Raw genomic sequence first — 68,519 nt, forward strand, 5'->3', positions numbered from 1 at the left:
TCTAAGAGGTTTACAACAGCAGCCCTCGGCTGACAATTGTTATGAATCTGAATATGGCATTAAATCTGTATGATCCTCTTCAACTATTACACTATCATGAGAACGTGCAAAAGGATTGACAGGTATAATGCACATCAAAATCTTCTGCTTCGGTTGTTTTCCCGCCAAATAATGATGTCACCTCCTGGAGGATGATGTCATTATGGAACAGGCTTTTGTTAGTTGAAGGGATATTACTGGATATTTCAAAAACTTGTGTGCTGAACTCAATCATCTCTGTTACCAACAAGAGCATCTCTTCATGAGCTGCTATAAAGGCCTACAGGGCCGTAAACACTATAAAGCAGCATGTTGTCTTGGTCGAGTGGGTTCTGCTCCTCTTGATTGTAAGGGTCTCTAGAGGGGCCATTAAAAGCACATACATGGAGTGCAAAGTCGATTTACTCTCATCTAAAGCCTTCGAGTGTCACACGACTCTCACCACACATCTCAACATACAAATATAGAGAAACCACAGGGTTATTTTTATGGTCAGGGACACACTGAAGGGTTTCTGCCCAATTAGTATAGTCTTGATATACCCCATACAGTGGGGTCCAAAAGTCTGAGTACACATTGAAAATCTGGGTTTGTTTATTTAAACCTGGAAAGTTTTCAGATTTTGAAAGAATTAAAAAGTTACAGTTAAGAAGAGCTACTGTGTATCAGATTCTCTTCTATTTCTAGGTGACTATTCAAATGGAAGTAAATGAGTGACATTGATCATGTGAACTCACGTTCATGTCCGCTCCGGCGTGTGCTTTCAATAATGCATTAAAATATGTCGTACCAAATATAGATTTTCCCAAATTCATGTACATAGTTTAATCCAGTTTTTATGCTGATAATATAGTTTGCTATTGTAAGCTTATAATATATATATATATAATTTAACTGATTTTAAATGAGAAAGAATACACAAAAATAAATATTTTCAGTAGTGGTCTCAAACGTTTTGATCTCACATGTTGGTCATGTGGTAAATCCAGAGTGCTGTCAATAATAGCCTATATATACTGCTGTAGGCATTTATTAAGTGCTATTTTTCCATAACATTATTTAAACTAGTGCTTCTCAACTGGTTTTGCTGCTTGGTTTGGACATCAACACAGTGACAACTTTGTTTATCATGCAAAAGTAAAACAAAAACAAACAAGAAAAAGTAGGGATGCACCGATGTATCAGTTTTCAATATTTATCAACCAATTATTGACCAAATTAAAACCATCGGTATATCGGTTTTAAGCCACAATATGTAGAAGGGTTGGAACTCACGAGAACACGTAATATTACATTTGATCCTTTTTCGTTTTCACGTTAATGCAAAAAAAAAATGCCATAAACAAACACAACAGTTTTGAAAACAGCACTTCATGAAAGGACACGAGAGCAATAGTGCATGCAGCCCCCTCGAGACATTGGGGCATTCAAGCGAGAACCCGTTTTGTTTATCCACAGTGATAGTGAGAACAGAAAACAACTGAACACAAAACAGAGTACAGAACTTACTAAACATGTCTGAAGAGTTTGTAGTTGAAGAGTTGATGCATTTCTATGCCCAGCCTTATTTTTTTTTACGGAGTACTCATACATCAAACAGAAACATAGAGGAGCTACAGGACGCCACAGTCTCACACAGTCTCCTAACCTGACGGCAAACGACACACGATAAAAGGTTTATTTTCTGTGGTAATCAGAGTTTTTGTCCTAACCAGCAGAGACGAGCGACGGTAAATTCTATCGATCAATTGTTTTCTATTTTTGGCATCAGGAGTGTAACTCAGTCTTCTGTGAACTGGCACCATTCGAAAAATAAGGCTGGGCACCGAAATGCATCAATTCTTGTGAACAACAGCACGATCAGCACAAAATGTCAAAAACAGATTTTAGCATCCAACTAATTTCTGAAAGTTTTTGTTAAAAAGTGACCCTTTGATATACTGTAATAAATCACAACGTTTGTGATCCATTTATTATATTAACCAAATATTTTACTCTGTGCAAGGGATAGCTGATAACTAATAAATGACACTTAAACTTTAGCAAATGGCAACAACTAATTGTTCTTATGCATAACATTTAAGGGATGCTTTTTAGTGCCCCTATTAGGGCCTCTGATTTTGGGCCCAGGGAGAGATAACATGGCTGTCACACATTTAAGCACTTATTGTCTATTTATATGAATTTTGCATTTGTTGCGTCATTGTGGGCATCTCAGTCTGATGCCCACCAGAGGCCCCAGGTAGCATCCTTGCATCTGAGGCTAAGACTATCTTAAAGGTGATTAGCTCTTTTACCTTTTACCTCTTTTACCTGTTTACCGCCACTGAATTATACACTCTTTTGATAATCGTACACCTGTAACACAAATGCCAGCGTTGCAACATTGTTTATCAGTTGGGTTTCTAGGAGACGTCTCAAGCTAGCGGGAGTTTCCGTAGATTTGGCTTGAATATTGGAGGTGAGGTTGGGGGGTGCAGCGTGAAGCATTTACATGTTTCCATTGATCATGGTATAAATATTGTGGGGGTACTTGATTGATTCGATTATTGACGAGGGTGGGTTACATGGTTGCATCCCCCCCCCATCCGCATGGGAAACTATGCCCCTGCTTACGTCATCTTCTGAGCATCTGGCAATGGAATGCCTTTATGGTCGGAGATCTGAGATATCAAGTAGGAATATCCCACATCCGAAATCTGATTTGAATGGAACGCAGCATAAGCCCCATATATCCAATGATCCTAGAACTGCTTAAAACAAGAAAAAGATAAATAATAAATTGAAGCTATATTCTCTATATTGCCTTATCACACAAGTTTGCTTCTGAAGTAAACTTGTTTTAATGGTGTAATTAAGCCTCATTCAGTTATAGCACATGTTTCTGTGTTGACAGACATCTCTGGACGTCAGCAGGGGGAGATGTGGCTCTATCAGCATACTGCAGTTTTACCACTGTAAAGACTTCTGTACATGATCACCTCCAATGAGCACATGCAAACACAACGAAATCATATTTTTGATTGATTGATTGACAGACGAATTGGGAAACTGACTCAAACACGACCATGCAGGAGCACATTAACACAGCTTGCTACATTGCATGTGACCTGTAAACAGCCAACAGTTAGTCACCTTAAAAAAAAAGGGTTGGCCACTTTAGCAGCTCATACGGGACAGCTGGCAGTGTCGGACTGGCCATCGGGAGATTCTGGACTTTTCCCGGTGGGTCGCTATCAGGCTGATGCACATTATAATACATTAAAAAATCTTCTTTAAAAGATTACATTATTGTTGTACAATGTATTTCATTTTGAAAACCAAAAACAACACCCACAATGTTGTATTGCTTAATGTTTCACGATCAAAGAGGATCAAAGAAAGACAATGGGGCTGTTCACACCAAACAAAACAGCTAGGAGCTGGCAATCGGCACAACAAATAACACACAGGTGTCTCGAGATGTATTTAAAAAAATGTAATTTATTTTTAAATTGTCATGGTGTCTATAAAAAGTGGTGCTCCTTCACAAGATGCTGAACTATATCGAGATGCTTCACAATGGTCAAAGACGTCCTTCTAGTGCATGTTCACATTACAAAAGGCATGTGAGAGGAGGTCTGCATCCAGATCACAGTGTTCTTCTACAACGACTATTTACTTAAAAGTACGAGTTTTTTTGGCATGTCTACCGTGGGATTATTTGTGCATGATATCATTATTTATTGGATTTGAAATTGCATTTTGCAATAGGGCCTCATCAGCAGCAGGTGTGGGAATGCAATGCAGAATTTACTGAAATGTCTCTTCTTTATAAAAATGTGTGAGAACTATTGTTTAGAACATTGCCAGTCATAAACTTTTTTTCCCCTAAATAATTAAACACATTTTCGTTATTGCTATTAGCCTGTTTACCATCAAGATGTGTAAAAATGAGCACCCGATTGTAATTGAGGTTGTGTGTCATGCCTTATTATAACAATTTCAAGGCTTCAACAATTACATCATTCAGCGTGTCATAGATCGATCCGTCCAATCAATAATTATAATAGATATATTCAATATAAAAGAAACCTATGTTCAGTGTGCCCAGCCTGATTGTATTAATATATCTACCTATTTGTACATTCATATTTGTAACGTTTAAACGTACAATGTTTGGATAGACACTAAAATGTACAATATGGACGTTTCAAAGCAGTTTTACATATGTACAGCTTTAGAAACTTTAAATATTGATAAATCCATGACAAATATATTTGAAAGCACAAATCTATAATAAATATATTTGTACATTTTTATTGTTTCATAGATATTTTAGATCCCTTAACCAGAGTTGGGTAAGTTACCTTGTCTGATAATTAATTGCATTACTTATTATTAATTACTTTCTAAAACCCTGATCAACCTCGTCCAGATGTAAATACAAGGATAGACATGAAACTGTTCTTTAAATTCTTTCAAATAAATCATATACAGTCAAATTAATTTGCAGAAGTGCAGAGGATAGAGCAAATCAAAACACCGGTCATTACAAGATAACAACGAGTACTTTTAAAGAAAAATGTCGGAGTATTTGGACATAAGAGGAGAGGAGATTGAGCTCTATTTGTTTGAACTGGAGTACACCGAGCAGGAACTCCTGGAGATGGAGGAGCTGCAGCAGCGGCACAAACAAACAAATCTGGTAGACAGGGAGTTTGGGAGACGTGCTGGTGCTCAAGCAGGAAATGCCAGGTAATGCCAACAGCGGCTGAGAGTGTTTGCTGCCATGAATGTACGATTGGAATGACGATAGACGCACAAACGCACCATTATAAGACTAATACAAATCTACAGTAAAGCTAAAACAACTCACTTCTTTATGGCGATTTTCCTTTGCTGTAAACAACTCGTGCTTCCACGATCGTCACTTCTCACCGGAGCTTACGCTACGCCTACGTCATATGCCGGAACTCGACTCTCTTGTGAACGCGCGGACGGCTGTTACCGCCAGTGATTATAGTTTATAAAGTTATAAATATGGATATTTTTCTAACACAAACGCATCGCTTCAGAAGGCCTTTATTAACCTCCTGGAGCCGTATGGATTACTTCTATGATGGATGGATGCACTATTTTGGGCTTCAAAATCTAAGGTACCATTCACTCCCATTATAAAGCTTGGAAGAGGCTATATTTTAATATAACTCTGATTGTGTTTGGCTGAAAGAAGAAAGTCATATACACATAGGATGGCTTGAGGGTGAGTAAATTATAGTATCATTTTCATTTTTGGGTGAACTAACCCTTTAATTGAATTGGAGACTCTAAAGAAATTGCCCCATAGGGGTGAATGAAAGTCCACCAGCCACTGGGGAAGGTCATCTGGTGTAAAACCTGTGCCAAGTCAAATATGTGGATCACAGATGGTCCGCTGTGGTAACCCCTAAGAGGAGCAGACGAAACCTAGAAGAATAAGTAACTATTTAAAGAACATTGGTGTCTTTTAAAGTAAAAGCTTGTGTCTTTGCTAAAGGGGGCATAATTCAAGCACACGGGATCTTAATTTTAGATTTAAAATAAATAAACATTGATTGAAAAGGTCTTCTCTGCATATTTATGTTATCATAGGGCATATTTATATTTAGCCGGCTCTGAAAGCACATGTAGACTGTGGATTGGTTTGGATTGTTAGTGGATCTTCAGCAGAATCCCTAATTGACCCGTGTGCAACTCTCAGCTTTTCTAGGATCCATCTGCTTCAGGAAACAGCTTGTAGGACATTTGTATCTTGGCACATTACAACCGATAGCAACTGACAGTGTGATATTTTAGTGAACACAGTGTGTTGGTCGTGTCTGACCCTACAGTCACATCCAACTGCTACTCAACATCCTCCAGTTTCAAGCAATGCAGTTGCATAAGTAATTAGAGTGCTGTGACACAAGGAACGTAGTGGTTAATTTGTTGTAATTGAGCTTGAAAAATGCGACTTGAGCTCTGCAACAGAGGGGGACATTTACAGGGATGTGCAGGACAGGATTTATTTTTAAATGGCACTTAACTTGGATTCTGACAGTAATCTATATTACATTAGTGATACAAATACATAAGAAACAGACACATCTAAGACAAATACTTGATTGGGTATCAAATGAATCAGGGTATTATGCATTATTTGGATTATTGTTATTCCAAATTGTGAACTCGTTTAAGATGAGTTTGTCGAGGTCTTTTGAACCCTACACATTTGAACAGTTGAACTAACTTTTACTAACGGTTGCTCCACCATTTAAACACGTATTTTAGGCCTTTTGCTTGCAGTTGAGACAATTCAGAGGGCAACAACCAACCAGGGGTTCATTTCCCATACAACGACATAACTCACTGCGTACCCATCATAGTACGATGCATCGTTGTTGAAATTAACAAGTTAGTCACGACTGTTTCCCGAAACCGTAGTAACTATGTCGCAAATCATCGTTCAAACCACGTTGGTTGAGCTGTCGTTAATGACATTACTCAGAGGGGGTGGAGTTATAAATTTCACAAATATTAAATTATAATTGCAGCTCATTTACACGTACACCAGAAAGACGTTTAAGGTGAGAAAGCCGCTGTAGACACAGAAGCGGCGTGGGAGGCGGGCACGGTAACAAGGAGGCTAAAGGCTACAGACTCTAGCATCAGTCGCTAGTGTGCCTCTTGAGGTCAGGAGACAGGTCAGCTGGCTCCCATTACACTCACGCCCTATCCGGGTCACAGCACCACCACCATAACCGGTCCTGCTCGACCAGCTCCGAACAGGATTCGAACCGGCATATCCGGCATGGGAAGCAGGTGTGCTAATGAGGAGGCTGAAGGCTACAGCCTCTAGTGTCAGTCGCTAGTGCACCTCTTGAGGTCAGGAGAGTGAGGTTTATACACATTGCACAGTTATCTATCAGCTGGCTCCCATTACACTCACGCCCTATCCGGGTCACGGCACCACCATAACCGGTCCTGATTGACCAGCTTCGAACAGGATTCGAACCGGCGCTGATAGAACAGCACTGCAGCTCACGACTGACTGATGATGGAAGAATTACACAGATCACAGATGCACTCCAAACTTTCCAAACAGCTTCAGCTGATGTCGTTACATCTTTAATGTGTTTATATTTAACGCATTATATTAAAGTTCAAATAATACGGAAGCAGATCATGTAAATAACTACAAACTCCGAAACCATCATATCTCTGTGCGGTCAGCGCCTCTTCTATGAGTCGTGTGAATGTCCCGATCTAAGGGGAGAGATCGAAACTGCACCGGCTGATGCACACTCTGTCACGGGACACTCGTCCCTCGAGCGCACACGCTTAATGCAGCTAGACTATAACATGATGACTCAGGACTTATTGAATCATAATATATGTGTCACTGTGTGTTTATTATTATGAAGACATATTATCGTGCGTGCCCTTTCACCTTGACCACTGTGCCAGCCCCCCCCCCACAGCCAAAATTTCAAATTTGACCAAACTACTATATCTTTGTGACGTCTGTAAATGATTTTTATCTATTTTAAACAAACGTTATATATTTAGGTTTTGCATGTCCTTCAGATAGCAACAACAGGACTAACACTAATTTTAGCAGCGTTACATTTTATAACGTAAAGTGACACACGTGTGCCCCCTTCTGTTTTTATCCTGGTACCGACTCATTGAAATGAATCAGAGATGATGACTAGAATGTTCTTAACACAAACACATGTTTCATTCACTCTGTATCATGACAATTATAGGGTTTCGATCCGGACACTCTCAGATGTATTTCACTCTTTAGCACAGATTGTGTTTATTATTGTGTTTATACACAATGTTCATTCAAGATCTCCAGCTAATATAAATTCAAAATAATTGTATTTTCTATAATAAAATAAAGAAATATCTAAAAACCATTCAAATATTTTTTTTTCATTTATAAACAAAAAATAAATAAAAAGGTTCATTATAAATAAAATCAACAATTTTGCATTTTCTAAAGATTTAATTTATTTTAAATTCCACAAAACCAAGAATTACAATAAATGTCACTTTCAAGTGTGCCGCACAAGCCCTCCAAAGTGAAGCCAAAATGTCTCGATCGCCCCCCGGTGGCTGGTCCTAGTATAGGTCATAAACCCCGCCTCCCCATGTTATTCAACGGGACGTGAGACCAACTAAACAATTAAATTACACTTCACATATCTTTTTTCCAAAGATAGTTTCTGTCATTTACTGTCGTTTCTATCACGTTGATGTCATTTCAAGTGTTTGTTTTCAAATTAAGTTTGTTTTTAGTTATTTGATGCTATAAAAACGCTGCTGTGACATCATGATTGACAGCTGTGATTGACAGGTTCTCTGAGCGAAGTAGTCACTGAAGCACCAACTGACTTTTTTTCGGGATCTTCGGAGGACTGAGGAGATTGGAGCTTTAAATTTAATATCTAAATTTCTATAATTAATTATTTCACACCGTCATAAGTCAAAAGTGCAGGGGCGTGTGCTTGCGATTGATTCAGCGAGAGTGAGGGCGGGGCCTTGATTTCGCTCACTACCGCGCAGGTCTGGTCCCGAAATCGCAACTGCGCAGACTCAAGTCCCAAGATGTCAGCGCCATATCGGGACACTGGCGGCTTCAGTTCTCACCAATGGAAAAGAGCGAAGGGGCGTCGGCCATCTTTTTTTTACAGTCTATGGTCGCTTTTAGCTCGGTCCTTCTTTAGTGACGTGAATGAACTCTGTATGTCATAAACTCGTGATTCAAGTCTTTTCAATTCGTTCAAAAGAGAAAATCACACCGTAAATGTTTTTATTTTAATTTCAGTAGACTAACCCTAGTAAAATAAAGATAGCAAATAAAAAATAAAAAAGATTAGATCAGATTTGTTCACTTATTCGTTCATTTTTGAACGTCACACTTTTACATCAGTAGGTGGCAACAAATGAACGTCTTTTATGTGTTTTGAGTAACTCATTAAACCACTAATAAACCTGTGTGCCTACTAAGAGACTTCAGGAGGGTGTTCAAGCATCGTATGCATTTACCCACAAATAACAACAAAGCACATCATTTTGTGATCAGCTGTGCATGACCATCAAGATATACAACAAAAGATCACATTATTAGACTAAAAGCAATTACAAAAGTTTACGTCCTGACATCATTGTAGTCATTACTCACTTGTTCTCTTAATTCATCCAGCCCCTTTCTCTCCTTGTTAAACGAGATTAATAAAGTAAATGAACGACACACCTCCACTCCTCCAGTCGGTCAACAGACGCTGATCCGCTCGTTCACAAGCGAATGAGGAAACGGCCCGTATTTATTCAGTGGGTCAAACCAATGATGCTCCGAAACAGCCCAAACTTCAATGCTACTGGCTCGTGCTTTAGTCAGTCTTTACAGAAACGCCACCAAAGCATTCTCGAACTTTAACAAGTGCCGCTTTATAACACTTTACTGCTGTTTACAAAGTCACAAATTTTAGGGGGGCTGAGATTAAATTTAGAGGGGCTGAAGCCCTCCTAAATAGGGTCTAATGATGCCTATGCATTACATTATTACTCACTACCCCTAAAACCACCTGTCCACAGATTAAAATGATATTTAAGAACAAACAGGACTACTGTAAGTGTACTGAAACGAAACAAAATCTTCCTCTTTTCTAAGGTTTCAAAGGTGTTCCTAATTTTCATCAGCACCATCAGATGTATTTCAAATCAGGCAAAATCAAAGTCGGGCTTTTCCACATTCACACGCTCTTAAATCCTTTTCAGGAACAGTTGCAACAGCTGAGCAAGAAAACATGAACTATTCGCCTGCAACTGTTATGACAGGAACGTTAAACTATTCCGACACAATGATGCAAATAGCCACAGAATGTTCCGAAAATACAAATCTCTTCATCTCATCTCGGAAACCCAAAGAATGATTCATTAAAATCAAGAGAAATTGTTGCCTTGGGCGGACGCTGACGGACTGCTGAATGTGAACGTGTGATATTGTTCATGCAGCTCTGCAAGTAAAATGAATAAAATGACCTTATTTCATGCGCGACTGCTGTTGTGAGTTTGTCAGTGTTTTAGTGATTCGGAGGCTGTGCTGCTTCTGTGAACGCTCTCTAAAGAGGGAAAGTTCTTTAAACTGAACATGAAGTTGACTTAAATCATTGCAACTTGCTAAATGAGCTTTATGTCTTTTGAAGTTTCTATTTCAATCTACTGCATTGGAATTCAAACACTTCAATATGGGACGTCCCAGCTATTAAGGGACGTTTGGCAACCCTAGAATGCATGACGTCTGGCAGTGATATTATAGTCAACAAAAACTGAAACGAAACTAAAAAATTGTTAATTAAAATAAAGTTTTAATATACTAAGGTGCATATGGGCAAAGTGGGACACTTTTGGAAATTTTCAATTTCTTGACACTTTTAATTATGATCCAAATACACATAAACTCATATTATACCTTTGAAGAAAGCTTAGGATGTATATATATATATATATATCAAAAATCATAATGTAACATATACAATCAATACACCTCATTTTCTTTACCATTGCTTGTCCCACCGGTGGTCATGTCATGAGCTCTGCCACACATCAATTTAAAACCTCAAAAAGTTAAAAGAGAAAGTTCACCCAAAAAAAATAATATTCTGTCATCATTTACTCACCCTCATGCCATCCCAGATGTGTGACTTTATTTCTTCTGCAGAACACAAATGAAGATTTTTAGAAGAATATTTCAGCTCTGTCGGTCTATACAATGCGAGTGAATGGTGACCAGAACTTTGAAGCTCCAAAAAGCACATAAAAGCAGCATAAAGTAGTCCATAAGTGGTTTAATTCTTTAATGTCTTCTGAAGTAATATAATCGGTATTGGCCCAAATGTTACTCCTTTTTCACTGTACATCTTGCAATTGCAGTCTACAACAATAATCATGATTTCAAGCTCCATTACACTTCCTAGTAGAGTAGTCAGAGTGTACGCTTGAAATCACGATTCCCAAGGAGACTACTGATGTCAAGATTTAGAGTAAAAAAGGAATTAAATATTGTTTCTCATCCACACGTATCATATCACTTCTGAAGACATGGATTAAACCACTGGAGTCTTATGGATTACTTTTATGCTGCTTTTATGTGCTTTTTGGAGCTTCAAAATTCTGGTCACCATTCACTCACATTGTATGGACCTACAGAGCTGAAATATTCTTCTAAAAATCTTAATTTGTGTTCTGCAGAAGAAAGAAAGTCACACACATTTGGGATGACATGAGAGTGAGTAAATGATGAGAGAATTTTCATTTTTGGGTGGACTGTTCCTTTAATTGCTTACTTCCCAAAGATTACTTCAGTAATGACTTATACTGAAATGCATATGGATACAGTGGGGGTCAAGTTTAAATGTCCTTTGTCACTTTACCCATATTCACTCTGTATTTTATCATTTGCAACATTTACCATCCAAATTAAACATGATAATACAACTAGATAGAGGTAATGCAAGACTGTCCTGAGAAATGTAAATAAAGTGAAGCCCTATGATTTTACAGTACATACTGGATGTATATAGATTTATGTATGGGGTGGGTTGTCTTATGTGCTGTTTTTCCTGAACATGTCTGAACGCGTGTTTGCGGCCACAGCAGCAGCGCATGAACCTGCAGTGACTATGAAAGCAGCGAGACACCTGCAAGAAATTGTGGAGACAGCAGAAGCGATCAGAGCTCTGTTATTGATTATCTGTCCCCAGCAGAACTCAGAGTTTCCAGCACACAGATAATCTGTCAAACACCAACCATTACTAGTCAGCAGATTCACAATGTGCTATCAACAAACCCTCACACTAGATCACATGCTGTAAACAGGTTTAAAAAGCACGGATCTTTCAATATTCATTTGGATGTTATGAAAACATGGCTGAAATTACGTACAAATTAATTTTATATAATAATATATAATAATAAATAGGCACAATCATAGTGAGTAATAGCTAAGTCTTTGAAAATTATGTTGGTGTTGCATATATGCAGTGTTTTTGCTTATAACTTCACAAAATATAAACGGAACATAAAATCTCACATATGATTATTTAGAGTCTGTGATTATCTTTCAAACGAGTCCACACACAAGATAATCAGATGTATAGATCATTAGATAATCCACATGAAGCACAATGTTACATATGACCACCAGGAGATGGCGCCAAATACACGACACAGACTCAATGATGACTCAAATGACACAGAATGAAACTCATTCTGTGAAATCTCATGACTAAAATCATGTGTGCATGCTATGCAAACCTTTAGTCATTGTTGTGTTTGCATGTGTAATTAGTTCTTATGTACAATTATTATCTTTTATTTGTTTGGAGATGTTTTTGGACACTATGAGCAATTATATTTGTAATGTTGGAACTTTTGATTGCTTTGTCGTATCAACACAACATTTATCTCAGATACAGTCGACATGATTGAGAACAAAACAAAAGCAGTTTTTCTGAGCCGCATTATTTACACCCACAGATATATAATGACAAATCAGAAAAATCCACATTGCTGGTCCACCAACTTCCAACAAATGCTCAGTCCAATCTTCACCGAATTTCACTCATATGATTTTTCAGACCATTTAGGATTTTTGATATTCCAAACCATTGGCGAGAAATGATCTCACACATGTGACCATCAGGACACCAGACAGGAAGTGAGGCTGTATCTATACAACATGTTGAGCTATTGAAGTGAAACTTGGTACATGTTGTCACCACTATGCCCTGAGGCTACCTGAGCAGTTTGGAGACAGTATGACCTACTGGTTAAAAGTAATGGAGTTTGACTGACCCCACTGCCTTTGACGTCAATGACTGAAGATATGGGTATAATGTTTGTTTCCTTATCTTTAAAACAGTTATACACAGTTATATGATCAGTTGCATATTATTAACTGCAAATAGCATTTTATTTAACACTGTCGCCAACAGTGAACAGTCCTGTGACCCATTGTTTAGTCATGACTCCCAGTTGAGAACCGCTGGTGTAGAATACCGTTTACAGGAACGTCACCAATCATGGCTGATATTCGAAACAAAACAGATCCTCAAGGGTGTTGATTCCAGAGGGAATGGGGATATGTAACCCCCCCTCCAATATTTATATCATGAGCAATGGAAACATGCAGATGCTTCATGCCCCCCCAATCTATGCCCTTGCAGATACTCCTAGTGTCTTAAAAAGAGCAACACATACTGAGAAATGAGCAGTAATCAAGCTAAAAATGCATTTAAACAGAATCAATTTCGATTTTGTTTTATTAGAGTCTCATGATATTAACATTTAACGCCTGTGAGCAAATGATCTCTGAATACAGACGGGTGAGTGGCCTGTTGTGGTTCTTATTCAGAGGCTTTTCAAATACCTGCCACAGACATTTAGTCTGAGAAATGACTCTGTCTTTCCCTATATGGAACAGGCTGCTCTGAGGCAGGTCACTATAATGGTTATTCTCTCTAAAACGTCTCTAAAAGTGAGAAACGACAATATTCCCGTTTTATCTAATGCAGGATTTTAAGAGCTATTAACCAGTCTGAGATCGTGTCTCCTCTGAGTCCTGTTGATGTGAATGTGCATATCGAAATTAAATGAATAAGGGTTAAACAGAATTGGGTGAGTATATAAAACAATAGCGTTGTCTATACCTGGTATGTATTTTGGATGCGTAATTGATAGCATTCTTTGTCATGTTATACGCATGAAAATGAATAGTTCACCCCAAAACATCATTCATGAGTTCGCTGGTACATATAGTCCTTGAGCACGTTAATGTAAACTTATCTGGCATGCTGTCCAAAGCGGAGGGGCTCGAGCACGGGATTGGGCTTGAGCTCTGAGATTCATTTGTCATTTTCATTGGCTATCAAGGGCGTGAGCTGTAATAATGCACTGAGTCGACATGGTTAAATGAGTTCTTTAGATGTTGTGTTCCCTGTGCTATTGAAACACTCCAGGAAAATGTGTGCTCGCTCAAGGTCCAAATACTTTGCTATTCATTTGCTAAAACTAATGAAATTCCTTTCACCAGAATCTGTTGAAAATGCTCATAAATATTTCATCAGGGACTGTAATCATGAGCAGAATGATAAAAACTACAGATGCCAAAACAACAGTAGCAGCATTCCTCATGCTAATGATGATACTCACATTCATATCATTAATATTTCTAAGACCTAAAGAAAAATATATTCAGTCACAGTTGCTTAAAGGGATAGTTCACCTAAAAATGTAAATTCAGTCATTGTTTACTCACCCCTGTGTTGTTATAACCCTACATGTTGTGCTCAGTGATGTCATACAATGGCAGTTTATGGTGACACCTCTTCAAGCTTCAAAAGAACACAAAAGTATCATTCAGAAGTCTAATTAATTATTCATGAGACTCATGATTGTTATGAAAGTATACGATAAGATTTGATGAGAAACTGAAATATAATGTGTTATTTAGTGTAAATGTTCACTGACCGTTGATCTCCTGTGTGTGTTCATGATAGCACACGAGAGCAACAGTTCACGCACCCCTCATGACATTGGGGCGTTCAAGAGAAAACTCGTTTTGTTTATCTAAAAACAGTGATAGTGACAACAGAACACAACTGCACACAAAACACATAACAGAACTTACTAAACATGTCTGAAGAGTTTGTAGTCCAAGAATTGATGCATTTCTATGCCCAGCCTTATTTTATTGAACGGTGCCAGTTCACAGCAGATGGAGTTACCTGCACGATGCAGAAAATAGAAAAAAACAATCGATAGAACTTACCGTCGAAAATTGTTAGTATAAAAACTTTCTATGATTAACATAAAAAATATATCTTTGATTGTGTCGTTTGCTGTCAGGTTTGGACACGGTGTGACTGTGGCGTCCTGTAGCTCCTCTATGTTTCTGTTTGATTTATGAGTAAGGCTGGGCATAGAAATGCATCAATTCTTGGACTACAAACTCTTCAGACATGTTTAGTAAGTTCTGTTATGTGTTTTGTGTGCAGTTGTGTTCTGTTGTCACTATCACTGTTTTTAGATAAACAAAACGAGATTTCTCTTGAACGCCCCAATGTCATGAGGGGTGCGTGAACTGTTGCTCTCGTGTGCTATCATGAACGCACACGGGAGATCAACGGTCAGTGAACATTTACACTAAATAACACATTATATTTCAGTTTCTCATCAAATCTTATCGTACACTTTCATAACAATCATGAGTCTCATGAATAATTAATTAGACTTCTGAATGATACTTTTGTGTTCTTTTGAAGCTTGAAGAGGTGGTCACCATAAACTGCCATTGTATGACATCACTGAGCACAACATTTATTCACTATTTCTCCCAAGAAAGTCATGTAGTGTTAGAACAACACAGGGGTGAGTAAACAATGACTGACTATACATTTTTGGGTTTATTGTTTGCAGAAAAAGACAATAAAATAATTATAAACAATTAAGTGGCCATTTAAGTGTGTTAAAATTCACCTCCACATGCCAATAATTGACCAACTAAAATTCCAACGTGTCACCACATCCTGCAATAATGTGTTTATATTAAACTAATGTTAAAAAGTCCCATAGACTTGCATTAAAGGTAGATCCTGAGCCATATCTAAAGACCAGGACCATTATAGGGACTCTATTAGCCAGTAAACAACATTTGAAACATATTTGTTATTTAAGAAAAGTACAGTATTTCCTCTGTGAAGCAGATGTTGATGATTGATGCTTGTACCTTCATGCAATGCTCTCGTCTGGTCTTTCCAAAAAAGCCTGAAAGATGTCTGTAATGAAAGATTCAGCAGCATGAGCAGTGCAGACAGACTGCATAATATCTGCTCATTTCAGATGGTTTAAATTCTTTCACTGGTGTTTGATTTTGTGGTCTAACGCTGCAGCTTTATGGCATTGATTCTCAAATTACGAATCGAAGCCCAAAAATGGTTCACAGGTGTGTTCAGCAGGGACAAACATGCTAAATGCTAATAATAAAATGCAACTAAAATTACAACATTATCATTGTTAAAAACAGAATTCATTCAAATTTTTTTACTTGCAAAAATACATTTATATTTAAATGATATACAAACTATTTTTAAAATTAAATAAATAGGTAGATAAAACAATGATAGTGATATCGAATGGATTATTTATTCATAATTTTTTTACTCACCCTCATGTAATTCCAAGCCTGTGTAACTGGCCCTGATTGCCCCACTCTGAATGGGACTCGAACCGGCGTCTCCAGTGTGGTAGGCGAGTGCGCTAATAATGAGGCTAAAGGCTACAGCCTCTAGCGTCAGTCGCTAGTGCACCTCTTGAGGTCAGGAGAGTGAGGTTTATACACATTGCACAGCTAAAACCCCTAAACCTCAGTTCCATCCGGGTCACGGCACCATCGTGACGCTCCTGTTCTACCCGCTCCATACGGGACTCAAACCGGCGTCTCTGGCATGGTAGGCGAGTGCACTAACAAGGAGGCTAAAGGCTACATCCTCTAGCGTCAGTCGCTAGTGCACCTCTTGAGGTCAGGACAGTGAGGTTTATACACATTGCACAGTTATCTATCAGCTGACCACCGTTACACATTTATGATGTTCTGTTTTGAAGATAGCAGACAAATCAGTCTGTCTTGAAAGGTTCACAGGATATGTTACTCCTAAAAAGCAATTCCGCTAATTCCACTAATTCCAAAGATCCTTAAACATATAAAAAACATCAAACAATAATAAAAATGAGAGAGCAGATGAGTAAAATCTAAGTTTATTTCCTTTTAGAAAAAGCAGCAAAAATTCCCTTACATATTTCCATCGTCAACAAACCTTTCAATGAGGCTAAACAAAATCATCCTGGTGTTGCAGTCAAGAATGAGGGAAACATCCTCAAGATTTACAGAAGCAACCGATTTAGAGCGAGCTTGAAACATTTACATTTCCATAAATTAATCTACTTGCTGAGTCATTCAAAGCAGTTTCTATCAAACGTATGGTCTAAAGATCAGGGTGTACAAAAACAGCGACAATAGAGCAAAATAAAGCGTAATTGGATGACAATAACGAAAACAGATCTACAGTATTAGAAACCCTGTTTAGAAACAGTAAACCATATTCAAACGTCCAGATTACATTCACATGAATCAATCTTTTCCTGGACAAACAGATCGCAATTCCGTTTCGTGCCGCAACGTCACTTTGCCTTAAAAGCTGAAGAAAAATAGTATATAACTGCAACTGCAGTACTTGTATGGATTTTTCTCACATTTCATTACATACTGTCACATAAATGATGAAATACAGTTTTGAAAATAGGCTAGCAAACGTACATTCAGAACAGTACACGAGCAAATGAAAAAAGTCCCAAAAAGACGGTTTAGTTCAAAGCAATAATACAAGCTGGCTGTAGATTTATTGTATGCTATATACATTATGCACTAAAATATCACTATTCAGGCTGAGAATCACTGTACGATCGCTGCCAGTTGAAGGCAGTCGCCCCATTGATTGATGTATGTTCAAATGTCATTATTTACTTATTCTTATGTCATTCCAAACTTCCATACGCTGTTATTTTCTACCCGTAAAACACAAGGTGTTCATTTTTGACAGAGTTTATTTAGGGAAGATTATCAGTGATTTATTACTTTCAAGCTATCGTTTGGATTCATAAGACTTGGGAATATAGTGCATATGTCATATGGAACTGTTGCTGTATGGACGGATCAGTTTAACCCTTTAAGCTCTGAAGGTGTTTTTAACCATTTCCTGTTTCAGTAGCATTCCCAAAATGAAAGGTTTATAACTTGACCCAAAAGGACAAATAAGGAGGGTCAAGTGTTTGGTATCATTGTAAAGAAAACTTAAAAAATATATATTAGTCATATAGATTATGATAAATAGCTTAAAAACTGCAGGAAAAAAAAAAATCGTATTTTATATTTGACAATTTATATCTGTGGGTGTAAATAATGCGGCTCTGAAAAACTGCTTTTGTTTTGTTCTCAATCATGTCGACTGTATCTGAGAAACATTTGTGTTGATACGACAAAGCAATCAAAAGTTACAACATTACAAATATAATTGATCATAGTGTCCAAAAACATCTCCAAACAAATAAAAGATAATAATTGTACATAAGAACTAATTACACATGCAAACACAACAATGACTAAAGGTTTGCATAGCATGCACACATGATTTTAGTCATGAGATTTCACAGAATGAGTTTCATTCTGTGTCATTTGAGTCATCATTGAGTCTGTGTCGTGTATTTGGCACCATCTCCTGGTGGTCATATGTAACATTGTGCTTCATGTGGATTATCTAATGATCTATACATCTGATTATCTTGTGTGTGGACTCGATTGAAAGATAATCACAGACTCTAAGTAATCATATGTGAGATTTTATGCTCTGTTTATTTTCTGAATTTACAAGCAAAAACGCGTCATATAAGCAACACTAACATAATTGTCAAAGACATATATTTAGCTGTTACTCACTATATTTTTATCTGTAAGTAAAACAAATATTCTGGTTGTATTTTACTCTTTAAGAGCTTTCCAACAACATATGACACATGAATATTTGATGAATTTCATGTTGTTACTGATTGCAATAATATCTACAATGTAAATATTTTTAATATAAATGATCAAACGGAGCGCTTCTGATTCATCTGCAAATTTTAAAGCACTTGTTCAGTTTTGGTCATAATGTCTACATGCATTATAAAGTACAGCTTCTAATCTTTCAAACGAAACCTGTTTAGTGTTGCTCAAGACTGAAGTTATTAATATTTTTTTCTCCCCTCTGAGCTTAAAGAGTTAAAGATTCATCAAAAAAATCTCTTTTTGTGTTCCACTGAAAAAACTGCAACATGCGGGTTTTAAACACCATGAGAGTGAGTAAATAATGACAGAATTTTCATCATTGAGTGAACTAACTCTTTCAAATGTATGGCACAAATATTTTTTAAATGCATCCCGATCTCTTGTTTAAAATGTAAGATGTATACGAGTTCAAGCTCTTATTATATCTTGAAATCACAAAATATTCTAGAACTTGCCGCAATGTTTGATGCACTCATTGCAAGTGCATCTACAGCACGTATACAAAAACAGAACAATCAGGACAAACCGTTAACCCCTTTAATTCACCACAGTGATCAATGCTATTGGTTTTATTGCTGGTTAGCACTGCTGCACGATACTAATATAACTCGCTCTGGAACTCTCAGAGGGATTCACTAAAGGCCTCAGAATACTTCATGTGAAATTGAAGAATGGACGTGTGTGATCTGGCCAAACAAAAGTGTTTTTGAGTTCGTTTCGATGGTTCGTAACAGCTCGCCAGCGCAAACTATCAGGAACACTTTGTACCAGCTGCTAAAACACCTTCTTACTGCCATTGGTCCACGTCTTGAGTAAGTGTGACCAGTCAGTTAAGATCAGTCCACATGAAAGCGCTGGCGTGCGTGCGAGTGCAAACTCACCTACATCTGTATGATTAGGGGCTGTATTTTTGTAAGTGCCCAAAGCGCAGCGGTACAACCGTTCCTGCATTTGCAGTTTGGAGATTCCACCAGCAGGTGACAATAAAGTTCATGTCCAAATTCTGAAAGTACAGAACGTCAAATAGCGTCCCTTCAATCGCTTTATCGCTGTAATAAATATGAGATTTGTGTTAAACTTTCTAGAGGTCATGGTTTATTTGTTCAATTATTATTATTATTATGTTTTAATTTACATTTGCTTTTAAGATCTAATTTATATTGGTATTTTTCCACCTGTTGTCGTCGAGGGATTTTTTAAAGTCACTGCAAAAGCGGCCCATGGAAGAATTTGGAGAGAGTAAAATGTTTGGATTTGGTATGATAATTTTGACCGCTTCGTTATTTTTAAAATATTTTAGTTTCGTTTGAAACGTACTTTGAATTTAGAAATATTTATGGTTTAATTTTTTTGTGTTTCAATAAAAGAATTTAATTTGTCCAAATCAAAATCGACCGGTAGGAGTGAAGTGCGTTCAGATACAATCACTGTTTATACTAGTTATGATTTGTGTGTCAGTAGATGAACGTTATCCAAAGTTGTTTGTGGGGGGTTGATCCAAAAGTTGTTGAGCAGTGTGTGTGGGGGGGTCACTGTCCTTATCTGCATATCACGGCAGCCTTTTGTGGTCCATTCTGCATAACGCGGCGGCTCATTTTTGCTTATCGGCACGTTTCTCAGCCCACCCACCGGACTGGCACGCTCGGTTCACCCGCTGGGTGAACGTGAAAAAAAATCCCCCCCCAAAAATAAATAACTACAAATAGTAACCGGTGAATATTATGGCAGCGTATAGTGTGTTAGCATATTTGAGGCATGAATATGTTACGTCCTTTGATGTATTGTGCAGCAGTTGGCGCTGTTATATGTGTTGTTCTACCCTTCCTTTTTGTTTTGACTCTCTCCCTCCCTCTCTCACTCTCTCTCTCTCTCCCTCTCTCTCTCTCTCACTCTCACTCTCACTCTCTCCCTCTCTCACTCTCTCTCTCACTCTCTCTCTCACTCACTCTCTCTCTCTCACTCTCTCTCTCACTCTCTCTCTCACTCTCTCCCTCTCACTCTCTCCCTCTCTCACTCTCTCTCTCTCACTCTCTCTCTCTCACTCTCTCTCTCACTCTCTCCCTCTCGCACTCTCTCTCTCTCACTCTCTCTCTCTCACTCCCTCTCTCACTCTCTCTCTCTCACTCTCTCTCTCACAGGATTGGACCATGGAGTAAATCAGCTAGGCCTGGGGAATGGTGTATGAGGAGAGGTCTGTCTACTTAAGGGGACGGTGTTGATCAGACAGAAATGGCTCCCAAGGCCGTGATGGCCTTTTGTACTCTGTGGGGTACTGTGGGGCAGTTGTGGCTCAGGTGGTAGAGCGGGTTGGCCACTAATCACAGGGTTGGCGGTTTGATTACCAGCCCACATGACTCCACACAAGTGTCCTTGGGCAAGACACTGAACCCCAAGTGGCTCCCAATGGCAGGCTAGCACCTTACATACAGCTCTGCCACCATTGGTGTGTGAGTGGGTGAATGAGACACAATGTAACGTGCTTTGAATACCGCTAAGGTTAAAAAGGCGCTATATAAGTGCAGACCATTTACTATTTACCATTTTACTCTGTAGTGTTTTTCTTCCTTGTTATCACGTGTAGTGCCAATGTCTATTTTATTGAAGTGAGTGATTGTTTCATCCAAAGCTACTATGTGATTGATCTTAAAGAGAAAGCCGTAGGAAATGGGGGCCTGTTTCTTTTCATGTGTGTTGAGTTTTAATGCTGCAAGACCTTTTACAAATGACTGTCGTACCAAACTGTCTCACACGTTAAATCAGGAAATCAGGATGCAAATAATATTTCTTCATTAATGTTTGAGGGCTCTTTATGCCTGACGCTTGAGCTTCAGTTGCTGTACCATGAGCTGCGAAAAGTTATTACATTCACTGTTCACATTATACAGGTTAATAAGTGTAATGTTACTTAATTCATAAAAGAGTCCGTAACAAAATAACACCCTCAGTATTTGTATTCAAGCACCTGGGTGCGGTCTTTTCCGACTATATTGTCTTTCACTTGCAGAGCGAAGTAATTGGAGTTATACTCGCGTCGTAGAGTGTCCGTGCGGGAGGCCAGCGCTACTCGGAGTGCTGTTACCGAATGCGTTAAAGGGGTGATACGACGTTTGAATGCCACCAAAGGAACTTGGAATCATAGTGATGGTGTTTGGCGTCATGAGCGGGATATCGTCGGGTGAACGTCGCAATGTAAGCGCGTAATCGGGAGGACAGGTTAGGCGAATCATGTCATGGCCTTGCAGCGAATCGCAATCGTGGTCGAGATCGTGGTCGAGATCGTGGTCAAGCTGCTTCATCTGTAGGGACATCAGTTCCTCGCTTGGGACACGAGGAACTTCATTAACAAGGTTTCTTGGAGGACTCAGTCGCCGACTGGACTCCAAGCGGTGTTTGTCTTTCTTGTAGTAGAGTGCGGCGAACGCCAGGATGTTCAAGAAGAGCAGAGAGGCGCCAACGGCAATCGTGACACTCAACTCGGTCGAGTAATCTCTCGCCTCGATGATAACAGTCCCATCGCCGTGCTCGGTCTTCTGCTGGTCTGACATCTGTTTGGTTTTGGCTGGCGGAATGGCCGGATGGCGCGTGGTGGAAGGCCAGAGTTTGTTGGACAAACGTTTGGTGTATGAGAACGGCGTCGTGTCCTGCGGTGGAATTTTGGTTGCTGTTGAAACATACTGGAAGAGTTCATTGATGTTGTGTAAGTGTGGCACGAGCTCCAACCAGAAGGCGATCTTGGTGGCTCTGTAGTGGTCGCGAACACGAGGCTTCAGGCCGATGTGCAGGTAGAGCTGGTCTTTAGGGTTGTATTTAGACCATGCCACCTCCTCGAAGCGATTTGGTTTAGTGTGGATGAATTTTGTATCTTGGGGAACTGGTTGATTTGGGTCTCTGTAAAACAAAACATATTTTACATTAGTGGACGACACTGGCACAAGGGAATTTTAACACTTCTGTTAATAGGCTAAGCGGGCATGGTTAACGGCCAATGCCGATAATCACAAAAAGACAAAGTATGTGCCTATTAATCGGCCTGGCATCACAATCCGCAAGAAAAGTTTTGAGCATGGGCACTCCCATGATTTCGTAGGCTGGCAGCGTGTGGGCATCGCAGACATTTCAGCCCACTTTATACCAGATATTAGATTTATAATGTGCCATTTTCAAGCAGAATTTAACAAAACAAGGTACAATTGCTCCAATCCTGCAAATAAAACTCTCCCTGAAGCAAGGAGGTCATTCAGCTGCTCCCTCATTCATCCATTCAGTACGTGTTACTGTCCGCAAACTGCTCATGTGCACCAGGGGCATGGTTGGCATGAGTGCGTTTACATGCACACTCACACGTTCAAATGCTCCAGATTGTGACTGAGAAAATAAATAAAAAAATAATTAACAATAATTTAAAATCAATTCACCATTGACAACAGTCAATGAGCCATGATGTTCGATTTCTGAACAAATGATTCTTTTGAACCGGATCTTTATAAAAAATCAGCTGAAACGATTCCCCTTTTTCTTCCAATTTGGAACGCCCAATTCCCAATGCGCTCCACGTCCTTGTGGTGGCGTAGTGACTCACCTCAATCCGGGAGGCGGAGGACGAATCTCAGTTGCCTCCGCGTCCGAGACCGTCAATCGGCACATCTGATCACGTGACTCGGTGTGCATGACACCACGGAGACTCACAGCATGTGGAGACTCATGCTACTCTCCACGATCCACACACAACTCACCACACGCCCCATTGAGAGAACCACTAATCACCACCACGAGGAGGTTACCCCATGTGACTCTACTCTCCCTAGCAACCGGGCCAATTTGGTTACCCCATGTGACTCTACCCTCCCTAGCAACTGAGCCAAATTGGTTACCCCATGTGACTCTACCCTCCCTAGCAACTGAGCCAAATTGGTTACCCCATGTGACTCTACCCTCCCTAGCAACTGAGCCAATTTGGTTACCCCATGTGACTCTACCCTCCCTAGCAACTGAGCCAATTTGGTTACCCCATGTGACTCTACCCTCCCTAGCAACTGAGCCAATTTGGTTACCCCATGTGACTCTACCCTCCCTAGCAACTGAGCCAATTTGGTTACCCCATGTGACTCTACCCTCCCTAGCAACCGAGCCAATTTGGTTACCCCATGTGACTCTACCCTCCCTAGCAACCGAGCCAATTTGGTTACCCCATGTGACTCTACCCTCCCTAGCAACCGAGCCAATTTGGTTACCCCATGTGACTCTACCCTCCCTAGCAACCGGGCCAATTTGGTTGCTATGGAGACCTGACTGGATTCAAACTTGCGACTCCAGGTGTGATAGTCAGTGTCAATACTCGCTGAGATACACAGACCCCCGTTTACACAAACTTAAGAAAATCAAAAAGTGTTTGTGCCCCGTGCTCCCCTACAGAGAGGTGTGTAAGAATTAGAAGAATTCTAATTGTAAGAATTGTAGAAATATTCGTATTTTCATGTTTTTAATGATTAATGAGCTTTGTCTATTATTATTATTATTATTATTATTATTTTTATTTGAGTTGGTATTATTTTGTACAAAATTGCATAAAATATGGCACAAATGGTGCCTTATGTGAAATACCTGAAACATATTAGATATTTTGACACAGGCATTTGTGTAACAGACTAAAACAATAAAACAACGAGAAGCATATTTCTCTCACTCCACTTTCACAAACACGATCTACTGCTAAAAAATAACACACGGTAAGAAACATTTTTATGTTAAGCCATTCCTAGAAGTGCACAAGGAATCGCTTGATGTGGCTTCACCTCACTGAAACCCCACGCTTGCATTTAATTGAGTCAAACATTCATTTGCAGTCAGTTTTCTTATTTCAACCAAGGCCACTGAAGTTCTTTTCTTTTTAACAGTTTTCTATGGAAAAAAACATACTATGTACTTTGAGTTCAGTTTCTGAGCTCTTGATGCTTTTAAGTAGTGAATAAGACAAAGAAAAGTGTGATTAATGTGTTTTCTTCCTGGTCATTGTTTAAGTAGCAATAAAGACACGTTAAGCATTTTAGATCTCCATAAACCGGAGCATAATAAAATCGAGTGCTGTGTAATGCTCGTATCTATGCATCGATATAATCAGAATGTGCATACCAAATAAAACAGCTTTTAGTGGTTTATCGGCATGTGCGCAGTCTACACACAATAAATATGGCTTGTCCACATTTGAACACGTCTCTCCTGTACCGCCTAATGTCGCATCACACCGCGTGATGTCACAGGATCTGTTTCCCTTTGACGTGCATTCTCAAAGGCCGCATCTGCACACCACGTGCATCCACCGAATTCCCGTGAAAGAAGGTCACATTCGAAGGCTGCATTCGGAGTGTCCTACTCGATTTTCTGAAACGAGACAGCCTCCATGACGTATGCGGCTGACAAATGCGACCTCCGAAGGACGCAGCCTTCGAAAAGAGACACAGCTACAAACTCACAAAACGATCTGACAAATACAAGAGGGAAGAGGGCACAATATATAGAGGCAAAGCACATGAGGAACAGGTGAAGGCAATTAACATGACGAGGACTAGACAAGAGGGTGAGGCTTGAGGGAATGAGGAGAGCATGGCTAACACAAACACAGACACAGCCAATTGCTTATACACCCAGAAAAACCCCTGGAAAAAATATCTCCACAGAACGGGACGAATCCTAAACAAGTCAAGAAAATGAAGAGGAGCTTGTTATTAAAACTGGTGCAACATCTGTGGTGTAAGTTCACAAAAGACGACACAGAGAATACTTTTTATTTTTCGTCGCAAGCCTTGAAATAAGTGTTTGTTTTAATTGGATTTTTTTCTAACTTCTGCATTATTTTCTTTGTTGCATTTCTTCGGGAATATCCACTGAAATGTGGCAAAATCGGAGCACAATAGGGTTAACACAGAAAACAACTTAGCAACAGCATAGCAACAACCTGACAACCACCTAGATCACCCTGGCAACTGCAGAGCAATGTGTTAAAAACACAGAAAACAACTTAGCAACAACACAGTAGCAACCTGACAACCACCGAGAACATTATACTTGAGTAAATTACAAATATGAGAAAACTGTATTTGTACTTTGTTACTGGTAAATTTGTTTACATGCCATGCAAAATCTGGCTAATGGGCAAAAATGCATGTGTGTCGATTGATTTTGGCTTCAACTGTTTCTTACCTTACCACCTTAAAAATAAAATTGCTTTGGCATTTTCATGACCAACACATTTTCGGATTATTAAACATAATCGGTGTAAGAGAGTGCATGTAAACACACTCAATGACAGTGTAGAGCAGAGGAGGGCGGGGCAGTCTTCACAGCAAAATTACTGGATGTGTGAAATACAACTGGATACATATTTAACCCTTTTGTGTCAATAAAAAAGTTACTCAGAGGACAAAAATGTCTGCATAAAAAAACTGTGTGTGTGTGTGTGTGTGGACATTTTGTCCACACACACGTACACATGCGCTCACACACACACACACACACACACACACACACACACACACACACATTCACAAACTCACACACACGCATGAACACACACACATATACACACACAAGGACACACACATACACACACACACTCTCTCACACACACATATACCCACACACACTCACTCACTCACACACACACTCACTCACTCACACAGACAAACACACGCACACACACACACAAATGTACACTCACACACACACTTACTCACACACTCACTCACTCACACATACATACACAGACACACACACGCACAAATGTACACTCACACACACACTCATACACACACTCACTCACTCACACATACATACACACACACACACACACTCACTCACTCACACATATATGCACAGACACACACACACACACTTCTCAATACACACATACATAACACACTCTGACATCCATACACACACACACACACACACACACACACGAACACACATATAATGTTATCCTCATCATGTATTCAGTTGTCCTGCAGGTCTCTATAATACAGTAAACAGTGAATAGGGGAAAAGCTTGTATTTGCTCCATAATATAAACATGAGAAAAATGGCGCCATCTGGTGGAAAATATTAAAATATTTACATTTTGAAGTCAGGACTCCAGAATGAAAGTGTAATATCATATAATTTTTTAATTGCACTGAGATCAAATACTGCAGTTTTAATGGGTTTCAATGGGACATTTTTGTCCTGAAGGTCCCGAGTGTGACTATTTTGTGTTCACAGTGTGTTATAGATGTATTATAGATGTATTATAGGAACTGAGGCTGAAATATCCAAATTCTCCAAAAATACACACCTTTGGAAAAATTTATACCATTGGCATTAACAGCCAAAATGATCGAAAAAACAAAAATGAAAAAGATAAAAATGTCCCGAAAGTCGCACAAGGGTTACAAAAAATATCTGCACTCGAGATTATCTAACACATATTTAGTGAAGATCCAATGAAAGCTCTTGGGAAAGTTTAAAAAAGTATGTTTACAGTTGGTGCAAAATCTCACTGGACAGAAATTAAACAAACTAATTGAATGAATTGAAAAGGCATTGAAATATAAGCTGTAAAAAGGAACTATTGGTTTGGGATGCGCTGCGTTTGGAGAACTTTCCCGTGTCCTCATAGAGAAGGAACATACAGTAACTAAACTTGACAGTGAAGATTTCTTAATCTGAGATATTTTCTGTTCTATTACAATCATGTAATGAGATAAGTACAGCATTTGAATAAAGACTATCAGTAATGCCATGCGCACTTAACTCGGTAAAACTGACAGTAGCAATAAGACACATTCGGTAGTTGAACGGACCATTAGAGAGACACATCTCATCAGAACCAGTATTGTACAGCTGCAAACAGGTACAGCAATGCACATAAAACGTGCTGTCTGCTCCATTTCATCCCGACCCTCATCACAATGAAACCCTGTTCTAGTCTAATAAAAACATCTCAATAAAAACACCCTTAAAATGATTTAAAAGCTTTTCTGAGAAGCAAAATTGCTTAGGTTAGATTTATGTCTACAAATATAAAAATATTTTGCCAAGGGATATTCAATATATATATTCTTAGGTCCATATCTTAATAAATAATGTTTCTTCATGGTGCAGCATCTAATCTTTGGGCACATGTGACATTTACAGTCTTATCTCTTCTAATACAGTTTCTGGATGGTGAAATTGCATGCGGATGAGGATACGCATAGCAAAAACAGGCGTTGTACACTCCATATATGGTAATTTTGGGGAGGAGACGGGGTGGGGAATGAATCACGATGGCTGGAATTTAGGTGTCCTCAAGGTGGCGTAGTGACTCGCCTCAATCTGGGTGGCGGAGGACGAATCTCAGTTGCCTCCGCGTCTGAGACCGTCAGTCAGCGCAACTTATCACGTGACTTGTTGAGCACGTTGCCATGGAGACGTAGCGCATGCGGAGGCTTCACGCTACTCTCCACGATCTACGCACAACTCACCACACGCCCCACCGAGAGCGAGAACCACATTATAGCGACCACGAGGAGGTTACCCCATGTGACTGTACCCTCCCTAGCAACTGGGTCAATTTGGTTGCTAAGGAGACCTGGCTGGAGTCACTCAGCACACGCCCCACCAAGAGCGAGAACCACATTATAGTGACCACGAGGAGGTTACCCCATGTGACTATCCTCCCTAGCAACTGGGCCAATTTGGTTGCTAAGGAGACCTGACTGGAGTCACTCAGCACACTCGCCCCACCAAGAGCGAGAACCACATTATAGCGACCACGAGGAGGTTACCCCATGTGACTCTACCCTCCCTAGCAACCGGGCCAATTTGGTTGCTAAGGAGACCTGACTGGAGTCACTCAGCACGCCCTGGATTCACACTCGTGACTCCAGGGGTGGTAGTCAACGTCAATACTCGCTGAGCAACCCAGACCCCCCTCAAAATCTGACTTTTGTGCTACGCACACTTTTAGGAAGCAGAGTTTAATACATGAGGCCCCTGGTGCATTGAACTTGATGTGGCCAAAATAATTAGTTGGCAAAAGAAATGCTGTGGAACTACTTGAGAGACCAGTCCCAAAAATGGCACCAGGAATGTTGAGACCCTCCCTAGTCAGTGTGATAAATTTCAAAACAATTTACCGTATGGTTCAATTGGCTGCCATAGACTCCCATCACGCAAGAATCATAAGAATATTTAGAAAACTACCAAATATGATAAGTGCCTCAACACCCGAGATGTTCTCTGTAAATCTAAATAGGACACTCACCCAGTTTTGGCAAAGTTAGTCCAGTATGTCATGACCACCGCACTCAACATAATATCATTCTTGGAAAAATTACAGTTGAAGAGATCCGTTGGACCAATCATCGGAATTCCAAAAACATATGGAAGTTCGTCTCCATGTGCCGAGTCGGCCCAGGCGGGCTTCATCTCACTCTGGCAATGATGATAAAATGCGTAAAAGTATGTTGGCGATCCGTACTGCGCGTGCAGGTCTGCCGTAGCCACGGCCGGCGCCACCCACTGGTGATCCGTAAAAAGTGCAACCAGCGTTTTCCGCCGTATCTCAGGATTCTCCCTGTCCGCCCAGTCCGTGTACATGAACTTTATGGTTTCTCGCAGCGTGTCCTTTCCTTCTGGATAACCGTACAGGTGATCGACAAATTCTGACACTGCGAACTCAAAGTCGCTGCTAGTTAATCTATCCTCGCTGTCTAAGATCCCGTCCACAAACTTGTACCCCTCACCCTGATTCACGCCCAGCATGATGTCATAGTTGAGGAACTCTCCTTGTTCCATGAGGATCTGAGGGTCATCTGGAATGACATCTCCGTCGATCACGGGGCCGAAGGCGATGTGGTATTTGGCAGGGGTGATGTTCTGCTGGATGAGCTCTTTGTAGTTCTTGTTCTGGAGGCACTCCACCAACTCAACCGTGTCATCTTCATTGCAGCCCACCTTCTCGGCGAGCATGCGGGTGTATTTGACGGGCTGGTAGTTGACAGCCCAGCTGGAAAGAGCTGTCCCGCTCTGAATGATCGCTTTCTGAAACAGGTCTGGAACCCAGAAAGAGGGACACAACAGTTGGTGTCACAGAGAAATAAAACATTTACACTAAGATAGAAGTCACAGCCAATTCACAGCTTTTTGACACCAAATAGTCAATTTAAGCTCTAAGTAAAGTTTGATTCATCTAAATGTCCAAATTTGCTATAGTAGCTAAACATTATTTGGTATATGGGTGGTTGACATGACATGTAATCTTATTGTCCTCAAAAGGTTACTAGGTTACTAATTTAGTTACATTTGTAATGTTTATGTGAAGCTACTTTCATGTTCATGTATGTGGTCCTATGGTGTGAGCAATAAGTTATTGTTTTATTTATTATACACACCCGGCCCCTTATCAGGCTAATCAAGCCTCAGAGAGGGATAAAGGCCGAATGGAGACGGCAGTGGGAGAGAGAGAGAGATTTACGGGCAGCTGTCTGACACATTTGTGTGTTTGTCATTTTGGTTCTGTTTATTATTAAAATCGTATTTATATTGTCAAGCCGGTTCTCGCCTCCTCCTTTCCACTTTATCCCTTTACACTGGTGCCGGAATCCAGAAAGAGGGATGCGCCGTAGTAGAGTCCTCGCCACTACATCCACCCCAACGGAGCAGCCGCGGCCATCCGCCGGAGGATGGAGGAGTCTGGCCGCCTGAGAGCAGAAAACGGCTGCTAACCATGAAGGGAGAAGGGGCTCCTAACCAACCTCCTGGAGCGGTCAGGGCTTCTGACAGGGGCGGAGGAGACCCCTACCAGCTGCTGAAACGTGGCGGGGTATGAGACCGCCGGCCACGAGCGGGGAGGTGCTCCTGGCCGACTGCCTGGAAAGGGAGAACTGCTGCCAGGGGCAGGGGAGACCCCTTCTGTTTCCCGAGAATGTACCGGGGCATTCCGTACATCAGGGGCCGGAAGACTGCCTCCTATTCATCCAGGGAGGCACAGCTGTCCATTGGAGGAGTGGCTGAGGACCAAGATATGACATAGCGGAGAACCGGCGACTAAATTTGTTTTTTCTCTCTCTCCACTGCCGCTCCATGTTGGCCTTTCCCTCTCTTTTTAAATTTTTTTGTTCATTTGGCATGATCGCTGTTACGGCGTGTAGGTGCCAGACTTTTTTTTGTTTCCCTCCCCTTGTCCCCTCCCTCATCCAGGTAGACGGGTATGACCTGCCGGCAGACAGTGCGGAAGGCACTGCCCATGATTTTACTATTTAAATGTTGTACTGACCAACAGTCATTTCAAGGAAGCAAACGAATCACATTTTGCTGAAATTCATCATTTTGAACTGATAATATATCATGTACAATACGTGAATCTTAATGTTATTTGTATCTGTGTATGTGAAAACATCAACGGAGCAGTTTTCAGCATATCAGGCCTACGACAAAGAGTGAATGTGTGCATGTTATGACTTTGGTTATCTGGCTAGCTTTTAAAGTAGCCTTTTGGAAAATTCAATTAATATTGTCTTCAAAAATCCTCCATAAAACACAACGTTGGAGTGTTATCACCCTTAGATTAGAACTAGAACATGGCAAAACGTGTGACTTGTGGCTTCCATTGTGTTTTCAGGTTTTGGCAAGGACAGTGACAATGTATTTTTAATGCAAGTATTATTTATAAATTATTTACAATCAATTTGACGTTTGAACGGCCTCTTCTAAGTGGGTTCATGAACTGCAGCTATTTTATTTGGGGTTTGTCCTTGTCAGGTCTGTGCTAGAAAGAAATGAGCCACCAGTTTTAGTTCACCTAAAAATTGAAATTTCTGTCATTTACTCACCCATATGTAATTCCAGACCCATATGCTGTCACATTTTCTTGGAACATAAAAATAGATATTTTAAGCAGCTTTATTCCATACTACAGAAGCCCTAAACCACACTGTGAAAAAACTAATTCACGAGGTGAAAATATTTAGGTGTCTTAGTGCCTTCCTGAGTCGTCTATGACCTACGGCGTAGACAAAAGCTACACCATGCCTTGTACGCTGTGTTTACTAGCACAAGAATAAGCATTGTTAATAAAGCGATAGGCGTCGAAACATCTATCTAGCGCATGTTTACATGGGCCAACAATTTAACAAATAACATTTCTTTTTTTGGTTTCTGGGTGTAAGTGTTATTTCCTAATTGCTTATGCCTCAAACGTATAGAGAATGGCTATTATAACCCACAAACTTTGCTTTTGTGACCAGAACTGTGATATTTTGAAATGTACCAATTTTCCAGAACATTCCAGATTGATTCAGTGCTGAGTATATTTGGAGTAACTTCTAGAACATTCTAGAACTTTTCCATAATATAAATAGTAGTATAAATAAATATGGAGTGGTGGTGGCGTAGTGGGCTAAAGCACATAATTGGTAATCAGAAGGTTGCTGGTTTGATCCCCACAGTCACCACCATTGTGTTCTTGAGTAAGACACTTAACTCCAGGTTGCTCCGGGGGGATTGTCCCTGTAATAAGTGCACTGTATAATACATTGGTACTCAGAAGGTTGCTGGTTTGATCCCCACAGTCTCCACCATTGTGTCCTTGAGTAAGACACTTAACTCCAGGTTGCTCCGGGGGGATTGTCCCTGTAATAAGTGCTCTGTATAACACATTGGTAATCAGAAGGTTGCTGGTTTGAGCCCCACAGTCACCACCATTGTGTCCTTGAGTAAGACACTTAACTCCAGGTTGCTCCGGGGGGATTGTCCCTGTAATAAGTGCTCTGTAATCGCTTTGGATAAAACCATCTGCCAAATGCATACATGTAAATACAGGGGCCTTAAGTCCACCAGTTCAGTTTAGTGCCAGCTGTCTAAGTGGGTACATACCTGCATTTTTCTGAGATGGCATTAAGAGGCTGCAAGCGTCCGGCAGATGCATTTTGCCAAAAAAACCGACTCCTAAATCTTTTGTATTACTTGTATTCCTTAAGTATGTTAATTTGGATTAATATGTTGTTTTTTTCTAACTTTCTGTGAACGAAAAGACACAAATTTGCCCGTTTTCTCAATGGTAATTGGTACATTTCTAAATATCACAGTTCTGGTCACAAAAGCAAAGTTTGTGGGGTATAATAGACATTTACATTTACGCATTTGGCAGACGCTTTTATCCAAAGTGACTTACAGTGCACTTATTACAGGGACAATCCCCCCCGGAGCAACCTGGAGTTAAGTGTCTTACTCAAGGACACAATGGTGGAGACTGTGAGGATCGAACCAGCAACCTTCTGAGTACCAATGTATTATACAGAGCACTTATTACAGGGACAATCCCCCCGGAACAACCTGGAGTTAAGTGTCTTACTCAAGGACACAATGGTGGTGACTGTGGGGATCAAACCAGCAACCTTCTGAGTACCAATGTATTATACAGTGCACTTATTACAGGGAAAATCCCCCCGGAGCAACCTGGAGTTAAGTGTCTTACTCAAGGACACAATGGTGGTGACTGTGGGGATCAAACCAGCAACCTTCTGAGTACCAATGTATTATACAGTGCACTTATTACAGGGACAATCCCCCCGGAGCAACCTGGAGTTAAGTGTCTTACTCAAGGACACAATGGTGGTGGCTGTGGGGATCAAACCAGCAACCTTCTGATTACCAGTTATGTGCTTTAGACCACTACACCATCACCACTCCTGTAGTAAGTGTTTAATAGCCATAAACACTTACACCCAGGAACAAAACATTGTGTTACATAGTGTCATCAACAGCAGCGGCCATATGTCATCAGACTCAAATGTCATTTAAGAGAACTTTTATTTTCTTGTAGGACATAGGCTCATGAAGGCACTAAGACACCTAAAAAAATTTTGCCTAGGGATTTATTTTTTCTCAGCACGGTTCAGGTATTCTGTCCATAAAATAACAGTTTATAGCGATCAGGAGCTGACAAGATTCACAAAGGACAAATACAACAGCAGCTTTGTGTACTTTTATGGACGTTAATCTTTGGACCATGACAGCAGTGATCGATATAAACTGTATTTGTATGGAAAAGAGCAGTTTAAAGAAAAGAATGTGTTAAGATTCCACTGAAAATGTCAATTTACATCATTACTTTGAGACAGCACCAAAAAAAAAAAAAAAAAAGATAAGCTGACTTAAACAGGCTAATTGCTAGCAGACACAGTGCTAGTCTTGTATTGTGTGAATAAAAATAAATAAATAAATATAACCAAAATGTATCACATTTAAAGCCTTTATTCATAAAACTATTGCATTCAGTGCATTTACTATTTTATAGGACCCAAGAGGACCATTATATTTGTGACGTCAACACCCATAACCCCCCCAACCTAAACCTATGCAACCTAAAATATTAATGTTAGAAAAAAAGGTTCATGTTCAGATGTCAACTACCCATATAGAATAGTAAACGTGCATCTACTCTCTGATATACTCTACCTTCAGAATAGTGTGAGAGAGTGAGTAAACTGACACAGGAAGCTCCAGCTCCAGAACCAAATATAGTCACTCTCTGTGGATCTCCATTGAATGACTGAATGTTCTCTTTGACCCATCGGAGCGCCTGGATCTGATCCAGAAGACCGTAATTCCCTTTTGCAGCTTGGTCACCAGTACTGAGGAACCCTAAAACACAACATTGAAATGATCAAGAAATTCTTTCCCGGTCAGGAAGTCACATCATTTTGGTGGGAAAACAAAAGCACAAACATCTGTATTGATAAGAGATTTGATACATTTGTTGATGTTTTGTCGTATTTGTTGGTTTGATAGAATTACAGAAATCGGTGTGATCAAGGGCGTAGATTCCAGATTTCCCAGTAACCAAAACAAACAAGTACAACCTCCCCATTATTTATACCATGATCAATGGAAATATGTAAATGCCCCCCCATGTTAACTGTCAATCCCTCACTGAGTAATGACTAACTTTTGCTCTTTATTTCCATCCTGTTCATTTCCTGGCTAAGTCTAGCGGAAGTTAGCCTCACAGTTGAAATTGTTTATGGCACATTTAAGTAGCAGAGCCTATCTGTGATATAATAGAAACTCAAGTCCCCTTGAATCTGCTCTATCATCTATCACATATGTGCCAGGACACATGCTTTTCGAGAGTGCGCATAGGCAGATTCGAGCACTTGGGCAATGCATTGTCAATGCACGGTCCTACTGAACAAACATAACATGCGTTCTTGCGTTACTGTGGCGGCACTCAAGTTCAAGTACTCAAGGGGATGGTAGAGTAGCCTTAAAACGTAACTAAACTGGATGTTTTATTATTCTGGACTTTAACTCTCTTTAACAGTTGAGAAACTCTATGTAGAAGCAGACAGTTCGCACAAATGTCATCTATAGCGCCACTTGTTGCAATGCGTACTTGTGTAGGGAGGGTAGAGTCACATGGGGTAACCAAATTGGGCCGGTTGCTAGGGAGGGTAGAGTCACATGGGGTAACCTCCTCGTGGTGGTGATTAGTGGTTCTCTCAATGGGGCGTGTGGTGAGTTGTGTGTGGATCGTGGAGAGTAGCATGAGCCTCCACATGCTGTGAGTCTCCGCGGTGTCATGCACAACAAGTCACGTGATCAGATGCACCGATTGACGGTCTCAGAAGCGGATGCAAAAGAAGCCCTCTGCCACCCGGATTGAGGCGAGTCACCGCACCACCACGAGGACCGACAAAGTAGTGGGAATTGGGCATTCCAAATTGGGAGAAAATGGGATCAAATATATATATATATAATGAAAAAGTGTGTATAGCTGAAATCTACACAAGTGGTGCTGACTTTTAAGAAGCCACAGTGGGCGTTTATGTTGAAGTTTCAAGGAGGCGTTCATGCCAAAAACGAGTCAGACAGCGTTCCAGAGACAGGGTGGAAAACGATGATTTTTTTAATGCAAAAAAACGTAACTAACATTATCAGTGGACCTCAGGGAAGATAATAAAACTTTAAAAAAGGAGCATTGACCTCTTTTAAATAAGGTGTTGCCGAATATTCATATGGCATCTCTTATGCACAGCTCTATCTACGCCTTCATTATCCTCCATAAAATGTGGAGACCTTATTCAGAGTAACGCCATGTTTAAATTATGACGGGAATGAAAACGAGGTAGAGAGGGACAGATTTACTCATTTGGGTTTTACTAAATTGGTGTTGGGAGAAAAAAAAATATCTTTTGACAAAAAAACCTCAAAGATAATTAGATGTAGGACTTGAAGGACTTACCTAAAACTCCTAACCTGTAGTTGACTGTGACGACGATGACATTGCCGTAGCTGGCTAGAATACTGCCATCAATCATGTTACCGGTGCCCTCGATGTACGACCCGCCGTGAATGTAAACCATGACTGGCTTTAATCCAGTGTCGGCCTGTGAATCTGAATCTGAGAAAGACAACAAAACAGCGTCTGTGATACAGTCTTTATACCTTCCTTCACACATCAACAGCCACGGCTCTTCTATATATGGGCAGGTAGGTGGCAGTGCCCCACCAAAATATTCATCTAATTATAGATCTATAATCAAATCTGCCAAAAATGTAATTTGTTAACCTGTAAATGTGTTCATTTAAAAGCAGGCCTATATAATAATGTAGCTGAAAGCTCTTACCCTAAGAGCATGTGGGGCAGAGAGTCTGTGGTCAAATAAAGAACTGCAACAAGCCCTAGGTGAGGCCCATTGGACCAGAAATGAATCTGCTCTCCTTCCCGCTAATATTATGATGTTATTGACAGATGCCAAGGTCATTACTGGACCATTTCTTCTGAGCTTGTTTCAGCTGCTGTTTTATTTCAGGTCATAATGTTCCCCATTAGGCAGAAGATTTAGAACAAAAACACCCTGAATCTCTGTTGACAAGGTGCAAGCGATGTCCTTGCAGTCCACTCACAGAACACTATTGAGGGAAGCATAAAACTTGGTATAAAGCTGTAAAGGATTAATGGAAAGGAAGAGGGGAGAACCGGCTTGACGATATAAATAATATTTTAATAAGGAACTTTAACAAAAAGACAAACACACAAAGGTGTCGGGCAGCTACCCGTAAATATCTCTCTCTCTCTCTCTCTCTCTCTCTCTCTCCTGCACTGCCGTCTCCAGTCGGCCTTTATCCCTCTCGGAGGCTTGATTAGCCTGATAAGGGACCGGGTGTGTATGATCACGACCCGGGCCCCCTGCCACAAAATCATATTATAAAATAGGGATATATTATTTCCTTTAACCCCCTAAACTTTGATGCACTTTTGGGCTGCCGTCCGCCATTTTTCACACTCATATCTAGTTTAAGTTTAATATATATATTAGGGGAGTAACAGTTCTCTGTTAAAAACTAAGCGCACAGTTCGCCACCCACAGTTCGGGAATAATTGGCAGCACCGTCAGTTCACCTCAAGTTTAATGACACATCTGGGCACAAGTTTTGGTCATGATAACAAAGCGTCAAACTGAACTGTGCGACATTCAAACTGTTACATCCCTAATAAATATATATATATATTGTGCTAAATTTGTAAACATGTAATTCTAGTTCTGTTCTCATCTTATTCCACTATAAAAAATTTTATCATCAATAGTCAAAAACATATTTTCGAATGATTTGTTATGCATGCTTTTCCTTCTGGATGGCATATTTTGTTCTGGACATCTAAGATATAACATTGGATTATTCGGTCAAGCAAGTTCACAGACAAGTAAACAATGGCTCATTTTTTAGAAACCTTCCTAAGGTAAAAGCAGATATAATGTTTTTGGCTATTTGGAGCTGACAGCAGCAGTTATCGGCACATAAAAGACAAGTTTGTATTTGAAGACTGGAATCATATTTCACTTCGTGATTCTTTTGAAAATCTTTTGAACTGTGGTAATAGTGCAACAAAATAAACTGTACAGTCATGTTCCTGAGAGTGAGAGCTTTCATTTGATATATGACTTGCCCATTTATGTGCTATGCGAAGGACTTATATTTTATATAAATATTTCTACCCTGTTACCTCTAGGGGGCGCTAATTTTCAACGCGAATGATTTGAGGGCTTATTTTATTATTTTTCATATTTAATATTTAATCTATAAATGCAGAAGTGATGGTTATTTCTGAAAAGCTCAGATTCTAAGCATTCAAATGATACCACATATGCTTGACTTATGGATACAGAGACTTAATTTAAGTGTAAACATTTTTCATGATATAGCTTATAGATTTTAAGGGTTTAAAGCTTTAAAATCTTGACATGAAAATAGAACAAAAAATGATGTCCAAAAAAAAATATTATAATACCAGAATATTTCCAAATACATAAAGAACTTTCTGGGTTTAATACAAGTTAAGTTCAATCGACAGCATTTGTTGCATAATGTTACCACAAAAATGTATTGTCCCTCCTTTTCATTAAAAAAAGCACAAATCTGTTACAGTGAGACACTTACAATGGAAGTCAATGGGGTCAGTTATTAAAGGGTTTAAAGACAGAAATATGAAGCTTATAATTTTATAAAAGCACTTTAATTTTTCTTTTAAAACTCATGTATTATTTGAGCTGTACATTTCTTTAAATCACTATTTTTACAGTCATTTTAGGGTTAAGGGTTGGAACCCCTCCAAGCTGATTAGTTATAATATAATATAATATAATATAATAAGGGCTGTCATGATTATAACATTTGTCAGTTAAACAAAAAATGTTTTGTGCATTTTTGTATTTGTTTATTGATGTATCGACTTTGAGTTTAAGAAAGGCCCTATATAAAATAAACGATTATTATTATTATTATTATTATTATTATTATTATTATTATCATGTAATAAAATAGGGATATAATTTTTAATTTAAAGCCTTTCAGGCTCTAAATTTGTTTTAAATATTGTACAGGGGTAGAATAACATGAAAAATAATATTGAATATAATAAATATTTCCAAATACTTCAAATAAGTCTCTCTTTTTGGTATTATTTACACTGCCCAACCAACAAAAACGGGGTTAAAACACAGGTTTGTTGACATTTTTTGGGCCCGTGTAAATTAGCTTTTTTCCATTGTTGAATAGTTGTTTGATCTCATTTAACGTAACATAAGATCACATTAAACTCTAATGATGACACGCGAGGGCAGCACTTCAGTTCACGACTGAGGAGAGGAAGAACTACACAGATCACAGACCAAACGCACTCTAAACTTTCACAGCTTCAGCTGATGTAGATCGTAAAGTACGAGGGAATTATAATGCAAAAATACAAAATCAGTCAATACAGAATCGGATAGAATACCGTTTATTGTCAGTGCACAACTGTACAACGAAATGTAGTGCTTCTCCTCAGTGTACACACATACATGAAAACATACATGCAACAAATTAAGACAAAAGGGCTTAAAAATATGCAAAAATATACAAATATAAATAGTCAATCAGTTAAAAGTAGTAGTATTATTATTGCATAACCCTGTAACTTATAATGTGTTGTGTCCTTATTAATTAGAGTTCAATTCTTTGATGGCGCTTGGATAAAAACTGTTCAGGAGTCTGGAGGTGCGGGTCTTAAGAGACCGACAGCGCCTTCCAGATGGCAGCAGAGTGAAGAGGTGGTTGCCGGGGTGAGAAGAGTCCTTTATTATGTTTCTGGCCTGACATAAACATCTAGTTTTGTAAACGTCCTCAAGTGAAGGCAACTGTGAGCCAGTGATTCTCTGTGCTGAATTGATGACTCCCTGCAGAGCTTTTTTCTAGGCCACAGTGGAACCAGCATACCACACCAGGATGCCGTAAATTAGTATGCTTTCAACAGAACAGTGGTAGAAGTTCACAAGCAACTGCTGGGACAGATTGGTTTGTATTAAATGCAGAACTAAAGTCCACAAGCAGCATTCTCACAGATGTTCCCGGGTGCTCCAAATGATTCATCGCTGTGCGAAGAGCTGTGTTGATGGCATCATCTGTTGACCTGTTGTCGCTATATGCAAACTGGTGTTGATCCAGAGCAGGAGAAAGTGTCGATTTAATGTGTCTTAAAATAAGCCTCTCAAAATCTTCATCCCTCTGGAGGTGAGAACCACAGGTCTGTAATAATAAAAGGCTGCTGATAGATGTCTTCTTGGGGACAGGCATGATGGTGGCAGACATGATGCAATTAAGGACAGTGCACGTTGACAAGGAGAGCTGATCGACACAATCTCTGAGTGCCCACCCCAGAATTCCCTCTCGTTGTGGAATAAGCAGAGCTGGAGCTCTTTAAAGCAAACATTTTTAATGTAGGAAGTTTATTAAAAGAGACACAAGCAAACAATCCAAAACAGACGTAGACAAAGGGTTATCCAAAAAGCAGTAATTCCAGAAAAACAGGCAATGGTCATAACATGTATTAATAAACAATGGCAATGGAAAAATGCTTGGTAAGGCAGGGTAAACTGGCAATACTTTGCACAGAACAATGGAACTGAATGGCTAAATATACATGTGGTAAACAGGAAATGAGCTGTGAAGAAATGGGTGAAGATAAGTATTCGGGAGGGAGCTCCCTCTGGTGGCTAGTAGGATTGGTAACAACCTCAGATGTTACAGAACCCCCACCCCTCTACGAACAACTCCTGGTGATCTTCTGCTGGGACGTCTCCTTGGTTGTGGTGCTGGACGATTAGGAAGAGTTTTGTGGAACTCTTTGATCAGGGACGGGTCCAGTATGTCCTTGGCGGCTACCCACGATATCTCCTCTGGTCCATAGCTTTCCCAGCCCACCAAGTATTGCATCTAGCTCCCTAGTCGCCTTGAGTCCATGATCTCTCTGACCATATATGCAGATGCTCCATCAACCTCCAATGGAGGTGGAGGTTCAAGGGCCAGACACTGGGTGGACTGGTTTCATCATACTACATTGAGCTTCCTGCAGGGTAGCTGTAGCTTGAGATCCTTTGTGGATAACCAGACCCTCTGGCCAGGCTGATAGTTGGGGTGAGGGTGCCTACTCCAGTCAGCCTGAAAGTGTTGCACTCAGACCGCTCGCTGTAGCCGGACATGTGTGCTGTCCCACACTCTCTCGCTCTGCCTAATCCAGTCGTCCACCACTGGCACTGTAGATGGTTCTCCTGACCAAGGGAACATTGGGGGTTAGTAGCCCAGCACGCATTAGAAGGGGGTTAGTCCCGTAGAGGTATGAGTGAGGGAATTCTGTGCATATTCTGCCCAGGGTAAGTCGTCGCTCCACTTTACCTGTTTATGGCTACAGTAGGTCCAAAGATATCTGCCAAACTCCTGGTTTAAACGTTCCACCTGTCTGTTGGCTTGGGGTGACTCACATTGATGTCCAGTTGCTTACAGAACGCCTGCCAAACTCGGGATGTGAACTGTGAACCTCGATCACACACAATGTCTTCTGGTAATCCATAGACTCAGAATACTTGGTGATATAGTGTTACCCGTTTCCATAGCTGTGGGTAAACCATTGAGAGGGACAAGTCTACATGATTTTGAGTATCGGTGAAAAATTACCATTATGGTGGTGTGTCTGTTGGAGTTTGGAATGTCGATGATGATTCGATGGACAGGTGGGACCATGGTCTATGGGGTATTGGCAGTGGTTGGAGTGATCCCGTGGGCAGTTCCCAGGGGGTCTTAGATTGTGCACACACTTGACAAGACTTCACATAATTAGTAACATCATGAATCACAGTATGGCCAACAGAAGGGATTATGTACCAGTGTGATTGTTCTTTGGATGCCTGTGCTCAATGAATGTGGACAAATTAGATAGCTCTCAGACGAAAAGCTTGTGGTACAAAGTGCTTGGTTGGGGGACAGTCAGGTGATGACGGTTCGTGCTGTTGTGCTCATTTTATTTCTTCCATGATATCCCAACTAATCGGTGCAATGATGACAGATGGTGGTTGGATTGATCCAGGATGAGGTTGGATGTGGGGTGGATGATGCATGCGTGATAGTGCATCTGCTTTGTTATTCTTGTTGCCAGGGTGGTAAGTGATAGTAAAATTTAACCTGGTGAAGATCAATGATAGGGCTTGACGTGGATTCAGTCTCTTGGCTGCCTTGATGTATTCAAGGTTCTTGTGATCAGTGATAACTTGGAATGGGTGGACTGCCCAGACTAACCAATGACGCCACTCCTCGACTGCTGCCTTCATGGAAAGTAATTCCTTGTTCCCCACGTCATAGTTTCGTTCAACAGAATTTAAATTTCTGGAGAAAAATGCACAAGGGTAAAGCTTGCCTGGGGTACAGGCCGCTCCAATCCCACAATCAGAAGCGTCTACTTCAACGATGAAAGGATGTTTGGGGTTGTGGTGTTTCAGTATAGGAGCGGTCGTGAAGCTTCACTTGAGAGAGATGAAGTGTTTGTGGTGTTGTTCCATGGCAACTTGTTGGGTTTTCCCTTGAGCACTGACGTGAGTGGTGCTGCAATGATACTGTAGTTTCTGATGAATCAGCAGTAGAAATTGGCAAAGCCCAGAAATCACTGTAGTTCTTTGATTGTGGAAGGTCGAGGCCACTTGGCAACTGCTGTGATTTTAGAGACATCCATTTCTACACCTTGGTGGCTGATATTGTAACCTAGGAACATGGTATGAAAGATATGAAACTCACATTTCTCTGCCTTGACAAATAGCTGGTGTTCCTGGAGATATGATAGGACTGTCCTGACATGCTGAATATGTTGTTCTTTTTTTGAGAGTAGACAAGGATGTCATCAATGTAGGCCACCACACACTGATTCAGTTGGTCTCTGAAAATCGAATTGACAAAACACTGGAAAACAGAGGGGGCGATAGCAAGCCCAAACGGCATGACCAGATATTCATAGTGCCCCCTGGTGGTGATGAATACAGTTTTTTTCTTTGAATCTGATGAGGTTATAAGCACTTCTTAGATTGAGCTCAGTGTAAATCTTTGAACTGTTCAAGGGTTGAGGGGAAGTGGAAGTAGGTAACAGTATTTCAAGGTGACAGAGTTCAGCCCTCGATAGTCAATACATGCACGTAGACCTCCATCCTTTTTCTCAAAGTAGAAAAAACTTGCAGCTGCTGGAGAGGTGGAGGGATGGATGTAACCTGTGGCAAGGGCTTCCTCGGTGCAGGTTTCCATAGCTAGGGTCTTGGGGCATGTCAATGTTTAAGCCTTGCTTATCGGTGGAGCTGTATTAGGCAGAAATTCAATGGCACAGTCCCATGGATGGTGAGGAGGACGTTGAGTAGCTTTGACTTTACTAAAAACTTCATTGAATTCTGCATACTCCTCAGGAATTTTGGTTACTGTCTGGAATTCAGGGCTTTCAATGCTGGTGGTGAGACAAGGCATGGAGACGGCAACATGGAGACAATGTTCATGACAGAAACTTGACCATTTTGTGAGCTCACCCTGGTTCCAGGATATAGAGGGATTGTGGATGACCAGCCAAAAATTACCAAGGATAAGAGCGTGATTGGGTGAGTTTATGACATACAGTGAAACGTTCTCCACATGAAATAGTCCAATCTTGATGGTTATGGGAACAGTCTGTTGGGTTATACCAATGGGAGCGTTGTGGTCAACTGTGGTGATATTAATCGTTGGAATTTTTTTGAATGGTGGGTATATTGAGTTCTTGTATGATCTCTTGATTTATACAGCCTTGATTCAGGGGAACTTGATTTATTGTGTGGGCATGCAACATTGAGAAGACCTGGTTCTCCAGAGTAATAGCAAAGTTTTTCATTACATCGACGTTGGCATTCCTCCATAGAAACATGGGCGTAAACAACTTTCATAGATTTGGGTGATTCAGTGGATGCCTGTGCCTGTACTGAGTCTGTAGACTTAGAAGCGGTGTGACACTGGGGCTGTGGAGCATTATGAAGCAGGTTATCCATCTTGACAGCCATGGTAATTAATTCAGACAGAGTAGAACCCTCACCCTTGCATGTCAGTTCAGCCTTGAGTTCGTGGTGAAGCCCCTTGCGGAAAACAGTTTTCAGAGCGACATTGTTCCACCCACTTTGAGCTGCTAGTGTCCTGAACAGAATTGCATAGTCTGCTGCAGATCGATGGCCCAGGCGTAAATGAAGCAGCTGAAAAGAGATATCTTGACCACCAGCTGGATACCCAAAGACTTCGTGGATCTGTTGAACGAAGAATCAAACAAGGTCTGGATTTGAGGATCTTTGTCCCAAACAGCGGCGGCCCATTCGAGTGCTTTACCGGTAAGCAGAGCCATCATAAAGGTACATTTCTTGGCGTCTTGATTAAATGATTCAGGTTAATAAGAGAAATAAACTTTAAACTGTCCAAAAAAAAAACCTGACATTTCTCAGCAGAACCATCAAACTTGTCAGGAAGAGCAAGGCTTACCGGTTTAGCATGGAGAGCTGGCAGTGAGTGAATGTAGTGGGTCAAACATTCTCGTAGGTTGTTCAGCTGTTCTTGATAACCATTTAAAACCTTGCACCAGTGTGCAAATGCAGCCTAGAGCTGTGAGACTTCCGCTGGATCCATGGTAGGCAAAGTATTCTGTTATGAACTGGCCATGGAGATGGTGTTAGGATCCATGTGCAGGAAGTTTATTAAAAGAGACACAAGCAAACAATCCAAAACAGCAGGCAGAGAGACGTAGTCGTAAAGCAGGCAGATAAATCCAATAAACCAAATAGTCCAACAAGGCAAACAAAACAAAGGGTTATCCAGAAAAGTAGAAAATCCAGAAAAACAGGCAATGGTCATAACATGAATCAATAAACAATGGCAATGGAAAAACACTTGGTAAGGCAGGGTAAACTGGCAATACACAGTCTGTGAACAATTGAACTGCATGGCTAAATATACATGTGATAAACAGGAAATGAGCAGTGAAGAATCAGTATTTGGGAGAGGGCTCCCTCTGGTGGTTGGTAGGATGAGTAACAACCTCAGATGTTACAATCATTTAAATAACTACAAATTCCGATGCACAATCTGTCACGGGACGCTCGTCGCTCAAGCTCAAGAGCTTAATGCAGCTAGACTATAACGTGATGACTCAGGACTTATTGAATCATAATATATGTGTCACTGCATTTCTTATCGAGAAATTGTCAATACGCAGCTTTAATGAGAGAGAGTTTGTTTTTTGTGAGTTAAAGATGGATTGAAGTGAACAGAAATGTGAGAGAGGTGTAGTCTTCACCCCATTATACATTGCAACAAAATACTCTTATGATTTGTTTTTGTTTTGGCTTGTTTTCCAATAGAAATATCTAAAACTCCTTTAAAAAAGATGCAGTCACCAGAGAAGCAGCATATAAGATATTTAGACTTTCTAGAAGCTTTTAGAGAATAGAATATACATATATTTTGTCTTTACTGCACTTGCAGAAGTATAACAATGTTAGAAAACACACTTAAATATAAAATACACTTATATTTAAGATACATTCTTTTAAAGCAAGTCTAAATATCTTATATGTTGCTTCTCTGGTGACTGCATCTTTTTTAAAGGAGTTTTAGATATTTCTATTGGAAAACAAGACAAAAACACTCGATAACAAGAGGATTTTTTGCAGTGAATTTCTTTATTGAATTAAACTTATTAAAAAGTATTTTTCCCTTTAATTCAGTGAATGTCATTTAGAGACATTTTTAAAAGATGATTTTGTCCTCTTTATTGTTAGTAAGCACATTTAATACAACCTTTTAATTCGGGGCACAAGCTGAATAATCAGTCAAGAGCTGATGATTAATCATTGCAATAATCGCTGAATAGTTGAATAATCGTTCAAATAATCAATCAACCAATAGACAATTATCAAAATAATCGTTAGTTGCAGCCCTATATTTGGCCTGATTGCATACATATCCTCCAGGCCCCCAAAAAATAAAAACATAAAACAAAAGCAGCAACTATTTTAGAAAATGAGTTGTGACCAATTTGACTAACCTTCCTCTGTTGGCACATATATGTTGAGGTACAGGCAGTCTTCACTCTGGTCGTGCACATACATGGCCACTGTGTCCAGATTGGCGGTAAACCAGACCGGCAGCATGTCGGTGAGCAGAAGTCTGTCCTCCAGATACTGCGGACACACGGGTGCAAACTGGGTGGCATTCTTGATGCCAGGCCAGGATGAGGGCGTCTCAGGCGCCTGAAACCTCCGCTCTCCAGTAGGGGGCATAGCATAAGGTACGCCCAGATATTGCTCCACGGGGCTCAAGATCTCACTAGGCAATGCCACCCTCAAGCCACGCAGTTTCCCATAGTTTGTGGTGACAGTGGTGTATTGTGCTTGTTGACATCTGACAAGGGTAACTCCCAAAATCAATGTGACTGTTAGAGGGATCATTCTTAGACTAGGCATTAGACCAAACATTATGAAAGAAGTTGGTACCCAAACACGAATCCTTCGGCCTTGATGTAATCCACCCAACTGCAAATCTGGTAATCCAAAGATAAAGATCACACGTTGTACAGAAGCTGCTTCACATGGTCCTGATGGACTCAGGCGAGATCTCTCCATTGCTCGTCATCTTGGGCTGTTACCTCTGAGGGAGATTTGGCTCTCGTGTTGACAGCTGGAGAGATGGTGCCTTCCATGTTTCAGTGCCGCAGTTTCTTCCTCGTTTAATTCCAGCCAGATTAATCAGCCTGAGAGAAAAAAAGAGCAGACAGGTTTGAAATAATGATTTACACCAGTGGTCTCAAGCAGGGAAAAATACTGAACCAAACTGAAAACGAAATATTTCAGGGTGAAAACGCTATTTTGAAATGCTTGTAACCGGTTAATACCCATTCGACTGCACTCAGACCCACTCCGGCCGCTCACAATGCACTCACTTTCCTCTCCAAACAGTGTGTGCTACATTTCACGTGTGGCCACATTAATATGCATGTGCTTCTTCACTGACAAATATCTGGTGTTGGCGGCTGTATTAGGTCCAATATTTTAAACAGAGTGGATTATCAGAGATGAGGCGGAGTTTAAACTCGGTGTGATTCACGAGCTGATGGTGACAGGTTGAGGTGAGAACACAGAGGCAGTTCAAAACACAGATTCATTTCCCTGACATACGTCTGTAAAGTAAAATTATTTTATAGGCTACTGCGGACATCTGTAAGGTTTATGTATGGTCTTCTCAATGACCAACATCCACAGACACTTGGTCAAGAGACCAAATTATAAAATACACAATGATGTGTACTAGACAATGAAATGCTTATGTGGCAGGGCGGAGGGCGGGGCCGCATCGTGAATCCACACACCCGGCCCCTAATCAGGCTAATTAGCCCACACATATCGTGGCACCATTTTGTGGTCCGTTCTGTATAACACGACAGCTCAATTTAGCCTCTTGTGGCCCATTTCGCGGCAGGCCCACCGGCCCGATCGGTTCTCCCGATGGCCAATCCGCCCCAAAATGCACAGTACGCCAGATTACAAATCCAGCCATGGACATGACAATGAATTTAGCTATTTCCAGAATTTAGTAGGATTGGTTACATTTTCCAAAAATAGATTTTAAGTAATATTCTGACTTTTGGCAGATGCTTTTATCCAAAGGGACTTACAGTGCACTTATTATAGGGACAGTCCCCCCCGGAGCAACCTGGAGTTAAGTGTCTTACTCAAGGACACAATGGTGGTGACTGTGGGGATCGAACCAGCAACCTTCTGATTACCAGACTACCAGTTATGTGCTTAGACCACTACACCACCACCACTCCACTATTTACATTTACATTACATTTATTTCTCAGGACTCCAAAGGAGACGTTTTGTCTTTCATCATCATTTATGTTTATCTTTCACAAAAATAAATCAATAAATAAATAACTGACCTGGGGACCTCTGGCTGTTGAGTTGACACAGAATGACCCTCCTGTATTCTTAATTTCTACAGATAAAAAGGAAGGCATACAGATCGTGACCAACTACACTCAGCGAAAGCTCTCTATTTGCCATCCATTTAAATGAATACAATCTCCAGTGCCGTCTCAGGCAGGGAGAAAAGCCCAGGCTCTCTTATAACAAGGACCTGTATGAATCAGGCAAGCTCATTCAGCAGTCATCTATGAATTCTCAAGCCTATTAACAATGCTGTCGGCCAGACATCAGCAAATGTAGATGCTGTTAACAAGATCTCATCTGTGGATGATTTACAGAACGGTGCGCTGCATCACAAAGGTAAAATGAGGTGAATCAGAACAAGCAGTTTAGTAACTGTTATTGTTAGTACCAGTAACTTCTAATTTGTTATAACAGGGCTCATATTTAATGGGAAAAATGGCTTTTTAACACATAAAAAAAATATATTTTTTGTGGTGGGGCCAGTGAAGTATCATCAGGGCCAGATTAAGAAAAATCTTTATTGTTGAGCCATATGTAAATGTGTAGAGTTTCTTGTCTGCATTGCTGCTTTTTAGTAAAAAGAACATTTAAACTATTTTGAGCACATTTTATTTTAAACAGAATGAATAATAAATGGGGCTATTTAATCCTGTCTCAGCTGGCTGGTGTCAGAACGTGTATAATGCTTTGTGGTAATTTAATTTTCAGAAATTATCCATTTTCCCCTTCACTTCCTCATTTAGGTTTCCAAGTTCGACAAAACTAAACTTTTAATTAGTTTTCACACGAACTGTTAACAATTCCAGCCACATTGTTCTTGGCATGCTTGGACGTGTCACTGTTTTCCCATCATCCTTTATCAAATGCTCTCATTGGCTAGTTCCCATCAAAACTAGCAATTCTAGTTATTTACAGTGGCCTCATTTGCTGTATGTCAACAGAGTCAGTTATCATCGGAAAGCCGATTGTTCCCACTCAAAACATGCCCAACTGGAATCTGTTTGATTAGGCTGCAGACATGCAGATGAAATTGGCGTCTGATGTGTATAGTTTCGAGCATCACTAAACGTAAATGCATTTTCAAACAAGCTTCCAACACTCTCGCAATCTTGCATTGGTCAGATAAACAGAAGATCCCACCCCAAACTTCTTATTTCAATGCCATTTTAAGACCTCTAGCTTTTTTGATTTGCTCCGAATCAGGGGCTAAAATTGCAATCTATTCTCTTAGAAATAAAGGTACTTTAAGGTTCTATATAGAACCTTTTCAACTGGCTCAAAGAACCCTTTAGGTTTCTTTTGGTAGAACCCTTAAAAATGGCTCTATATGGAGCCTTTTGGGGGTTCCAAATATTAAGAGAGCAATAGAACCCTTTTGGGTTCTATATGGAACCTTTTCTTCTAACAGTGAAGGCTCATAGAATGAACGTTACTATAACTACATTTTGGCAAACTGAGTTTTACGTGTGGCGTTCTACGTTTCGCCGCAGTTTCCAGGTGAATTGAGCTCCTGAAACTACTGTGCATTTTATTCTCTTTCACACAAATCACGAGTACAACGGCTGATTTTGACTTTTATTTGTGACTCATGGACTGCACCAGATTTGCCAGTTCTTGCTGTGAGATGTTCCCCACTCTTCCACCAAGACACTTGCAAGTTCCCAGATATTTTTGGGGGGGAATGGCCCTAGCCCTCACCCTCTGATCCAACAGGTCCCAGACGTGCTCAATGGGATTGAGATCCGGGCTCTTCGCTGGCCATGGCAGAACAGAATGATCAGTATGGCTGGCGGCACTGCCATGCTGGAGGGTCATGCCAGGATGAGCTGCAGAAAGAGTACCACATGAGGGAGGAGGATGTCTTCCCAGTAACACACAGTGTTGCGATTGCCTGCAATGACAACAAGCTCAGTCCGATGATGCTGTGACACACCGCCCCAGACCAAGATGGACCCTCCACCTCCAAATCGATCCCGCTCCAGAGCACAGGCCTCTGTGTAACACTCATTCCTTCGATCATCACCCCTGGTGAGACAAAACCACGACTTGTCAGTGAAGAGCACTTTTTGCCAGTCCTGTCTGGTCCAGCGATGGTGGGTTTGTGGCCATAGGTGACGTTGTTGCCGGTGATGTCTGGTAAGAACCTGCCTTACAACAGGCCTACAAGCCCTCCGTCCAGCCTCTCTCAGCCTAGTGCGGACAGTCTGAGCACTGATGGAGGGAATGTGAGTTCCTGGTGTAACTCGGGCAGTTGTACCTGTCCTGCAGGTCCTGTGCAGGTGTTGATACACATGGTCTGCCACTGCGAGGACGATCAGCTGTCCTTCCTGTCTCCCTGTAGCACTGTCTCAGGCGTCTCACAGTACAAACATTGCAACTTATTGCCCTGGCCACATCTGCAGTCCTCCTTTCTAAGACACGTTCACACAGATGAGCAGGACCCTGGGCATCTTTCTTTTGGTGTTTTTCAGAGTCAGTAGAAAGGTCTCTTTAGTGTCCTAAGTTTTTATAACTGCGATCTTAATTGCCTACCATCTGTAAGCCGTTAGTGTCCAAACGGCCGTTGCAAAGGTGCATGTTCATTAATTGTTTATGGTTTATTGAACAAGCATGGAAAACTTTGTTTAAACCCTTCACAATAAAGCTCTGTAAAGTTATTTGTATTTTTACAGTGTCCTGAAAAAAAGAGTTTATTAACGCAGAAGTGACATTAATATGTTTTTGAAGAGTGTGCATAGAGTATGCGTATGTGCTCAAGTGCGTCGGGGAACACCGAAGTCTAATTTAGAAGGACACCCCACTACTGCAGCGCAATCTGTTGCATTACAAAGTGCATGTTGCTTTCGTGTCTTCAGCAGCTTTCTCGCATTAAATGGCTTTCTGGTGTACGTTTAAATGAGCTATTATAATTCAATATTAGTGCAAGTTATTACTCCACCCCTTGAGTAACGGCATTAACGGCAGCTCCACCAACGTAGTCCGGACGATGGATGTCCGACATACTTACTACGGTTTCGGGAATCAGTAGTGACTAGCTTGTTAATTCTACAACGATGCATTGTACTATGGTGGTTACGCAGTGAGTTATGTCACTGTATGTGCGCCCCTGAATGAATTACATTTTAAAATAATAATAATTGATCTATTTTCACACTATACATACATTTCTGCATATATACAGTGAAATAATTTTTTTCACATATCCCAGCTAAGCTGGGGTCATAGTGCAGGGTCAGCCATGATGCGCCCCTGGAGCAGATAGGGTCAAGGGCCTTGCTCAAGGGCCCAACAGTGGTGTCTTGGCAGTGTTGGGGCTTGAACCCCCGACCTTCTGGTCAGTAACCCAGAGCCTCAACCGCTGAGCCACCACTGCCACCACTGCCCACTACGAGAAAATTGCAACATTTTTGCTGACCAAAATTACGCGCTTCACTACACGAGCGTCCTTGGCTAGACTGGAGGCTCAAGCGGTTGCACACCGGATAAGAAGCGTCACTCCACATTGGAATAAGTGTGTAAATGTAGGTGGGTCTTTAATACAAGCGTAAATAATACGTTACCGTAAAAGTGTTTCAATACCATATCATAGCAGGGCGTAAATAATAGTTCTAAATGTAAAAACAGCATGTAAAACTAGTACTGTAGTAACGTTCACTCTATGAGACTAGGTTGTTATTTGTGCTTGACCAGCGTGGCTACTAATGAACTGTAAAAGAGCTGCGCTAACATTCCTCAAAATATCTCCTTATGTGTTGTACGGCAAAAACATACAGGTAACAGCATACGGGTTTAAAACAACAGGACAGTGAGTAGGCTAAATGACCGAATTGTCTTTTTGGTTATTCCTGTTCAAATGTTCCAGACCTGGTATAATGTTTTGTAAGGCTTGTTAAGAAGAGTTTATGGGGAATGAAATGTAGATTTTATTCTGCACAATGCTTAAGGCTTACCCCTTACAAACTAGCCATTGAAGCGTCTGGTTCTCCCTGCGGATGAGCTTTTGACACTGTTCCTCTCCGTGGATGCGACGTGCCCATGTTAGACACATTGTCAGTTTTGAGGCTGTTACCCTCGACACATTAAATAATAATGGACCTGCAAATCAGGCACTGACTGTTCGGCCAGTTTGGAAATCTGTTCATCGCCTCATGCTGCTATAATCATCAGACCATATTTGGTGCTGAATAATAATAAATGGTGCTGATTTACAGTCAAACCAATGTGACTCAACTGTGTAGGAGTATTTTAATTATTCTATATAATGTAGTTTACTACGTATATTAGAGGTCAACCGATAGTGGATTTTGTCGATACGATAACTAAGGTGGTGGGAAAGGCAGATTAATCAACCGATAGTTTTTAAAATCAATTTATACAATGTCAAAAATGTTTCTTATTCTTTCTTAACTATGGCTGGCAAAGACAAATGCCCAGATGCAGTTTTTTGTTCAACCAAAACCCCAATAATAATCATAAAATTGATTTGGTGGATAACGTGGGACTTTTAAGTATAAACAAGCCTGAAACATGGCGGGGACTCTTATTTTGTAAAGACGAAATTATGAAAGAACTATCGCAACCATCGACATAGATGTATCCCCATATTAGATACTTCCAAAAAGTGGGGGGTTATTCTCCCCAATTTGTAACGCCCAATTCCCAATGCGCTCCAAGTCCTTGTGGTGGTGTAGTGACTCGCCTCAATCCGGGTGGTGGAGGACGAATCTCAGTTGCCTCCACGTCTGAGACCGTCAATCCACGCATCTTATCACGTGACTCGTTGTGCGCGTTACCATGGAGACGTAGCGTGTGTGGAGGCTTCACACTATTCTCCGCAGCATCCACGCACAACTCACCACACGCCCCACCGAGAGCGAGAACCACATTATAGCAACCACGAGGAGGTTACCCCATGTGACTCTACCCTCCCTAGCAACCGGGCCAATTTGGTTGCTAAGGAGACCTGACTGGAGTCACTCAGCACGTCCTGGATTCAAACTCACGACTCCAGGTGTGATAGTCAGCGTCAGTACTCGCTCAGATACCCAGACACCCTCAATTGATTGAATGTTGAGGAAATGATTTAGTATCTCAAATAATTAATGCTTTTCTTAATTATTAGCAACCACAGTAGTACTAGTAGCCTGTATCACTGTATGTGGATGCCACTCCATGGCAACGTGCTCAACAAGTCACGTGATAAGATGCGCGGATTGACGGTCTCAGACGCAACTGAGATTCGTCCTCCGCCACCCGGATTGAGGCGAGTCACTACGCCCCCACGAGGACTTAGAGCGCATTGGGAATTGGCCGTTACAAATTGGAGAGGAAAAAAAAAGGATATTAATGAAATTGTTCTTTTAATGCGTACAAATAAATCTAATAAAATCAAATAAATTATTCATGAACTGGCCAAAGATTTAAAAGGGGGCTGCGTTTAATTAGAAAACATACATTTAAACATTATATGTTACATTTGTATTTTAAATTCACTATTGTTTTATATAGAATTATTCTATTGAGTTTATACAGTATTTACCGCAGTTACATCGGAAGTAACTGTAATTACATTACTGAAAAATTAAGTGAAATTAAATATAATAATTACAGTAATTAATTACTTAGTGGTAATGCATTACACCCAACACTCTCAAGAGTATCTATAAGAGCATATATAATAATAATAATATATAAGATGGCACAGGCCGTTCCACAAAAGTCCACAAATGTAAAGATATTATTATGGGTAATTACAAGATATAGTCTGTATAATAATACATGACATGAGCCTAATGTTTGAGATGTGCCGAAAACCAAAAAGACTAAATATTAAAGCTATATTTTCAGTGTAAATGATCTTACCCGTCCTGCGACTAACAGTCCTGAATAAAACCCTCACACACCCCTGGCACATTTGACAGATACACGAGCATATTTTCGGCTATATCGATAAATGTCCAGCAGTTATTCTGTTTTCGGGTCTCAAAGGACCATCTGATGAATGGAAATCCGAGAAAATTCTGTGAGGAAAACGGGAAAATATCTCCATCCATACAGACACAACCTGCGGTACAACACAAGGAGACAGCATCAGCAGCAGCTTACCTTCAAAAGACATATGAGGAAATAACGGAACAATCTCGATGCTCTGATCACGGCTCCCTGTCTGTCCGTGTCTTCATCGGTTCAGCTTTATTCGGTGTGTGTCGAATGAAAACGACACGGGCTGCGGCCAATGGAGGACCGCATTAATGTATTAAACCACTGAGAACATCTACATGGAGAACTGAACATTACCTAATAGCGACAACGGCAAACAGAGCCTAAAATAAAAGTGACGCTTATTTGAAGTGATAATGAAGTATGGAGCTCTAGTGCACAGACATGCAGAATAGCCGAATGCCTTTAAATCCCGATCGCACGCCTGCATTAGAATGGGGGCAGCGAGAGATGCAAAAAAGGAAAGTAAAATTAGAATGGGATTAAATTCGAAGACTTTTTTAAATCATGCATTTCATTTTTCATTATGAATTACCCATAAACATCACAACACATGGGGTGTTTAAAAATGTTAGATTATAGGCATATTAATTAGCCTAGACGTGAAATAAATAAATAAATAAATAAATAAAGATATTTGATTTACGTGTTTCAGTAACAAAATTCCATCCAACTGAATGGAGCACTCTTTAATAAAAATAAAAAATAAAATATTTTGGAATGTTATTAATTTTATTTTTTAAATAAAAGTACACAATTAAATTGAATGGATTTGTTTTATGAAATTGAAATGCGTAAATCTTAAAAACAGGTTTATGTATTTTTTTTATATATGAAATCGAAATAAGAAAAATGTAAAAATATTTTATGAAAGCTCTCATAAAATATTAATATTTACGCATTTCAATTTCATAAAAAAAAATCCATACCATTGAAGAGAGATGTTTAATAAAATTAAATAAATAGTATTTTTTTTTATTCATTTAATTTAGTTAAAAATCTTAAATCTTAAAAATAGGTTAATATATATATATAAACCTATTTTTAAGATATTATATATATATATATATATATATATATATATATATATATATATATATATATATAAACCTATTTTTAAGATTTAAGATTTTTTATATATATATAATATATAATAAAATATATATATTATTTTTTATTTAAATTAAAAAAAAAAAATTTGAGTGTACAGCATCAATATTTAAAATGCCACCCACAGAAATCTAATCAATTCTTTTCTATTTCAATATATTTAAAAATTAAGTTTTGATTTGATAGAACGTACTGGAAGAACACTTCACTTCCCAGAATGCTCTAATTCAGCCCAGATTTTTATGTTATTATTTATTTTTATAAAGTTAACTGAACAACTTTTTGCCCAACTCTGCCAAATTCATACATCCTTGAAGTATGCAACAGTGCTTCAGATCATGATGTACCAACCCAAGGGCATGATGAGGTAATAAACATGCCAACTACAAAAGAATGAAGAGCCAAACAGAGGTTTATGAGAACAAGGGAGAAGATCATTGGGACAGAAGCAAGCGGTATTTGATGCCATCTGCATCTGCATAAATCCTGTAGCTTCATTCATGAAGCACCAGCGGTTATTCTGCCTTATATACGTCAAAACTGAGACCACGCATCAGATTCTAGAAGTTTCTTTTCCAGGCTGCATGCATAATGAGCTGTCAAAACTTTCTTGACAAGCAAAACAAGCACCTGCGAAAGTAAGCATCAAGTACTCTTGCTCATGCTTAAGGTCCCTACACATTAAGTATTAAACGTTGTGCTTCCACATTTGGTTGATGGCCATTGAAAATGGGTAAAATTTAACAATTTATGCATGGAGCCACATTGAGAGCCCCATATCTCTGGGTTTTAACCATAAACAGCCTTAAAAGTGAAGATGCAAAAAGAAAAGTTTGTTCTGAAAAACAATTTAAAAGTATATTAAGATATATTTAATTCTTCTGGAGTTATTGGCTCTCAAAATCAACACAAACCTGAATGTTTAACAAAGAAAAAGTGAGTTTTGTCTTTCTCAGGGGATTGTGGAGCGGAGGGGTGCGGGGCCGGGTTGGAATATCACGTGCCCGGTCCCCAATCAGCCTGATGAGGTGCGCGAGGGATAAAGGCGGCCGGTGACGATGGTTCGAGAGAGAGAGAGAATTACTGGCATGTCCGTCATGTGTGTGTTTATGTTTGTGCTTTTGGTTTAAGTTTGCATTAAATATTATTTATGTTGACAAGCCGGTTCTTGCCCCATCCTTAACTGTGTTACATTGGTGCCGAAACCCGGGAAGGAGGAGGGATGCCCGTTGCAGAGTCCTCAACACTGCCGTCCACCCAGGGGAGCACCGCTGCCATCTGCCGGGTGACGGAGTAGCCCGTCCGCCCGGAAGCGGGGAACGGCTGCCGTCCACGGGGCAAGTGGGGACACTCCTCCGCCCCTGGCAGCGGCCCTACCGTTCCGGGCGGTCGGGGAGTTTCTTCCCTCCTCCATTCACGGACGGCGGTCTCCCTCGACCCCACCGCATCTGTGGGGACGGCAGGGCACTCCTCCGCCCCCGGCAGCGGCTCCCTCGCTCCTGGCGGTCGGGATATCCAGTCCCCAATTGCCCCGCGGACAGCGGCCGTTCCCTGCATCCGAGCGGTCAGGCTACTCCGTCACCCGGGAGATGGCAGCGGCGCTCCCTTGGGTGGACGGCAGTGTCGAGGACTCTGCAACGGGGATCCCTCATCCTTCCCGGGTTTCGGCACCAATGTAACACAGTTAAGGATGGGGCGAGAACCGGCTTGTCAACATAAATCATAATTAAATGCAAACTTAAACCAAAACACACAAACATAAACACACACATGACGGACACGACGGACATGCCAGTAATTCTCTCTCTCTCGAACTATCGTTACCAGCCACCTTTAACCCTCGCACGCCTCTTCAGGCCGATTGGGGATCGGGCGCGCGATAATCCGACCCGGCCCCGCCCCCCTCCGCTCCACAGGGATATATAAGTGTGCTCAATTATAACTCAGTTGTTTATTCTCTATTTTTAGAGTAGATGCATAAAATAAGTAACACAAAATGACAAATAAATAACATTTCTGGCCTTTCAAACATATTCACCAATATATCCACCCTTCTGTTCAATAACGGCCACGAGACGTCCATCCATGAGTCGGTAAGTTTCTTGATCTGTTCACCATCAACTTTCACTGAAGCAGTGTCCACAGCCTCCCAAACGCTGTTCAAAGAGGCGTCTTGTCTTCCTTCACGTTTGAGAAGGTCCCACACGTTCTCAATAGGATTTACGTCAGGTGAGGAAGGGGGCCAAGTCATTATTTGGGCATCTTTGAGGCACTTGCTGGCTAGCCAAGCAGTGCAGAACTTGGGTGATGGAGCATCATCCTGCATAATGATCACAACCTTCTGGCAGTAGGTTTGAAAGTTTCAGTCAATCTTCAACTCGAAAAGGTCCAACTACCTCATCCTTAATGATAGCAGCCCATTCCAGTACCCCTCCGCCACCTGACTCCAAGTGGTGCCCTGTGCCCATTAGTGATCCAGCCACGGGCCCGTCCATCTGGTCCATCAAGAGTCACTCTCATTTCATCCATCCATAAAACCTTTGAAAATGTCTTGACGCTTCAGCTTGTGAATATATTCAGTGGTGGGCGTTTCAGGCTTCTTGACCGTGCCCACGTCTCGGAGCTGTTGGCACCTTGTACTTCTGGGCACTCCAGGTAGGTTGCGGTTCTGGAATATGGTGGCATTGGAGGATAATGGGTTCCTGGTAGCTTCATGTTTAATTCTTCTCAAGTCTTTTGCAGTTAATTTGTGCCTTTTCTTCTCTGTGTGTTTTTGCGCCCCAGTTGACTATTCGCAACGAAACGTTTGATTGTCCGATGGTCACATAGATTAACTGTTTCAAGAGTGTTGCATCCGTCTGAAAGTCATTTTACAATATTTGACTTTTCAGTGTCAATTAAATCTCTTTTTTGGCCCATTTTACCAGAGGTACTGAAGCTGCCTAATAATGATGCACTCCTGTTCCTCACTTTCTCCACCCTGTAGTTTTGTCTATGAAAGCCCAACTTTAAAGTCTATGACTTTTGTTGTATCCTTTACAGCTACTCTAACCTTACATTCAATCAGTTTATTGATCACTAGTGCTACATACTGTTTTTAAGTGTTAAAACTCTTATCTCAAAGCTCAAATTGTATTTTGACTCCATGTGGAGGGGTAAATATGCATGGCGTGATGAGATGCACTTCAAATGTCCCCCAGTGGATCATCAAGACAGAAACTCATGGTGCAGTTGATTGATATGTCATGTCTGACGTGTGGTAGAAGGTTAAATTAGTTATTGAACCGGCCGCAGGCCGAGATCATCTATTAACAGCCTCGACAGCCAGACAGATTATTGCATACATCATTTTGTCCAATGAAGAATCTGACACATCTGCTCAGAATATTTTTTTGGGGATCGGTTTGGAGAGAAACGATTTGATCCTACAGTAGGTGGAGAGTGAATCTCCTATATAAATGATTATCATTCTGGATGTGTACGGAAATTGCAACGATTGACATAGTGATTATCACAGCAACACAGCAAGAAACATGGATGCCAAGCATTTAACCCGTTTGGTGTTCGCTATTTTTGAGTAAAACATATTAAGTGACGGATAGTAAAATAAACAGGCTTATCAACTTTTAAAAGGGAGGAGTGTTTCTCATGTGTATGTTATGTCAGCGTAGAAGAAAGTGTTTCTCAGCTTGTCTCACATGTTTGCTCATGTCTCTCGATCACTCATTAGTAGTCTGAACACAGTGTGCACTCAAGGTGCCTTTCCTCCATACCGCCACACAAACACACCTCACGTACTGTACCTTCATCAGACGCTGACTTCAACAATGCAGGACACGCTTGATGTTTTACAAAAATCTGCAACTTTAAGATCATAACATCATGTTATTTAGATGCATTAATGGAGTAAAGGCTGATATTTCTTATGTACTTCACTCCAAATACACAACATAATACAGTATCTACCTACAAAGGTTATTCTGTCAACTCAACCAGAGGTCCTCAGCTCAAAATTGATTTTTACTGGTGAAAGATAAACATCAATGATGAAGAAAGCCAAAATATTAAATGCCATGGATCAATATTTATTGAGGAATCCATTATTTTGTAAAGCAAAACTACAGGTTGAAAAAATAACCTTAGAGAGGTGTCAATGACATTATATTATTTCTACACAGAGATTGGTAAATCTATTATTAAAATGAGTTGACACCAGCACCTTCTGATGCATTATATGTCAATGGTGGGAGTCCAAAACTGGGAAAAAGCACTTTTTTGTGTTGTTTTTCCCAAGTTGGAGTGCCAATATCTTCAGAATTATAAAAAGCATCCTTATATACTTTTATATGCTGATTCAGAATAAATTCTCCTCTTTGAATATTCATTTTTAAGGCCCTACATGGTTAAATCTCAGAGATATGAGGCTCTTAATGTGGCTCCATGCGTACATTTTTACATAGTGATCGAAAACCAATATAGGTTACATGACATGAAGCTACTTTTTCTCGTCCAACAAAACAAATGTTTTGAAACAGGGGCGGAAATGTTTGACGTACAAATAATGTTAAATTAGAAATTAACCCTTATTTATTCACGTAAACATATATAATTTTGACAATAATGTCAAAAACTCGATTTGAGAGTCCAAAAATACACACAAAAAGTAAAAAGGAGGAGGTGAGAACCTGCTTAACAATATAAATAATATTTAATTAAACAAAAAGACACACACAAACATATACAGGGCAGCTGACCATAATTCTCTCTCTCTAGAACTGTCGTCACCAGCCGCTCTTATCCCTCGCGTGCCCCATCAGGATTATTGGGGACCAGGCGTGCGTCGTTCCAGCCCGGTTCCGCCCTCCTCCATTCTACACGGCTGACATACTCGACCTGGGAGGAGACAGGACGTGAAAAAATTTTAAACAGGTAAGGGAAAGGCCAACACAGACCGACAGAGAGAGAGAGAGAGAAGTAGTTCACTCACCGGTTCTCTGATGCGCCGTCGCGTGGTCCCCGATCACTGCTCAGGCGGACAACACCCACCCATCAACAACTTTTGGCCATGAAAACGAAAACACCCACCCGTCAACAACTTTTGGCCATGAAACTTCTAGGTTACGTATGTAACTCCGTTCCCCGATGGATGGAACGAGACGTTGTGTCAGAGAAGCAACACTAGGGGTCTCTCTTGAGCGCTGAAATATCCCTCTGACTTATGAAAAAAGGCCAATGAGAAGTTTGCAGACAGTATTTGCATACCCCGCCCCCGGACATACGGGTATTTAAGCGGGCAAATACGGGAGTTCATTCAGGATTTTTCTGAGGAGCCGGAAATGGTCCGGCCACAACAGTGGCTCGGCTCAGCGACATGGCAGGGAGGACACAACGTCTCGTTCCCTCCATCGGGAAGGCACACTATTTTACCTCAGCTGAGGGAAAGGGTGATCACACGGTGCGTACCGTGGCACCATGCTCGTCTCGGGGTGGTCCGAGGGGGCGTACCCGGCGGAGCTGCACCCGCTACCATCCCCGGATCTCTTCCAGCTCCAGCCTCATCGTCCTCAATCCCATGGGAAGAAGGAGCAAGCCGCGACCCCAACGTTGTCATGGTCATGCTCTCGCAGTGAGAGCATGAACCATCCACAAATTCAGCCTCGGTGTGATCGCTGCCCAAACACATGAGACAACGCCTGTGGCCGTCTGAAGCGGAGAACACTCTACCGCATCCAGGAACAACACAGGGGCGGAAAAGCATCTTGAAAAAGACGCGTCCTGAAAAGGTGGGTGTTTTCAAAATGAAAAAACCTACCCGTCAACAACTTTTGGCCATGAAAACAAAAACACCCTCCGGTCAACAACTTTTGTAGGGGGGCCCTTGGTGATAATTGGCCTTTGCGAGTCAATTATCACAGTTATTTTACAGTCAGTTATTTTTAAAAAAGATCCCACTACAGATTACAGAATACATGCTGCAAAATGTAATTTGTAACACATTCTGTTAGATTACTCAAGGTCAGTAATGTAATCGAAATCCTTTAGAATACTTCTTTAGCAGTGGCCCATTTTTCAGTTGTTGTTTTGCAACAGCAAGTACAGTAATAGACAAAATATACTTACATTCTCTGAAAAAGCTTAAACATCTCAAGTAAATCTATTTTAAGGATTTATTAGATGTTTTTACAGGAAAATAATACAACAATGTTTATTAAAAGAATTGCCCAAAAATCAAAGGTAGGTCTAAGGTACGACATAAAAAATTCTCTAATGAGGATTTTCTTGATAGAAAAAATATAATCATGCCTGGTACAGCTGCGCTTGTAACAGGGTTAGACATTTTAGCTTAGCATAAAGCTAAATGTGGGTGGCACGGTGGTGCAGCGGTTAGCACTGTCACCTCACAGCAAGAAGGTCATGGGTTCAAACCCTGGTTGCCCTGGCCTTTCTGTGTGGAGTTTGCATGTTCTCCCCGTGTCTGCGTGGGTTCTCTCCGGGTACTCCAGCTTCCTCCCACCATCCAAAAGACATGCAGGCTAGGTTAATTGGTGTCTCCAAAAAAATTGCCCTAGGTGTGGATGTGGATGTGGATGTGGATGTGGATGTGGAGGTGAGTGTGAGTGTATTTCTGTCTATGTGTGGCCCTGCGATGGACTGGCGACCTGTCCAGGGTGTCCCCCGCCTTTCGGCCAATGTTAGGGGCTCCAGCCCTCCCGACCCTGTACACAGGATAAGCGGTTGATGATGGATGGATGGATAAAGCTAAATGTTTACATAACAATTTACACAAAGTTAACCATTTCTGCTGCTCCAAACTCTTTCAAATCCCCACAGAGTGTCCACAACAACATCATTTTCTAATTGCATGTGGATTCTACTCATGAATTCATGAAAATATATAATTTGTAGCTTTCTATACAATGCTAAAGGCTACATTGGTTAGCATTTCTCATATAAACATCCCGTATTCTTTGGAAGGCTCTTAAAAGTGTGAAATGTATTACATCTTTGATGTCACAGCTCAGGATAGTCACTAGTGAAGTTTTATTTTGGTGTCATCAGCCATGGTGGGATTTTCCTGCAAATCCACAGAGAAAATTCCGAAGGGGAACAGATATTTAGGAAGACTTATAATCCTTCAAAGACAGACCTACCATGAGCTCTGACGTTGTTTATCCATGCTTCTTTTGAAGCCATCAGTCCACAATATTTAAAAGTAATTTTTAAACAACCATATTTAATAGCTGAATTACTGCTGAACATTTCAACATGTTTACATTTTATGCATTTGGCCGACATTTTTATCCAAAGCGACATACAGTGCATTTCAGTGTCTGACTTCAGAGTAGTGCCATGCTCCACCAGTTGAGTTACTGCTGTACATGACTCTCGTTTTAAATGTATTTGATGTTATCGACACTCTGTTTCTAGACTAATGGGTTTTGAAGCAGAAGGGAAACACACGCTGACTTAAAACCAAATTTTCTCTTTTGCAATCAGTTCCCACAGAAGAACAAGCCTTCATTTTGTCTTTGGTGAAGCCAGTTCTCATCCATTAAAAGGAAGATTACTGATATGAATTTATGCATTTGAATTCTGTCTGATTGCTCATTATAAGACCTAAATGGGAAACGCCTGAGGAACATTTGAAAATGACTCAGGGACGATTCATTGTCTCATATTCACACACACACACACACACAGACACATGCGTGCGCACACCCACAATCACACACACACACACACAAAAACTTACACACACTCACACACACGCGTGCTCACACGCACAGACACGCGCACACACTCAAACATGCACTCAATCACACACTCACAAACTCACTCATGTACACACACACACACACACACACACACACACACACTCACACAGCACACACACACTCACGCGCACACACACACACACTCACACACACACACTCACACAAACTCACACACTCACACACTCACACACACACACACTCACACAAACTCACACACGTACACACACACTCACGTACACACACACACACTCACACACACACTCACGTACACTCACACACACACACACTCACGCGCACACACACACTCACACACTCACACACACACTCACGTACACACACACTCACACACACACTCACACACTCACACACACACTCACATTCACACTCATACACTCACACACCACACACACACACACACACACTCACGTACACTCACACACACACACACTCACACACACACACACTCACACAACTCACACACGCACACACACTCACGCACACACACACACACACTCACACACACACTCACACACACACTCACGCACTCACACACACACACTCACGCACACACACTCACACACTCACACGCACACACACTCACGCACACACACTCACACACACTCACACACTCACACACACTCACATTCACACTCATACACTCACACACACACGCACACACACACACACACACACACTCACGCACACACACACACACTCACACACACACACACACACTCACACAAACTCACACACGTACACACACACTCACGTACACACACACTCACACACACACTCACACACACACAAACACACTCACTCACACACACACACACTATTGACAAACAGCAATATTAGCATTACATGTGAGGTATTTTAATTTATTTGTTTCCATTAGATCAAACATCAGGAATTAAACATATTTTGCATATTTTTCAGAAGTGCACAATCTTTCTTTTTACATCATAATTTTTAATGCTTTTCTATTTTTCCAAATCTCCTGCACAACATGTTAAGGAGATGCTTTTTCTCCGGCCAAAGCATAACGTGTACATCATGCAAAAAATACAGTCGGGCTAAAAGCCCATCAGGGGAAAAGTTACTCTGGATTTTATTTTCTCCCAAAACACTAAATATCAACAAAAACCTCCACAGAACTTTTCTAAGCACCTGTTTGTCATTATGCAGAATATTCCTGATCCATGAGATCATCGTGTGCAATGCCTAAAGGTTGATTTTGAGGTATTTCGATCTAATGCACAGTCATGCAGCTAATGACAATCCCTGAAATCAGGACATTTATTTTGAGACAAAATACTTATTTGTCATTTTCAGTTTTGTTCAAGGTCATTTAAACAAAAGTCTTTCAATAACTGTCCAGTAAGTGAAAGGATAGTACTTGGGGTTGTTGCTGTGGATAAATGTCCCCATAAAACACATTGATTTTCTTTAGTGAGGCGAATGGATTTGTTATGAAGGATGTTCAAAGCGTCCTCACATCGACTGATGCAATCACAGCGGAGATTCATTTGTTTATACTTGATGTTCTGAAATGCATCTTTTAAAATGATGATTATTATTATTATTTTTTAATCAAAACATCCTTCCGGACTCATTACTTTCCACTTCCGATATACACTTTGTGACCAGAAGGTTTAGAAGGTTTGGCCCCTCCTTTTGGTATTATGATGATAATCATGATATCATTTCTTCTTCCCTGTAGTAAGAACTATAAATTGATGCATTACTTTAGGGATTTTATTCTATTTTATGCTTATTTACATATACATTTCTACATTTCACTATTCATTTGCATATACTAATAAGCACATTTAAAATAAATAAATAAATATCAGAACCTACACATCTATAAGTTGAAACATGAAGAAAATATGAGACTGTGACATAAATTGGAGGATGACTTAAAAAAACCATGTCATGCCAGTAACAGGCAGTGGATGACTGGAGCCCCCTACAGTGCAGTCGGATGGCTTGTTGTCAGGGGTGTAAATTAAACGGCCTGCACTTATATAGCACCTTTTTTAACATTAGCGGTTCCAAAGCTCTTTACACTGTGACTCATTCACACACACACACACACACACACACACACACACACACACACACACACACACACACACCAATGATGGCAGAGCTGCATGCAAGGTGCTAGTCTGCCATTGGGAGCAACTTGGGGTTCAGTGTCTTGCCCAAATATATTCTTGTCTTGACCAGAGTTCCGACCATCTGCGGATTTCGGTTCTGATTTGAGCCTCGGGTATCCTGAAATATTTGTGCAACTAGTCCGTATGTGACCGCCCGACTAAATGTGATGTATTCATTCAAAACTATGAGCACAAAGTGAGAAACACTGATGGTTTTGGTCCTAAACTTTATTCTAAATGCCTGAAACTTCTACAGTTTGGACAGATATGACGTCAAAAATGATCATTCACTTTGCAGATATACAGTGTAGATTGTATATAAATATATATATATTAGGGCTGTCAATCCATTACAATTTTTAATCAAATTAATTGCATGGGAAGGAGGTATTGCCCCAAGTGAAGGAGTTCAAGTACCTCGGGGTCTTGTTCACGAGTGAGGGCACAATGGAGCGGGAGGTTGGCCGGAGAATCGGGGCAGCGGGGGCGGTATTGCACTCGCTCTATCGCACCGTTATCACGAAAAGAGAGCTGAGCCGGAAGGCAAAGCTCTCGATCTACCGGTCAAGTTTTGTTCCTACCCTCACCTATGGTCATGAAGGCTGGGTCATGACCGAAAGAACTAGGTCACGAGTACAAGCGGCCGAAATGGGCTTAATCAGAAGGGTGGCGGGCTTCTCCCTTAAAGATAGGGTGAGGAGCTCAGTCATCCGTGAGGAGCTCGGAGTAGAGCCGCTGCTCCTTTGCGTCGAAAGGAGTCAGTTGAGGTGGTTTGGGCATCTGGTAAGGATGCCCCCTGGCTGCCTCCCTAGGGAGGTGTTTCAGGCACGTCCAGCTGGGAGGAGGCCTCGGGGAAGACCCAGGATTAGGTGGAGAGATTACATCCCCACACTGGCCTGGGAACGCCTCGGGGTCCCCCAGTCAGAGCTGGTGAATGTGGCTCGGGATAGGGAAGTTTGGGGCCCCCTGCTGGAGCAGCTGCCCCCGCGACCCGACTTCGGATAAGCGGTTGAAGATGGATGGATGGATAATTACATGGTGTTCTGATTAATTAATCGCGATTAATCGCATATACAAATATTTGCTGAGAAAGCCCCTCATATAACAATAATTAAATATATAAAGATTATACATAGTTATCTTTAAATATTTAAAAATTATATATATAAAATAAAAGATATTCAGATAATTAAAATGCTTTACATTCTTGTGGCAGAAGAGTTCATCATTAATAATATATTGATTATTACCATATTATTGATCATAAGTCAATCATTGACACACAGTTCACAGTAATCCATTACACAAGTGAATTTGTCAATCAGTTGGAGATTTATTATGAGGGCTTGTTTAAGGACCGTCAATGTACACCTGCGTCAGACGTGCTTGTGTAGCGTCTCGGGTGTGTTGCGTCATAAACATACAATATTATGTCACTGTGTCGAGTTAAATATAGTTTAATACTCAATCTTTAAACACATCTTGAGATCCCTTAGATCGCATTTGTGCTCCTTCGAGTGTTTTGAACGCAAGAACGTAACACATGTTTGTGTTGTTCTGCTGAAGTGTTTCTTCACTGTATAAACTGTGTGTTGCTCATACAGCTGAAGTTTCACTTACTGCCCTCTGGAGTAAACAGGTGGTACTACAAGCATTTCTCAGGAATCTTCAATCCGTGGGCATTGCCATTAATTGTGTTATTTTTTGTAAAATTAATTGCACTGAATTAACACGTTAAATCGACAGCTCTAATATATATATATATGTATGTATGTATATAAAGGCTTTTGTAATTAAATGTGTAATGTCATTTATTTCTACACTTGCTAATCAATTCCCAAAAAATCAACAGCATTACTAGCTTTCTTCAAAACGTTATTTTTTTTATCTTTCTTTATGTCTCAAGGGTTTGGGTGCTCTGACATCACAATTCGTGAGTGCCTTCATCCGTGTAACGAACATTGCATGACTGTGGCGAAATTTAAAAAAAATACAATTATCTCAGGGCAGTTTTGAAGTGAAATGTCCACTGTGTGACACTAAAAGTGAGTGCAATGTGGTTTAAGGAAGCGCAAATCCTTAAAAATTTCACAAGTGACAACATAATATTTTTGCATTTAACTCAAGCGCATAAACTCTATGTTGATGTCACGGAAAACTGGTGCAAGGAGAACAAATGAATGGCCACTGTTTGTGATTAATTTAATCCATCCATTTATTTATTAAAGTTGCTTTCCCACACCATTCAAAAAACATAATTTCTGTGCACAAAGTTGTTTTAGATTAAAAATAAATACACAATACAAGGAGGCAACTTTTGGAACAATAATATATAGCCCAATTCAATTCAATTCAATTATTGTTTATACTTTGGAAAAAACGTGTAAAAAAACCATATGTTTTTAGACCTATATATACGCTTTTACTTTACACAAACTTAACTTAGCTTTACTGTAGATGAAATAAGTCGGCTGAATGACATTCTCAGAATGTTCTAGACTTTTTCAAGATTATAAACTATCTGAACTATTTGTCCAATGAGTCACTTTCAGAAAACCAGCTTTTGAACATTTTTTAATATTTTAAATCTAACCCTCTTTTCCTCTCTATCACATTTGCTGCTTCTTCAGAAAATGTAAATTGCATTATGACATTAAATTAATTTGAGATGATAATCAAGTTCAGTTGGTGGTTGAAAGTTGCTGGAGAAATATGCAGGACATAATGCAGTTGTCATGGTGATGCTTTAGATTAGATGATTGTTCAAAATAGTCTAGTCTATGCAGAGGTACATGTTGGTGGACTCTTCTCTTCAGTTTGCCCCACAGGTGTTCTGTGGCGTTCAGGTCCGGGGACTGGGATGGCCATAACAGAACCTTGGGTTTGTGGTCAGTGAGCAGACATGTTAGTTCAACGCAACATGAAGTCTGAGCGGTATGTATAGCACTAGATTGCCGTTGGGTTATTTTTAACCTAGACGTTTTAAGTGTATAAATACACATCTGAAGTCAGAGAATAATCTCTAGCATTCTACGTGGGCCTGGGTCCAATTTGAGGAGCATATGATGCACAATTTTAGCAACATTTCACAAAATACGTGTTGCAGAGAATGTCTGAAAAGCACAAGCGTTAATTGACTGTTCTGATAACCTCCGTGGGCTGCTCACGTTCACTCCAATATCTAATTAAACGTGAGGAACTAGCACTCTGACATCTCGTAACTGGATGTGACTCTTTCATTTGCATGATTATTATAACAGCAATCTCCGACACACACTTAGACAAGGATGTGCTGCTATTTGAAGAACACAGGAAATCAGATGAGCGTTTCTATCATCATAACGTCACAGATGAAAAATGGCAGCAAGATTTTGTGGGTTTAAAAGATTGTTGATTGGGAGCACTTTTAAAACACATTCGTCACAAACGAGGCCTAAAGCAGATGTTTATTCTCCATTTAACAACCTTTATTTTACCATAATGATGAGCTAACAATCGCACCATGTGGTCCACAATGGGTTTATTAATCTCATGTAGCCAGACATTTGACTATCAGCGATTCTGTTAAACATTACAGCTTATTCTGACAAAGAACCGCCCACTTAGACAGGAAGTGACCAGTTCTGTTTTTGCATGCCTTTTATATGATTTGTGCCGAAAACACTATTTTTAAAATTAATTATTCAGTCATTAATTATAAGTTAATAAGCTGCACAAAGTTTTAAAGAAGCACTTGCTGAAATTAAAACAATTCAAATTTAATATCAGTCAATTTGAGAGCCAGAAATTTAGACTCCGATTGATTCACTTTGTAGGAGGAGCGTCACCGGAAAATGACATCACTCACTAGATATCTGAGATTTTTTAGACACAATTTTTAGATGATTGATCAATGGGACATTACCTGAGACTTGAGGAAGGTTGAAACAGCTCT

The 68,519-nt window shown here is 40.5% G+C and overlaps 1 protein-coding gene across 7 annotated transcripts; it reads right to left on the bottom strand.

Moving 5' to 3' along the window:
- Positions 1–21,697: 21,697 nt before the first annotated feature.
- Positions 21,698–45,882, bottom strand: LOC127655362 (neuroligin-4, X-linked-like). 7 transcript variants are annotated; one of them, XM_052143134.1, is made up of 8 exons: positions 45,630–45,882; positions 41,222–41,250; positions 40,345–40,362; positions 37,464–37,467; positions 35,973–36,131; positions 34,187–34,372; positions 28,992–29,781; positions 21,698–22,600 (listed from the first exon to the last, which is right to left on the bottom strand). In XM_052143134.1, the coding sequence occupies exons 1-8, from the start codon at positions 45,865–45,867 to the stop codon at positions 21,733–21,735; spliced, it is 2,292 nt and encodes a 763-aa protein (XP_051999094.1). In that variant the 5' UTR covers positions 45,868–45,882; the 3' UTR covers positions 21,698–21,732. The 7 variants fall into 7 exon arrangements, with proteins under 7 accessions (XP_051999094.1, XP_051999087.1, XP_051999090.1 ...); XM_052143127.1 differs by lacking the exons at positions 37,464–37,467; positions 40,345–40,362; positions 41,222–41,250 and adding exons at positions 36,969–36,986; positions 37,574–37,627 and having other exon boundaries at positions 45,633–45,882; XM_052143130.1 differs by lacking the exons at positions 37,464–37,467; positions 40,345–40,362; positions 41,222–41,250 and adding exons at positions 37,634–37,674; positions 42,133–42,142 and having other exon boundaries at positions 35,973–36,125; positions 45,633–45,882.
- Between the last annotated feature and the right edge of the window lie 22,637 nt (positions 45,883–68,519).

Source organism: Xyrauchen texanus, chromosome 14, assembly GCF_025860055.1.
Source record: "Xyrauchen texanus isolate HMW12.3.18 chromosome 14, RBS_HiC_50CHRs, whole genome shotgun sequence".
In the NCBI taxonomy this organism is placed as follows: Eukaryota; Metazoa; Chordata; class Actinopteri; order Cypriniformes; family Catostomidae; genus Xyrauchen; species Xyrauchen texanus.

Coding starts and splice junctions, on each gene's coding strand:
- LOC127655362 (XM_052143127.1), bottom strand. CDS start 45,867: ATGCCCCCTACTGGAGAGCGGAGGTTTCAGGCGCCTGAGACGCCCTCA. Junction 37,628..45,632: donor ATATGTGCCAACAGAGGAAG/GTTAGTCAAATT, acceptor ATGACTGTACAG/TTTATTTTGTTGCACTATTA. Junction 34,373..35,972: donor CTACAGGTTAGGAGTTTTAG/GTAAGTCCTTCA, acceptor GTTGTGTTTTAG/GGTTCCTCAGTACTGGTGAC.